The 70237-nt window shown below is 45.5% G+C and overlaps 4 protein-coding genes and 1 pseudogene across 4 annotated transcripts; 2 read left to right on the top strand and 3 right to left on the bottom strand.

Moving 5' to 3' along the window:
• Positions 1-30511: 30511 nt before the first annotated feature.
• On the bottom strand, positions 30512-32604 carry LOC104845428 (interferon lambda-4-like). The gene is made up of 5 exons (XM_010600391.3): positions 31744-32604; positions 31287-31358; positions 30953-31210; positions 30770-30844; positions 30512-30610 (listed from the first exon to the last, which is right to left on the bottom strand). Exons 1-5 carry the CDS (start codon positions 31909-31911, stop codon positions 30512-30514), a joined length of 672 nt encoding a protein of 223 aa, XP_010598693.1. The 5' UTR covers positions 31912-32604.
• A 7151-nt stretch (positions 32605-39755) lies between these two features.
• LOC100660146 (interferon lambda-3-like) lies at positions 39756-41507 on the bottom strand. Its single transcript, XM_064293628.1, has 6 exons — positions 41389-41507; positions 41085-41266; positions 40692-40769; positions 40270-40413; positions 40076-40159; positions 39756-39982 (listed from the first exon to the last, which is right to left on the bottom strand). The coding sequence occupies exons 1-6, from the start codon at positions 41456-41458 to the stop codon at positions 39884-39886; spliced, it is 657 nt and encodes a 218-aa protein (XP_064149698.1). The 5' UTR covers positions 41459-41507; the 3' UTR covers positions 39756-39883.
• Positions 41508-44781: 3274 nt separating this feature from the next.
• LOC104846971 (interferon lambda-4-like) lies at positions 44782-46194 on the bottom strand (annotated as a pseudogene).
• A 6638-nt stretch (positions 46195-52832) lies between these two features.
• LOC104845416 (interferon lambda-4-like) lies at positions 52833-58183 on the top strand. Its single transcript, XM_010600327.3, is given in 5 exon segments — positions 52833-53000; positions 53388-53462; positions 53539-53682; positions 53903-53977; positions 54136-58183. Coding segments are annotated over 5 exon segments (561 nt in total). The 3' UTR covers positions 54235-58183.
• LOC100659865 (interferon lambda-3-like) lies at positions 57844-59374 on the top strand. Its single transcript, XM_003420833.4, has 5 exons — positions 57844-58137; positions 58489-58566; positions 58845-58988; positions 59099-59182; positions 59276-59374. The coding sequence occupies exons 1-5, from the start codon at positions 57844-57846 to the stop codon at positions 59372-59374; spliced, it is 699 nt and encodes a 232-aa protein (XP_003420881.2).
• Positions 59375-70237: the final 10863 nt, after the last annotated feature.

Here is a 70237-nt window from a genome sequence, read left to right as displayed (position 1 = left end):
AACAAGAAAGCAGTGCCAGGAGCAGAGCATGTCCTTTGTACCTGTGGTTCCTGTGCAGAGAAGCTCCTAGTCCAGGGAAATATTGATGAGAAGGACCTTCCTCCAGAGCCAAGAGAGAGAAAAAGCCTTCCCCTGAAGATGATGACCTGAATTTGGACTTCTAGCCTACTAGACTGTGTTGTTGTTAGGAGCCGTCGAGTCGGTTCCGACTCATAGCGACCCTATGCACAACAGAACGAAACACTGCCCAGTCCTGCACCATCCTTACAATCGTTGTTATGCTTCAGCTCATTGTTGCAGCCACTGTGTCAATCCACCTCATTGAGGGTCTTCCTCTTTTCTGCTGACCCTGTACTTCGACAAGCGTGATGTCCTTCTCCAGGGACTGATCCCTCCTGACAACATGTCCAAAATATGTAAGACGCAGTCTCGCCATCCTTGCTTCTAAGGAGCATTCTGGTTGTACTTCTTCTAAGACAGATTTGTTCATTCTTTTGGCAGTCTATGGTATATTCAACATTCTTTGCCAACACCGCAATTCAAAGGCGTCCACTCTTCTTTGGTCTTCCTTATTCATTGTCCAGCTTTCACATGCATATGATGTGATCGAAAATACCATGGCTTGGGTCAGGCGCACCTTAGTCTTCAAGGTGACATCTTTGCTCTTCAACACTTTCAAGAGGTCCTTTGCAGCAGATTTGCCCAATGCAATGCGTTTTTTGATTTCTTGACTGCTGCTTCCATGGCTGTTGGTTGGGGATCCAAGTAAAATGAAATCCTTGACAACTTCAGCCTTTTCTCTATTTATCATGGTGTTGCTCGTTGGTCCAGTTGTGAGGATTTTTTGTTTCCTTTTTTTTTATGTTGAAGTGTAACCCATACTGAAGGCTGTGGTCTTTGATCTTCATCAGTAAGTGCTTCAAGTCCTCCTCACTTTCAGCAAGCAAGATTGTGTCATCTGCATAACGCAGGTTGTTAACGAGTCTTCCTCCAATGCTGATGCCCTGTTCTTCTTCATATAGTCCAGCTTCTCGGATTATTTACTCAGCATACAGGTTGAATAGGTATGGAGAAAGAATACAACCCTGACGCACACCTTTCCTGACTTTAAACCATTCAGTATCCCCTTGTTCTGTCCAAACAACTGCCTCTTGATCTATGTGAAGGTTCCTCATGAGCACAATTAAGTGTTCTGGAATCCCCATTCTTCGCAGTGTTATCCATAGTTTGTTACGATCCACACAGTCAAATGCCTTTGCATAATCAATAAAACACAGGTAAACACCCTTTTGGTATTCTCTGGTTTTAGCCAGGATCCATCTGACATCAGCAATGATCTCCCTGGTTCCATGTCTTCTTCTGAAACCGACCTGAATTTCTGGCAGTTCTCTGTTGATATACTGCTGCAGCCGTTTTTGAATGATCTTCAGCAGAATTTTGCTTGCGTGTGATATTAATGATATTGTTCTATAATTTCCACATTCAGTTGGATCACCTTTCTTGGGAATAGGCATAAATATGGATCTCTTCCAGTCAGTTGGCCAGGAAGCTGTCTTCCATATTTCTTGACATAGATGAGTGAGCAGCTCCAGTGCTGCATCTCTTTGTTGAAACATCTCAATTGATATTCCATCAATTCCTGGAACCTTGTTTTTCACCAATGCCTTCCAGCAGCTTGGACTTCTTCCTTCAGTACCATCGGTTCCTGACCATATGCCACTTCTTGAAATGGTTGAATATTGACTAATTCTTTTTGGTATAATGACTCTGTGTATTCCTTCCATCTTCTTTTGATGCTTTGTGCATCATTTAATATTTTCCCCATAGAATCCTTCACTATTGCAACTCGAGGCTTGAATTTTTTCTTCAGGTCTTTCAGCTTGAGAAACGCCGAGCGTGTTCGTCCCTTTTGGTTTTCCATCTCCAGCTCTTTGCACATGTCATTATAATACTTTATTTTGTCTTCTCGAGAGGCCCTTTGAAATCTTCTGTTCAGTTCTTTTACTTCATCAATTCTTCCTTTTGCTTTAGCTGCTCAATGCTCACGAGCAAGTTTCAGAGTCTCCTCTGACATCCACCTTGGTCTTTTCTTTTTTTCCTGTCTTTTCAGTGACCTCTTGCTTTCTTCATGGATGTTGGCCTTGATGTCATTCCACAACTCGTCTGGTCTTTGGCCACTAGTGTTCGATGCGTCAAATCTATTCTTGAGATGGTCTCTAAATTCAGGTCGGGTATACTCAAGGTCATATTTTGGCTCTCATGGACCTGCTCTGATTTTCTTCAGTTTCAGCTTGAACTTGCATATGAGCAATTGATGGTCTGTTCCACAGTCGGCCCCTGGCCTTGTTCTGACTGATGATATTGAGCTTTTTCATCGTCTCTTTCCACAGATGTAGTCAATTTGATTTCTGTGTGTTCCATCTGGCAAGGTCCATGTGTATCGTCACCGTTTATGTTGGTGAAAGAAGGTATTTCCAATGAAGAAGTCGTTGGTATTGCAAAATTCTATCATTCGATCTCAGGCATTGTTTCTATCACCAAGGCCATAGTTTCCAGCTACTGATCCTTCTTCTTTGTTTCCAACTTTCACATTCCAATCGCCAGTAATTATCAATGCATCTTGATTGCATGTTTGATCAATTTCAGACTACAGCAGCTGATAAAAAATCTTCTATTTCTTCATCTTTGGCCCTAGTGGTTGGTGCGTAAATTTGAATAATAGTCGTATTAACTGGTTTTCCTTGTAGTCGTATGAATATTATCCTATCGCTGACAACGTTGTACTTCAGGATAGATCTTGAAATGTTCTTTTTGACAATGAATGCAACACCATTCCTCTTCAAGTTGTCATTCCCAGCATAGTAGACTATATGGTTGTCTGATTCAAAATGGCCAATATCAGTCCATTTCAGCTCACTAATGCCTAGGATATTGATGTTTATGCATTCCATTTCATCTTTGACAATTTCCAATTTTCCTAGATTCATACTTTGTACATTCCAGGTTCCGATTATTAATGGATGTTTGCAGCTGTTTCTTCTCATTTTTAGTCGTGCCACAACAGCAAATGAAGGTCCCGAAAGCTTTACTCCACTCACGTCATTAAGGTCAACTCTACTTTGAGGAGGCAGCTCTTCCCCAGTCATCTTTTGAGTGCCTTCCAACCTGGGGGGCTCATCTTCCAGCACTATATCAGACAATGTTCTGCTGCTATTCATAAGGTTTTCACTGGCTAATGCTTTTCAGAAGCAGACTGCCGGATTCTTCTTCCTAGTCTGTCTTAGTCTGGAAGCTCAGCTGAAACCTGTCCTCCATGGGTGACCCTGCTGGTATCTGAATACTGGTGGCATAGCTTCCAGCATCACAGCAACACTCAAGCCCCCACAGTACAACAAACTGACAGACACACGGGGGACTAGACTGTGAGAAAATAAATTTCTCATTGTTAAAGTCATCCATTTGTGGTGTTTCTGTTATAGCAGCACTAGATAACTAAGACATGCCCCATTGGTCAAAGCCAGTCACATGGCCAAGCCACAGTCAATGTGGAGGGAATCACACAAGGGCTTGAATTCTGGGAAATGTGGTTTATCAACCCATGTAAGCCCACCTCACTGCCCCAGGACTCTCCCTTGTTTGTGAGGCAGTGTAGTTTAGTGGTTAAGGGAATCGGCTATGGCCATCCAAGTTATAACAATGGGTCTCTATTTACCTGGAGCAGCAGAGGAAGAAAAATACCCAGGAATCGGAGAAGGAACTGGACTGCAGTATCTAGAACAATGCCTAACACACAATAGACACTCAATGAGTGTCTGTTGAATGAAAGTGCCCTTGGTTAACATTCAAAGGAGTAGAAAGAAACTTACAACTGTTTGAAAGGTAGTAGAGATTTAAAAACTACCATGTTGATTTTTCCCCAATTTTTTATTTTGAAAAATTTACCCCTTCAATAAAATTATAACAGTAGTACAGTGAACACCCACATGCCCTTGTCTTACTTACCAAGTGTTGCCACAACAGAAATACCACAAGTGGGTGGCTTTAAAGAAAAACATTTATTTTATCACAGTTCTGAAGACTACAACTCCAAATCAAGGTCTCGACTCTTTCCTTCTATGGGCCTGTCTCCTAGTTTCTCATGACCACTGGCATTCTTTTCCTTGTAGATGATCTTCACATGGTGTCTATCTTCCCCAGGTGTGTGTGTATGTATCTATTCTTCTCTTTCTATAACTCAGAAGTGATTAGGTTTAGGACCCACCCTATACTGTTATAACCTCATTAACATAACAAAAGAAACCCAATTCCGAATAGGGTTATATTTACAGGTACGGAGGTTAGGGTTTCAACACACGTTTTGGGGGGGCACAATTCAATCCATAACAAGCTTTCACCTAGATTCATCAGTGGTTAACATTTTGCCTCTCTTTTTTCTTCTCCTCCACTTGAAAGTAAGTTGCAGACATTATAATATTTCACACCTAAATACTTCACGTTTATCTCCTAAAAACAAAAGGTGTCTCCTACATAAGCCAGAGTACTCCAAAATTTTAACAATTTTATTAGCAGTATTAACAATAAGTTATCTCATATGCACTCCTTATTCAAATTTACCCAGTTGTACCCAAAATAGCTTTGTTCTTTACAGATATGTATATGTGTTCAAATCTAAGCTCTGATCCCATGGAGGGTTATGCATAGTAAATGATGGAGTCATGTCTGTTTACTCCCCTGTGATGTTCCAGACCACTTCTTCCCCTCTCTCTGTCTCATGACATTGACATTTTTGAAGAGTCCAATCTAATTGTTTTGTAGAATATTTCCACTTGGATTTTTCTCATGGTTTTCCCCATCATTTAAAATCAGCTTGAGCATTTTTGACAAGAGTAACTCATAGGTGATATTGTGCCTTTCTCAGTATATCACATCAGAAGGAACACGAGGTCAATTTGTTTCCTCTTTGATGATGTTAAATTTCATTATTGGGTTAAGGGGCATTCTGTCAGATTTCTCTATTGCAAAGGTTTCTTTCTTCCCTTGTAATTAACAAGTCATATGGGGTGATAATTGAGACTGTGTGAACATCCTGTTCCCAACAACTTTGCACCCAAAAGTTTTAACATCCATTGATTATCCTTATACGAATCAATGATTACATTGGTGGCTATAAAATGCCTTATAAATTTTTACATATCAACTGTGGTTCTAGTGTAAAAGCCCAGATTTTCCATCAAGATAGAAAAACATCCAGCACTCTGGTGTTCTTTAATAACAGTGTAGAAATAAGATTCTCTTGTCTTTTTCTTAAAATCCTTTTGTAGCTAGATCTCCCAGGGCCTGTTTGTTTGTCTCTATTCCCTCCCTTCTTCCCATTGCCTCTTCTCTCTTCTGGTTCAGAATTCTTGGGAAAGGCTGATCAGGAGTCCCCAGAATCCTAGTGGAGAAACCATTAACGTCTGATGGGCAATAAAGCTTCAGGACCATGGACAGGTGATGAGCCTGCTAATGGAAATAATCATAGCTAACATTTATTGAGCGTTAGCAATGTGCCAAGAATTGTTCTAAGTGATCTATATGTATTAACTAGTTTTATCCTCTCAATAACCATATGAAAAAAAAAAAAACCACCAGTGCCGTAGAGTCGATAGGTCCTATTTCATTCTTATTTCACGGGAAACTGAGGCACAGATATGTTAGGAGAATTGATCGAGGTCACATATATAGTAAGTGGTAGATCTGGGACCTGAACACAATGGTTTCACCCTAGGTTGTTATCTGTCTGAGTTCCCTCAAATTTAACAAAGAGGCTTTGCAAAGAGAGAGACTTTGAAGCAGCTGATAGGCACCTTTCAAAAAGACTGAGATTTGTATCAGGCAGGGTTCATTTGTAGGAGAAACAAACTAGCTGTGTTAAACAGAAAGGGATTTAATAGAGAGAATCAATCATTTAAAATATCACTGAAAGACTCAGGGGAGAAAGCTCTAGGCTTGGCTTCCATAGGACTCTCGAGACAATGCTAGAGAACTTGCCCACCAGGGGAGCCGCTACATCTGCCACTACCAGGAGGTAGGAATGCAGGGAGCCACTCCGGGACTGTTGAATTTAAGAGCAAACCTCTCAGACACATTATTTACTTACAATCTTCTCCCCAAACCCACCTGTCTATACTCTGCGATTGTGGGGCTGAAAGCCTGCAAACTACATTTCCCCAGGCTCTTTTGCCAGATTTGGATTAAGCTCTGCTAATGACAGAAGGGAACAGGGACCCTCTTTCTGATTCTAACTCAGATTGGCAAAGTTCCAGCAGTAATATGTCCGATGGGGTTCCTGGAAGACAGACTCTGAGATGAAGATTAGCATGTTATACATTTATTAGGAAAGGCTCCTGGGATCAACATTGAGGAAAGGGGCAGAAGGATGCAGGATTGGGCAGAGGGGATGTGGAATGGTGATGTAATCCCAATGAAAGCCTCACCAGACCCTATGGGAGCTCTGGAGCTGGGATGGCCCTTCAGAGTTGTCTTGAGTTTGGGTGAGAGATCTAGGTCTTTATACATTCATGCTTATCAGTTATTGGATTCAGACTGCCCATGGAAAGAGGTGTGAATTTAGGCAAAACAGTTGTCTTTGCTTCAGGCAATCCCCAAAGAGAGCTGACAACTAAAAGACATGTTCCAATGTTATGGATTGAATTGTGTTCCCCAAAATGTGTGTTGTGATGGTTAAGATTGTGTGTCAACTTGGCTGGGCCACGATTCTCAGTGTGTTAGCAGTCATATAATGTGATCATTTCCCTGTTGAGACTTGATATGTGATCACCCCCATGATGGGATCTGCTGTGAGTAGCCAATCAGTTGAAAGGGAGTTTCCTTGGGTGTGAGGCCTGCATTGAATATAAGTGGACATTCTGACAGGGCTTGGGGGCTTTTGCTTGTTCTAGATCCTGCAGCTGGCTCCTGGGATTTGAGCTAGCAATTTACCTGTGGTCTTGTCTGCCAATCTTGGGATTCATTGATCTTTGCAGCCTGTGAGCCAAAGCCCTGCTCTCTGACCTGCCAACCTTGAGTTCTCCAGCCCCTGCAGCTACGTGAATCAGGAGAAGCCTCCAACCTGACCCACAGACTTGGGACGTTCCAGACTCTAAAACTGTGTGAGCTATTTCCTTGATATAAATCTATCTATTAGTTTTTTTTATGTGGGTTTCTTTTACTGGTTTTGCTTCTCTAGAGAACCCAGCCTAAGACAAGCATCAACTTGGCTAGGCCATGATTCCCAGTATTGTGTGATTGTCCACCATTTTGTCATCTGATGTGATTATCCTATGTGTTGTAAATCCTAACCTCTATGATGTTAATGAGGCAGGATTAGTGGCAGTTATGTTAATGAGGAAGATCTCAATCTACAGGATTAGATTTTATCTAAGTCAATCTCTTTCAAGGTGTAAAAGAGAAAATCAAGCAGAGAGGAGAGGGACTTCCTACCACCAAGAAAGCAGAGCTGGGGACAGAGAGTGTGTCCCTTCTACCCGAGGTCCCTGCACTGGGAAACTCCTAGGCCAGGGAAAAATTGATGGCAAGGACCTTCTCCCAAAGCTGACAGAGAACAAGTCTTCCCCTGAATTTGGGTTTCTAGCTTCCTAAACTGTGAGAGAATAAATTTTTTTTGTTAAAGCCATCTACTTGTGGTATTCTGTTATAGTAGCACTATATAACTAAGACATCCAGCAACACTCTCAGCACCTGGATAAGTAAGTTCTTCACTCCTGATGGGTAGCTGGATGACTTAGTACAGTGGGTAGCTCTAGCTCCAGCTTCTTACAGCATTCCCATCACTAGGTGCTCTGTTCCCTCTAAGGTACACCAGCGGCCAGTGTACCATGCACCTTTGGACAAGGAACTAGCTACAGAGAACTGACCTTTTGTGATCAGAGAATCAGCTACGCAGTTCTCCACTCAAGAGCTGGGCATCTGCTCAGAGAACTCCTTCCACAGTTGGCAGCACGGGCTGCTTCAGTGCTTCTACACAGATTCCAGCACCAGGTCCTGTAGGCTGAGAACCCACAAGTTGGGGCCCCTCCTCCAGGATCCTGGGTTCTGGGGACACTACCCCTCTCCTTTTGTTCTTTCATTCCTAAGGATGGTAGCTGATTTATCCCATTATTAATATTTGAGTTACTTTGATGTCTCTTTTTTTCTCATTTATCCTTTCAAACACATGTGTGTTTGGAACTGAGTCTCTGAATTAGACCCCTGCTAGTTGAAATACCAGGAGCCCTGGTGGTGCAGTGGTTAAAATGCTCAGCTGTTAACCAAAAGTTCAATGGTTTGAACCCACCAGCTGCTCTTTGGGAGAAAGATGAGGCAGCCTGCTTCTATAAAGATTTACAGTCTTGGAAACCCTCTAGGGCCATTCTACTCTGTCCTTACAGAGTCACTGTGAGTCACAAGATGGCAATGGGTTCCTTCCTTCCTTCCTTCCTTCCTTCCTTCCTTCCTTCCTTCCTTCCTTCCTTCCTTCCTTCCTTCCTTCCTTCCTTCCTTCCTTCCTTCCTTCCTTCCTTCCTTCCTTCCTTCCTTCCTTCTTTCTTTCTTTCTTTCTGATACTTAGAGTGGACCATGGACTGTCCAAAGAATGAACAAATCTGTCTCGGAAGAAGTACCACCAGAATGCTCCTTAGAAGCAAGGATGGTGAGACTATGTCTTATATACTTTGGACATGTTATCAGGAGGGACCAGTCCCTGGAGAAGGACATCATGTTTGGTAAAGCAGAGGGTCAGTGAAAAGAGGAAGGCGCTCAACGAGATGGATTGACACAGTGGCTGCAACAATGGGCTGAAGCATAACAATGATTGTGAGGATGGTGCAGGACTGGGCAGTGTTTCATTCTATTGTACACAGGGTTGCTGTGAGTTGAAACCAACTCAACAGCACCTAACAACAACAGTTGTTCCATTTTTCTGACTGAACCCTGACTGATACTCTTTTAGCTATCTAGTGCTGCTATAACAGAAATACCACAAGTGGATGGCTTTAACAAACAGAAATTTATTCTCTCACACTTTAGGAGCCTAGAAGTCTGAATTCCGGGAGTGAGCTACAGGGGAAGGCTTTCTCTCTCTGTCAGTTCTGGGGGAATGTCCTTGTCATCAATCTTCTCCTGGTCTAGGAGCTTCTTAGCACAGGGACCCCGGTTCCAAAGAATATGTTCTGCTCCCAGCTCTGCTTTCTTGGTGGTAGGAGGTTCCCCTGTCTGTTTGCTTGCTTCTCTCTTTTATATCTCAAAAGAGATTGACTCAAGACACAACCTAATCATGTAGATTAAGTCCTGCCTCATTAAAATAATCACTTCTAATCTTGCCTCATTAACTTCATAGAGATAGGATTTACAGCACATAGGAAAATCACATCAGATGACAAAATGATGGACAATCACACAATACTGGGAATCATGGCCTAGCCAAAGTTGACATATTTTTTGGGGACACAATTTAATCCATAACAGATACCTATGCCACTACTAGGAAAAAATGGGGAATCAGGTGTTTATCAATGTATCTGCAGCCTTCAAGAACACACCCTATAATTTGGACTCGGTGATTACAAAGTTGTCCCACATCTTCCTCGTACCTGTACATCTCATCATAGGAATTTGCTGGAATGTTGCTGCAGAACAAAACCAAACTAGTGGGAAGATGGTCTACACTTCACTTCTCCCTTCTAAATCTCTACGTTTGACCTAATGTTCATTCATAACCCAGTTGCAAGGTAGTCTGGGAAATGATGTTTTTCCAGTTTCTGCAGTTAAGTAGAAGGAAATTGGAAAAGATGCTACTTCACCAATTATTCCTCCCTACCACTTCAAGCAAAAGCCACCCACAGCTTTACCCTTCTGCAGTCTTAGTGTGCTGGTGGGCTGGGTGCCAGGTTGTAGGACCTGAGCAAAGGATTGGGGTGAGCGTAGGTGACTGAGAGGCTGTGGTAAGTTTAAACAAATGCAGGTTGAGTGGAAGACACAATAGGGCCTGATAAAATTGCTGGATGGATGAGAAGACAAAAGTATGTGATTGTCCTCATAAGGTGCCCTGCCTCCACTGAGACTGGGCAGAGGGGTCAGTTAGCCCTGCAGTTCCCCCAAAGTAAACAATACATGAGTAGCCAGAATATACTGGTTGAAATTTTTATTTTTTAATGTCTTATTAACATTCTATTAATGCTGTCAGAAACACTGTGAATTTTAAAGAGTCACCTGAGGCTGGCCATCTGGTCAGCCTTAAATTATCTGCCTTCTGTATGCCCTCTACCTGTCTTAGGCAATCAATGACTGTCTTAGTTATCTAGACCTTCTATAACAGAAATACCAAGTAGACAGCTTTAACAAAGAAGAATTTATTCTCTCACAGTCTAGGAGGCTGGAAGTCTGAATTCAGAGTGCCAGCTCCAGGGAAAGGCTTTCTCTCTCTGTCAGGTTTGGGGGAAAGTCCTTGTCACCAAACTTCCCCTGGTGTAGGACCTTCTCAGAACAAGGTCCCCGGGTCCAAAGGACGTGCTATACTCCTGGCTCTTGTTTCTTGGTGGTGTGAGGTCCCCATGTCTCTCTGCTTGCTTCTGTCTTTTATATTTTAAAAGAGATCAACACAGCCTAATCTCATAGATTGACTCCTGCTTCATTAACATAAGTGGCACAAATCCCACCTCATTAACATCATAGAGGTAGGATTTACAACACATAGGAAAATCACTTCAGGTGACAAAATGATGGACAATCATACCATGCTGGGAGTCATGGACTAGTTAACACACATATTTTTAGGGGACATAATCTAATCCATAACAATAACTATATCATTTAGAAATTTCTTTGACTGCAGGAAACATGTAATAATGGCATGGGAATGTCTGACCTCCTCTAACTTCAGGAGGGGGAGGAGAGAGAATCACCGTCAGCATCAACAGCCCAAGGCTGATTGCCATGAGATGGATTCAGACACACCTCCACCCTCCAACCTTTTTACCAGCTCTGACACCAGCCGTCCCTCCCTTGGCATTCTCTATTCTCTTCTGGGTTTAATAATTCATTGCAATGACCTCATGGAACTCACAGACTGTGCTCACAGTTATGGGGTTTGCTAGGGGAGTACCTAGTTACAATTCAGGATCAGGAACAACTCAGGATACAGTTCTTCATCAGTCAGGACAGTTTCTCAGCTGTACCCTCATGCAGGCTCCCCTGCCCAGCCTCTGCCCTGCTTGGGCTGGTATTACAAAGCTCTTTAGCTCCATCAGTAAGTGCCTGGGGGCATCCCACTCTGCCAGCAAGTGCCCATAAGTGCTCAGCTCTCTCACTCGGTGAGTTGGCTCACCCAGTGTAGCCACTTTGCTGCTCAGTGGGCCAGGAAACCCACTGTGCCATCTCACATCAGTCTCCTGGTTCTGCTGTTGCTGTTTCTCCACCACTGCTTCTCACTGTCCCTGGTGTTACAGCTCCCTCTCTGTCTCCTGTGTCTAAAAGATTCTCAGGGCAGGGACCCTAGGTCCAATGGGTGTACTCCACTCTCACCTCTTCTTTCTTGGTGGTAGTGAGGTCCCTCCTCTGCTTTGGGATTGCCTGTCTTTTAAGCCTAGCAGGATGGCAAAACTGACCAAACCCTCATTAGGGTTCTATACATCTTTTTTGCATGGTCTCACTCCTGCAAGGATTCCATGCACCTTATTTGCATTATTAGCAGGCTGTCCAATCCCCTAGATGGACCACAAACACCTTATTTGCATAGTCCCACACAATCATTTTGGGAGTTACAAGACCATGCATGGCTCAAAGGGCCATATTAAGTAATTCACTGCACTGCAAATCAGAATATCCCAAAATAGGGATTTTTTTTCTCACATAACAATAAGACTAGAATGTTCATTCTCACCACTCCTATTCAACATTGTACTGAAGGTTCTAGTCAGTGCTATAAGGCAAGAAAAAGAAATAAAAGGAAAGGAAGAAATAAAATTTGTTTTATTCACAGATGACATGATTTCCCCACAGAATCCTTCACTATTGCAACTCGAGGCTTGAATTTTTTCTTCAGTTCTTTCAGCTTGAGAGTGTGTTCTTCCCTTTTGGTTTTCCATCTCCAGCTCTTTGCACACGTCATTATAATACTTTACTTTGTCTTCTTGAGAGGCCCTTTGAAATCTTCTGTTCAATTTACAATAGCATGAAACTGTGAAATGCTTGGTGATAAGTCTAACAAAATATGTGCAAGATTGTTTGCTGAAAATGAAAAAACGTTGGTGAGAGAAATCAAAGAAAACCTAAATAAATGGAGAGATATACCATTTTCATGGATTGGAAGATTCAGTATTGTTCAAGACATCAGTTCTTGCTAAATTAACCTATGGATTCAATGCAACCCCAATCAAAATCAAAGAAAGAGTTAAAAAAAAATGGCAAGCAAATACCTAAGTCCATATGGATAAGCAAAATAAGTAAATAAATAAAGTTGGGGGAACCACACTAATTTCTAGACTTACTATAATGTTAGAGAAATTAGGACAGTGGTGTAGTATTGCTGAAAGACAAACATATATAGATCATTGGAACAAGAATCAAGTCTAGAAATAGATCCACACATATATGATCAATTGCTTTTGCAAAATGTGCCAGAGTAATTTAATAGAAAACTAAAGGTGCTGAAGTAATTGGACACCCATATGCAAACAGCAAAAAGAAAACTTCATACCTACCTCACACTATATATAACAACTCGAAACGAATCATAGACTAAATATAAAATCTAACGCTATGAAACTTCTAGGAAAAAATACAGAAGAAAGTCTTGTGACATTGGGTTAGGCAGACGTTTCTTCTATAGGGCACAACAAGCACAAACCGCAAAAGAAAATCTTGATGGACTGGACTTCATCAGAATTAAAAACTTCTCTTTGAAAGACACTGTTAAGAAAATGGCTGGAGTTCAAAAGACGTGATGAAGGAGAAGTCAGAGAGATCAAAGCATGAGAGGAAATTGACTTGTCATTCCTGGAAGAAGGCAGATGAAAAGCAGACAGGGAATGTGGACAGCCTCTGGGAGTGAAGACCCAGCCCCAGCTGACAGCCAGCACGGAAACCGAGACCTCCGTCTGAGGAACTGAATTCCGCCAACAGCCTGAACGAGCTTGTAGTTGATTTTGTTTTGTTGTTGGTTCGTGACTTTGGAGGTCCATGAGTTACAGAGTAGAACCGCTCCATAGGATTTTCTTGGCTGTAATCTTTACCGAAGCAGATCACCAGGCCTGTTTCTTCTGCTGTGCCATTGGGTGGATATGAACAGCCAACCTTTTGGTTCCCCGCAGAGTGCAAATAGTTTGCATCAACCAGGAATTTTGGATAAGCTTGGAAGTGGGTTCTTCCCCAAAGCCTCTGATAAGCCAACACCTTAATTTTGGCTTTGAGGCCCTGAACAGAGAACCCAGCTGAGCCTGCTAGGGTTCTGATCTACAGAAACTGTGAGGTAATAAATTTGTGCTGTTTTAAGCTGCTAGATTTACGGTAATTTCTTAAGGTGACAATAGAATAAGAAGGAAAAAAAACACCTGATTTTAAAATGGACATGTGCCCCGCCTGTACACCCCCTGGAATTCTGATCAGATCCTTGTCCCTGTAGTTCTACCTTTTCTAGAAGGCATGTAAACGGAAGCATAGAATATGTGAGTTTTTTTTCCTGGCTTGTGTGAGATGTTGGTGAATCAGGAAGGGGCAGGAGGGAGGATTACAAAGGGGCATGAGCAAACTTTAGGGGCCGAAGAATATGTTTATTATCTTGATTATGGTGATGGTTTCACAGGTGGATTCATATGTCAAAATTTATGAGAATGTATTTTATCACAGTTAAATCAGTCCCATTGCAGTTGAGTCCACTCTGACTCATGGTATCCCCTTACGTGCCGCAGTAGAACTGTGTTCTATAGGGTTTTCTTTTGTCTCCTTTTTTTTTTTTTACTGTTGTTTTTATTTATTTTATTGTTGTTGAGAATATACACAGCAAAACATACACCAATCCAACAATTTCTGTGTGTACCATTTATTGACACTGATTACATTCTTGGAGTTGTGTAACCATTCTCATCGTCTTTTTCTGAGTTTTTCCTCTCCATTAACAAAAATTCACTGCTCCCTAAGGTTCCTATCTAATCTTTCAAGTTACTGTTGTCAGTTTGATCCCATGTAGATAGTTCTTAAAAGACCTTAAATGTTCAAGGGAGACATTTCTTACTAGCTAAGCTAAACTGTTGTTTAGTTTTAAGGTAACTTCAGGGGATATTTTTGGTTTAATACTCAGGGGTTCAGCCTTTTTTGTTCTCTTCTCCTTCCATTTGTGTGTTTTTAATATATTTTCTTAGTGGTTACCACTAATATTAGATCTAAGAGCTTGCGTTTATAACACTGTAGGGTCAGTTGGTACCAACTTAAGTTCAGTAACATACAGAAAATTCTATATCTCTACCACTCCTCTCCCTCCCTTTCGTTGTTACCACTAGTTACATTTTTATATTTTATGTACCCTCTAATATAATTTTATCCTTGTATTTTTATATATATTTGTTATTAAAAAACATGAAGGCCAAAACATTTAGAATTATTGAGCATGAATACCTTATTAGTAGCCCTTATACTTGCCCATGCATTTCCTTTTATTAGGGATCATTTTTTTTTTTTCTTATGTATAGCTTTGAATTACTTTCTAGTACTTATGTCCTGTCCATCTACAGAACTCTCGTTAGTATTTTTTATAGGGTCAATTTGGCGGATATAAACGATCCCAGCTTCTGTTTGTCTGGGAATGTTGAATTTTGCCCTCATTCTTGAAAGATGTTTGGCTGGGTATAGTATTCTTGGTTGATAGTTTTTTACTTTCAGCACTTTAAATATATTATTCCATTGCCTTCTGGCCTGCAATGTTTCTGAGGAGAAATCCACGCTTAATCTTATGGGGGATCCATTGTATGTGACTGTTTGCTTCCCTCTCACTGCTTTCAGGATTCTCTCTTTATCTTTGCTTTTTGAGAGCCCAACTATGATGTGGAAACCCTGGTGGCGTAGTGGTTAAGTGCTATGGCTGCTAACTGAAAGGTCAGCAGTTCAAATCCACCAGCCGCTCCTTGGAAACTCTAGGGGCAGTTCTACTCTGTCCTGTAGGGTCACTATGAGTCAGAACTGACTTGATAGCAACAGGTTAACTATGATGTGTTTTGGTGTAGATGTCTTTGGGTTTATCCTGCTTGGGGTTCTTTGAGATTCTTGGGTTTATAGATTCATGTCCTTCATTAGAGTGGGGAAATTTTCTGTCATTATTTCTTCAAAAATTCTTTCTGTCCATTTCATGCTCTCATCTCCTTCTGGAATTCCCATGACACATATATGAGATCTCTTTTTTGTTGTCCTGTGAGTCGGAATCGACTCGACAGCAGTGTTTTTTTTTTGGTTGTTGTCCTATAATTCCATTAAACTGTGCTCAGTCTTCTTGAGCCTCTGCTCTTGTTGCTCTTCAATGTCTGTAATTTTAACTGTCTTATCCTCTAATTTGCTGATTGTTTCTTCTGCCCGACTAAATCTGTTGGTAAGTCCTTCTACTGTGTTTCTCATTTCAGTTATTGTCCCTTTCAGTTGCATTATCTCCTTTTTTAGATCTTCATTTTGTTTGTGCATTGTTTTTCTTATTTCTTTTAGCTCTTTGTCTATGTTTTCCCTTAGTTCTTTAATTACATTTAATGTTTTTGTATTATAGACTTCCATTTGGTGATTATTATTATTTAGTCATTCTGCCCTGGTGGCAGTTTGAATGCACCAGCCACTCCTTGAAAACACCATGGGGCAGTTCTACTGTGTCCTATAGGGTTGCTATGAGTCGGATTCGACTCAGTGGCAAGGGGTTTGGTCTTATTCTTTTTTTGTTGTTTTTTTTAGATACACTTTCACTCCCTTTGTCATATTCATTTGAATGGGCTGTTATTTCTTCTGCCTGATTAAATCTGTTGTTAAATCTTTACATTGTGTTTCTCATTCTGGTTATTGTCCCTTCAGTTGCAATGTTTCTGTTTGGTTACTTTTTATCTCATTTTTTATACCCTCATTTTGTTCTTACATTATTTCCCTTATTTGTTCCAGATCTTTGTCTATTTTCCCTCAACCCTTTAATTATGTTTAATATTTTTGTGTTATAACCTTCCATTCTTTTCATTACTCAGTCTTCCATAGATGTGCTTTTGGTCCCTTCATCATTTCATTTGAATGGACCACCGTTTCTCTTTTCTTTGTGTGTCTTGTGATTTTTTGTTGGAGCATTGGAGTTTTCACGGATGTTCATTTTCTCAGTTCTCCCCAGTATTTGTTGTTTTCTGTGCACACTATTTTCTGCAAGAAACTCTTAGGTAGGCTGAGCCTTCAGCTTTTGCTTAATATTTCCTCTCCCTCTCTGTGATAGCTCCTCCCTCCCTGGTTTAATTAGGATTTGAAAGTTCCAGATCTCATTTTCAACTTTCAGTCTCTCCCAGACACACCAGAGAACACACTGTGGTCAGTCTGTCCATCTTTGGGCACTGCCACTCAAGCCAGATGTCATGTAGTAATCAATCTGGGTGCCAAGGGGCACGGTCCTCTCTCTCTGGTTATTACTGCCTTCCTTCCTCTGTTTCTGAAACCACATTTTTAAATGGAAAGCCCACACACAGTGAGCCCCCTTCAGGACTGGGCGTTACCCTCCAGTTTTGCCCAAGGCTTCCATCCCTGCTTTGTGAGGGCTGCTTATATCTGAGCTGGTATTCAGGGGGAAACACAGGCAGACATTCCTCCATTTCAAGAGGAAGACAGGCTGGCACTCCCCAGAAAGAGAAATCTGTGTTGTTGATTTCTGGCCCTGTGGTTGTTGGGGGAAAAGTCTCCACTTAGGTGACTCACCTGCTGAATCCACTGTACGGAATTTTCTGTAGGAGTTTGTATCAGTCCAGCAGCTGACAGTTACCAATTGAGGAAGGGCTTGCTACATTCTGAACAGACCCTAGAAGGTCTGCTTTGTTGCTCTCAGAGCCCCAAACCCATAGTATGTTGGCTGTGGATGTAGCCTCCACTAAAGATGGCTGTTTCCTAGCACACAACAGCCTTAGTGCTGACTGAAAGGGGGAGTGGTCAGACCCAAGGAGGTCTGTTCTGTTGGTTTCAGAGACCTGAGCTATGGGGTACACAGGGAGGCAGGTAGAGTGCTGACTATGGGAGCAGTCTTCCCTTTGGGGGCCTTCTGCAGCAGTTTGCAACACCCTGACAACCAGCCATCACCAGGTGGGGGCAGGGGTGTCATGCTCTGGTCCGATCCCTGTGGAGGTCTGCCTTGTTGCTTTCAGAGTCCCCCCAGTAGGATGTTAGCTGTGAATGCTGCCCCTACTCAAGAGTCTTGCTTTCTAGCACACAGCGGTCTCAGTCAACAGTCCTCAGAACCACCAGAAGTGGGGGCAGACTAAACCTGATTGACCCCTGGGAAGGTTTGTCCTTTTTATTTCAGAGGTTAAAGCTACGGGGTATGCACGGAGGCAGGTAGAGTACTGACTACGGGAGCAGACTCACTGCAGAAGTCTTCTGTAGAAATTCGCAGCCAGCTTGCAGGTAACAGTGTCTGGGTGGGGGAGAGGTTGTCATGGGCCCCAGGGAGGTCTGCCTTGTTACTACCAGAGCCCCCCTGTAGTATGTTGGCTGTGGGTGTAGCCTCCACTAAAGGTGCCTGATTCCTAGCACACAGCAGACCCAGTCAGCAGTCCTCATCACCAACTGAAAGGGGGAGCAGACTTGCTGTGACTCCCTGGGAGGTCTATCCTGTTGGTTTCAAAGACCTGAGCTATGAAGTGAGCAGGAAGGCAGGTAGAGTGTCGACTATGAGAGCAGACTCCACTGCACGGGCCTTCTCTATCAATTCGCAGTGTCTGGGTGGGGGAAGTATTGGCACACTCCAAACAGACCCCCAGGGAGGTATGCCCCGTTGATTTTAGAGCAGAAGCTTGGGGTCCTATCTTTTTGTACAGGCAGGGGCTGTGGTGGTTGAGGAGCAGCCTCCTTTTCTGGGGCCTCTTCCCCAGTTCATAACAGCCAGGGGCCTGCATGTTTGGATGGGAGGGGCAGGGACGGTGCAAGGAATGATTTTCCTACTGTATGCAACTTGTTGATTTCTTGGTTCTTGCCTGTTTGCAGTTCTCCACTGCTTCCATCTGCTCCCCGATTTCAGAGTCTTCCAAACCCAAGCACCATTTCTTTGTTGTATTTCTGGGGGAGGCTCGAAACAATGGTCTGTTTATGTTGCCATCTTCCCAGAATCCCTCTTTCCATAGAGTTTTTAAAATGGCTGATTTTTCAGAACTAGATCACCAGGCCTTTCTTCCAAGGCACCTTTGGACTCAAACCTCCAACCTTTTGAACCACTCAGAGACTTTGTCACAATCAAGGAGTCTAAATATTGGTGGCTCCAGAGAGTGGATAGGACATTTTAGAAGATCAAGGATGTGCTGAGGGATCAGATTTCTTCCATCTCTCTGCTCTGCTATCCTTAGAAGATTGGCTTGTTCTTAGACCCTCACATGATCCAAGATGACTGCTGAAGTTTCAGAGGTTAAATGAAGATACAACAACAGCCAGGGTAAGAAAGGGATAAAAGGATCTCCTTTCATCTCCTATTAACAAACAGGAAACCTGTCAGAAAAACGGTGGGTTGGTGCTCAGCATCCAGTTCAACTTCCCTGTTATATGCCTTCCTCTTGCACGGCCTGGAAAGCTAAAAATGACATTTCTTAGGCTCCTGTGCAGCTATGGTTCATCTTAAGTGTGGATTCTTCCAATCAGATGCACTCACACAAGATTTGAATGGTGGACATAGGGTGAAGGCCATGCTTCTGCTGACTCCATCATCATGGAAGAGTCTGCTTTTCTGTGGTTGTCCTTCTGATCATAGCAGTTTCCTGATAGTAGTTGTTCATAGGGTCGCTATGAGTTGGAACTGACTCGATGGCACCTAACAACAGTTCTTCCATAATTGTGATGATTTTTTGATGTGCTGCTGTCCTGATCATGGCAGTGGAAGCTGATTTCCAATTAAGCAGTCAGCATCCTGATCTCAGAAAGGAAGTGGTCCCTTTAGAGGGCAAGTACTATGGTTTGGCTCTTGATGTTATACCTGATGGTCAACACAGAATCTATTTCTTCACCTTCCTGACCATTTGGTAAGTCATTTGACACCCTGTATTTTAGGCTGGTTTCTCTAGAGAAGCAAAACCAGTAAAGTGTATAACTATATATATAGAGAGATTTATATCAAGAAAATGGCTCACACAGTTGTAGAGACTGGAACATCCCAAGTCTGTGGGTCAGGCTGGAGGTGTCTCCTGATTCATGTAGCTTCAGGGGCTGGCGAACCCAAGATTGGCAGGTCAGAGAGAAGGGCAGTTGCTCATAGGCTGCAAAGATGGACGAATTGCAAGATTGGCAGGCAAGCTACTAGCTTAAGTTCCAAGAACCAGAGGTCAGACAAACAGGAGCCAGCTGCAGGATCCAGAGCAAATAAAATCCTGCAAGCCTTGCTAGAGTCCACTGATACTGGATGCAGGCCACACCCCCAAGGAAGCCCCCTTTCAACTGATTTGGCCTCTCACAGCAGATCCCATCATGGGAGTGACCACATTATATCAGCTCTCAACGTGAAAGTGATCACAATATCATATGACTGCCAAACCACTTAGAATCATGGCCCAGCCAAGCTGACACACAATCTTAACCATCGCAACCTGTAATAAATACCTTTCTGCAGAAATTTCGTCCTGGTCTCTGTAATGAACTGTATTCATTTCCTATATTTGCTGTAACAAATTACCACAAACTTGGTGACTGAAAACATCAGAAATTGATTCTCTTACAGTTCTGGAGGTCAGCAGTCTGAAATCAATATCACTAGGCCAAAATCAAGCCTCCAGGGGCTCTAAGGGAGAATATGTTCCTTGCCTTTTCTAGCCTCTGGCAGCTGTCAGCATTCCTTGATTTGTGGCTGCGTCTCTCTAAATCTCTGCTTCTGTGGTCACATTGCATCCCCCTCTTTTCTGTCTTTCTCCTTATAAGGACACAGTGATGGCATTTAGGACCCACCAGATAATGTAGGATAATCCCCTGTCTTAGTCATCTGGTGCTGCTGTAACAGGAATACCACAAGTGGATGGCTTTAACAGGAGAAATTTATTCACTCACAGTCTAGAAGATTACAAGTCCAAATTCAGGGTATCAGCTCCAGGGGAAGGCTTTCTCTCTCTGTCGGCTCTGGAGGAAGATTCCTTGCCATCAATCTTCCCACGGTCGAGGAGCTTCTCAGGTGCAGGGACCCCATGTCCAAAGGATGCACTCTGCTCCTGGTGTTGCTTTATTGGTGGTATGAGGTCCCCAACTCTCTGCTTGCTTCCCTTTCCTTTTATCTCTTGTAAGATAAAAGGCGGTGCAGGTCACACCCTAGGGAAAATCCCTTTACATGGGATGAGGGCAGTGACCTTAGTGAGGGTGTTACAATCCTACCCAAATCCTTTTTAACCACAGGCAGAGACTATGATTTATAACACGTAGGAAAATCACAAAATGGAGGACACCCGCTCATGGCCTAGCCAAGGTGACACATATTTTGGGGGACACAATTCAACCCATTACATCTCCCATCTCAGGATCTGAAACTTAATCACACCTGCAAAGAATACTAAATTAGGTAACATTTACAGGGTATCTATGACATGGATATCTTTTGAGGGGCCATTTTTTCAGCCTACCACATGTACCAACATAAAACATTTCCTGGAGGGCTTTCTTCTCTCTTCCTCCTCCACCCCCCAGGGGAATTTCCCTCCTCATTGGCCAGACTTGGGCCCCCATGAAGCATTTTCTCTCTTTTCCTCTCTGGCTTCACTCTCGATTCTGCTCCAGGCCCGGGAACCTGTACTGCATCAACCGGGACTCTCTCCCCTCCTGCCTTCCTAGTGGGTTCAGCCAATGGGAGACGTTAGAAGAAGCTTGGAAGGAGGGAGAAGAGGGCCCTTGGGGAATTAACTCTCCTTCCTACTTCCCTGTGGAGCCTTGGTGGCATAGTGCTCAAGAGCTCAGCTGCTAACCAAAAGGTCAGCAGTTCAAATCCACCAGCCTCTCCTTGGAAACCCTACCGGGCAGTTCTACTTTGTATAGGTTCGCTATGACTCAGAACTGACTTGAAGGTGCCTAACAGCAACAACTACTACTTCTCTGCTGGGTGTTGGGTTGGCAGTAGCTGTGCTTCAGGGTTCTGATATATATAACTACTCCTTCTCATGCCCCCTCAGGCTTATTGTCGTTAGGTGCCTTCGAACCGGTTCCGACTCATAGTGACCCTATGTACAAAAAGATGAAACATTGCCGGGTCCTGCTCCATGCCCACAATTGTTGTTATACTTGAGCCCATTGTTGCAGACACCGTGTCAATCCATCTCATTGAGTGTCTCCCTCTTTTTGGCTGACCCTCTACTCTACCAAGCATGAAGTCATTCTCCAGGGACTGGTCGCTCCTGATAACATGTCCAAGGTAAGTGAGATGAAGTCTTGCCATCCTTGCTTCTAAGGAACATTCTGGCTGTACTTCTTCTCTTCAGGCTTTGGAATGGTAATAGTTTCTGGCGGGAGCTAGGACGCTTCCTCTTGTTGGTGTCCCTTAACCATGCTCTGCATCTGTATATTGTTGCTGTAATAAGTTCCTCACCCAACTTTGGCAATGGATATTGGTGATGGTTGCACAGTATGATTGATGTAATATGGTGTCGCTGAATTGTACATGTGAAAAATGTCAAATTGGCAAATGTTGTGTTATATATATTTTTACAACAATAAAAAAATTCCTCACTCCATTTGATGGTGACATCAGTCTTCTGCAGGGATTCTGGCTAATACAGACACATATTTACGCCCAAACCTATCTCATGGGAATCCTATGATGGGTTTAGGTCAATCAGAGTTCACCCAGGAGTAACGTGGGGGAGAGGCTTTGCCCAAAAGAAAGTTGGGAGAATTTTTTGTTGTGTTGGTAACAACTGTGTCTCCTTTGTTCACTTTAGAGGCAGGACCCTTGGGTAAAGCATCCTCTCTTATTCGACAATTGGCAAGTTAGAAAAAAAAAAATTTCTTAATGTTGGTAAATTGATTTAATGTTAATTGAGTTCTTAATTTATGCCTTAGCGTTTGACATGATTTAACACAGTTAATTCTCATTATATCCTTAACAGGAAGGATACAGGCGGGGGGGCAGGGTGTGGAAACCAGGCCTGTTGCCGTCAAGTTGATTCTGACTCATAGCGACCCTCTACGGTTTCCAAGGCTGTAAATCTTTATGGAGGCAGACTGCCACATCTTTCTCCCGAAGAGCAGTGACCTTTTGATTAGCAGCTGCGTGCCTTAACCACTGTGCCACCAGGGCTCCTCTGAGGAAGGTTATTACTACTATTTTACTGACTAGAAACTAAAAGTTTAAGTGGCTTGTCTAAGGTCACATAATTAACTAAGTAAGCAGAAGCTGACTTCAGAGCTCTCATTTTTAACCACTAAACTATATTGTAGCCTTTATAGTACCCAGGAGCCCTGGTGGCACAGTGGTTAAGAGCTCGGCTGCTAGCCCAAAGATTGGCAGTTTGAATCCACCAGCTGCTCCTTGGAAATCCTATGGGGCAGTTCTGCTCTGTCCTATAGGTTTGCTGTGAGTCAGAATCAACTCAATGGCTACGGGTTCGGTTTTTTGGTTATAGTACTTGAGATGCTTCTGCCTATCGGGTCAGATCTGTACTGTTTTTTTTGTTTTCACTAGAGTAAGCCCTTTATTTCTGTGCTCTCTGTGACATTCGCCATACAGAGATCCCAATCTCCTGGGGTTGTACAGCCCACACTCAGGGTGTCCCCTGTGTGTGGGAGACGTAGGGGGTGCACACCCAAACCCAGGGGGTCCTCAGGGCCAACACTCATCCATGTCACCTGCCAACTGAGCATACTTCCTGGAAGTGATGGGTGGCCCCGCCAGGAGAAAGGACACCCACAGGACTCGAGGACCGACACAGCAGCTGTTTGTTCAGACAATGCCATAGAAGTTAGTTCTAAGGCCAGAAGCCCAGGAGAAGCAGCCAGGTTAGCTTGAGCAGTGGGCAGCCAGGACTGTCTCTCCCTCCGCACCCCCTACGAGCTTCACCAGGTTCTCAGGGTCCAGTGGTGACTGTCCTACAAAAAGCAAAGCAGGTGTCACAGAGGCCCAGGATTATGGTAGAGACAGAAAATCCTAAAAGTCATAGCTAATTATTGATAACCACTAGGCATTGATAATTACTGGCAATTAGAATGTGAAAGTTGGAAACACAGAAGGATTGGTAGTTGGAAAAAATGGCCATGGTGATAGAAACGATGCTGAAGATTGCATGATAGAATTTTGCAAGATCAATGGCTTCTTCATTGGAAATACTTTTTTCAACAACATAAACAGTGACCATACATGTGGACCTCACTACATGGAATACACAGGAATCAAATTGACTATATCTGTGGAAAGAGACAATGGAGAAGCTCAATATCATCAGTCAGAACAAGGCTAGGGGCCGACTGCTGAACCCTCAATCACTCATATGCAAGTTCAGGTTGATAGTGAAGAAAACTAGAACAAGTCCACGAGAGCCAAAGTATGACCTTGGGTACACATCATCTGAATTTAGCAACCATCTCAAGAAGAGATTTGATGCTTTGACACTAACGACTGAAAACCAGACAAGTTGTGGAATGACATCAAGGACATCATACCTGAAGATAGCAAGAGGTCATTTAAAAAACAGGAAAAAAAGAAAAGAACAAAATGGAAGCAGAAGAGGCTCTGAAACTTGCTTGTGAACATTGAGTAGCTAAAGCTAAAAGAAGAAATGATGAAGTAAAAGAGATGAACAGAAGATTTCAAAAGGCAGCTCAAGAAGACAAAGTATTATAATGATATGTGCCAAGACCTGGAGATAGGAAACCAAACGGGAAGAACACGTTCAGCATTTCTCAAGCTGAAAGAACTGAAAAAAAAAAAAAAAATTCAAGCCTTGAGTTGCAATATGGAAAGATTCCACAGGGAAAATATTAAGTGATGCAGGAAGCATCAAAAGTAGATGGAAGGAATATACAGAGTCACCATATCAAAAAGAATTGGTCGACGTTCAACCATTTCAGGAAGTAGCAAATGATCAAGAACCAATGGTACTGAAGGAAAAGGTCCAAGATTCCCTAAAGGCATTAGCAAAAAACAAAGATTCAGGAATTGATGGAATACCAATTGAGATGTTTCAACAAACTGATACAGCACTGGAAGCGCTCACTTGTTTATGCCAGGAAATTTGGAAGACAGCTACCTGGCTAACCGACTGGAAGAGATCCATATTTGTGCCCATTCCAAAGAAAGGAGATCCAACAGAATTTGGAAATTATCAAACAATATCATTAATGTAACACACAAGTAAAATTTTGCTGAAGATCATTCAAAAGTCATTCCAGCACACATTGGCAGGGAACTGCCGGAAATTCAAGCCAGATTCAGAAGATGACATGGAATGAGATTACTGATGTCAGATGCATCCTGGTTGAAAGCAAAGAATACTGGAAAGATGTTTACCTGTGTTTTACTGACTATGCAAAGACTGTGTGGATCATAACAAATTTATGAATAACATTGCAAAGAATGAGAATTCCAAAACACTTAATTGTGCTCATGAGGAAATTGTACTCAGACCAAGAGGTAGTCATTTGAACAGAACAAGGGGATACTGCATGGTTTAAAGTCAGGAAGGGTGTGTGTCAGGGCTGTGTCCTTTCACCATAATTATTCAATCTGTATGCTGACCAAATAATCTGAAATGCTGGACTATGTGAAAAAGAACTAAGCATCAGGATCGGAGGAAGACTCATTAACAACCTGTGATATGTAGATGACACAACTTTGCCTGCTGAAAGTGAAGAGGACTTGAAGCACTTATTGATGAAGATCAAAGACCACAGCCTTTAGTATGGATTACACCTGAACATAAAACAAAAATCCTCACAACTGGACTAATAAGCAACATCATGATAAACTGAGAAAAGATTGACATCAAGGATTTCATTTTACTTGGATCCATAATCAACACCCGTGGAAGCAGAAGTCAGGAAATCAAATGACGTTTTGCATTGGGCAAATCTGCTGCAAAATATCTCTTTAAAGTATTAAAAACCAAAGATGTCACTTTAAGGACTAAGACGCATGTGACCCAAGCCACGGTATTTTCAATCGCCTCGTGTGCATGTGAAAACTGAATGATGTATAAGGAAGACTGCAGAAGAATAGATGCCTTTGAATTATGGTGTTAGTGAAGAAAACTGAATATACCATGGACTGCCAGAAGAATGAACCAATCTGTCTTGGAAGAAGTACAGCTACAATGCTCCTTAGAAGCCAGGATGGCAAGACTTTACCTCATATACTTTGGACATGTTTTCAGGAGGGACCAGTACCTGGAGAAGGACATCATGATTGGTAAAGTAGCTAATCAGTGAAAAAGAGGAAGACCCTCAAGGAGGTGGATTGATACAGTGGCTGCAACAATGAGCTCAAACATAGCAAAGATTGTGAGGATGGCTCAGGACTGGGCAGCGTTTCATTTGGTTGTACATAGGATCGCTATGAGTTGGAATTGACTCAAGGGCACCTGACAACAACACCAGGTTAGATGCTAATTACTTTGTGTATCTTGTTTCTAATCTCAAAAGAAGGTCTTGATATGACCACATCTTGTCATCTTCTCTGCCCCGTTGAAATCTATTTTACCATCACTTCACACCTTGATTACCCCGCCCGCTCCAGTCTACTTTCCTTTTAGAAGTTGGAACTTTTATAATGATCAATTGGAGCAGCTCCCTCCTGGCTTAAAACCCTGCAATGACTCCCTCTGAATCCTCGAGGAAAATCCAAGCTCTTTAAAGATCTCACAGGCACCGAAGCACCTGGTCTATCTGTCTAACCCAGCCATCCCGCCCTGGAGCTCTAGACTCCAGCACACTGGCCGCCTTTCTTTCCCTCAAATCTTAATGATTGGCTCCCTCCCTCATCTGTAAGGAGCCTTGATGGTGCAGTGGTTAAGAGCTCAGCTGCTAACCAAAAGGGTCAGCAGTTCAAATCCACCAGGCACTCCTTGGAAACCCTACGAGGCAGTTCTGCTCTGACCTATAGGGTCACTATGAGTTGGAATCTACTTGAGAGCAGAGGGTTTTCTAGTCTGTAAGCAATATGAGGACAAGGGCCTGCGACTCTGTATTCCCAGTACTTGGCAAGTAACAGGCACTCAGGAAATACTGCATGGGTGGATAAATGAATGAATGGGTGAATAAATGAACCAATCAAAATGAGTATCTCTAAGTTTTTTTTTCATTTTGTGTTTTAACAAAACATACTCCATCTCAGCAATTTCTACATGCACAAATCAGTGACACCGAATATATTCTTCAAGTCGTGCAACCATTCTCACCATCCTTTTCCAAATCATTCTACCACCATTAACATAGGCTCAATGCCTCCTAAGCAAAAATTCTCCCTTTCTCCCTCCTTCTGCCCTTGGGAATAATAAATTTTGGTTTCTATGTATTTGCTTATTTCATATGAGTGAAATCATACAATATTTGTCCTTTTGTGACTGACATATTTCAGCCAGCGTGATGTTTTTAAGGTTCACCCATGTTGTGTCATGTGTCAGAACTCCATCTCTTTATGTTGTTAGGTAAGTTCGAGTCAGTTCTAACTTGTAATGACCCTATGTACAACAGAATGAGATACTGCCCAGTCCTGCACCATCCTCACAATCATTGTTATGCTTGAGCGCATTGTTGCAGCCACTGTGTTATTCCATCTCCTTGAGGGTCTTCCTCCTTTTCGCCAACCCTCTACTTTACCAAGCATGATGTCCTTGTCCAGGGACTGGTCCTTGCTAATAACATGTCTAAAATATATGAGACAAATTCTTGCCGTCCCTGCTTCTAAGGAGCATTCTCGTTGTGCTTCTTCTAAGACAGATTTTTTGTTTTTCTGCCAGTCCATGGTATATTCAATATTCTTCAGTCTTCCTTATTCATTGTCCAGCTTTTGTGTGCATACGAGGCAATTGAAAACACCATGGCTTGGGTTAGGTGCCTCTTAGCCCTTAAAGTGACACTTTGCTTTTTAACACTTTAAAGAGGTCTTTTCTAACAGATTTGCTCAGTGCAGTGCATCATTTGATTTCTTGACCGCTGCTTCCATGGGCGTTGATTGTAGATCCGAGTAAAATGAGATCCTTGACAACTTCAATCTTCTCTCTGTTTATCATGATGTTGCTTATTGGTCCAGTTGTGAGGATTTTTGTTTTCTTTATGTTGAGGTGCAATCCATACTGAAGGCTGTGATCCTTGATCTTCATCAGTAAGTGCTTCAAGTCCTCTTCACTTTCAGCAAGCAAGGTCATGTCATGTGCATATCACAGGTTGTTAATGAGTCTTCCTCCAATCCTGATGTTTAGTACTTTTTCTATAGTCCAGCTTCTCAGATTATTTTCTCAGCATACAGAGTGAATAAGTATGGTGAAAGGATACAACCCTGACGCACACTTTTCCTGACTTTAAACCACATAGTATCTGCTTGTTCTGTTCCAATGACTGCATCTTGGTCTAAGGTACAGGTTCCTCATGAGCACGATTGGGTGTTTTGAAATTCCCATTTTTCCTAATGTTATCCATAATTTGTTATGGTCCACACAGTCGAATGCCTTTGCACAGTCAGTATAACACAGGCAAACTCTTTCTAGTATTCTCTGCTTTCAGCCAAGATCTGTCTGACATAAGCAATGATGTCCCTTGTTCAATGTCCTCTTCTAAATCTGGCTTGAATTTCTGGCATTTCCCTGTGGGTGTACTGCTGCAACCCCTTTTGAATGATTTTCACCAAATTTTGCTTGTGTGTGATATTAATGATATTGTTCAGTAATTTCTGCTTTCGGTTGTATCACCTTTGATTGGAATGGGCACAAATATCGGTCTCTTCCAGTCAGTTGGCCAGGTAGCTGTCTTCCAAATTTCTTGGCATAGATGAGTGAGCACTTCAGTGATGTTACCATTTGTTGAAATATCTCAATTGGTATTCCGTCAATTCTTGGATCCTTTAAACCACATAGTATCCGCTTGTTCTGTTCCAATGACTGCCTCTTAGTCTAAGGTACAGGTTCCTCATGAGCACAATGGAGTGTTCTGAAATTCCCATTTTTCATTTTCTGTCCATAATTTGTTATGATCCACACAGTCGAATGCCTTTGCCGAGTCAATATAACACAAGCAAACTCTTTCTGGTATTCTCTGCTTTTCCCAATGCCTTCAGTGTAGCTTGGACATCTTCCTTCAGTACCATGGGTTCTGGATCGTATGTTGCCTCCTGAAATGGTTGAACATTGACAGTTCTTTTCTCTTTATGGCTGAGTAACATTCCATTGTGTGTCTATACCATATTTTGTTTATCCATTCATCTGTTGATGGACCTTTTGTTTGTTTCCACCTTTCGGCTATTGTGAATAGTGCTGTAATGAACATTGGTGTACAGGTTTTGTTTGTGTTCTTGCTTTCACTTCACCTGGGTATATACCTAGGGTTGGGATTGCTGGGTCATATGGTAGTTCTATGTTCAACTTTTGAGGAACCACCAGACTGCTTTCCACAGTGGTTGTACCATTTTACATTCCTATCAGCAATGGATGAGAGTTCCAGTTTCTCCAACAACCTTGCTAACACCTATGGTTTTCCTTTTTTAAAATCTTTTTTATCATTGCCATTCTAATAGTGGTGAAGTGGTATTTCATTGCAGTTCTGATTTGCATCTCCCCAGTGGCCCATGACCTTGAACATCTTTTCATGTGGTTGTTGGCCATTCGAATGTCTTCCTTGGTGAACTGTCTGTTCAAGTCCTTTGCCCATTTTTTGATTTAGTTGTATGTCTTTTGTTAAGTTGTAGAATTTTTATATATTTTTTGGATATTAGATCCTTACTGGGTATACAAGGAGCCCTGGTATATGGTTTCTGAAAAATTTCTCCCAATCTATAGGTTTTTTTTTTTTTTCACTTTTAGGATAAAGTACTTTGATGAAGAAAACTGTTTAATTTTTTATGAGGTTCCACCTATTTTCTCTTTTTCTGCTTGTCCTTCTGTTGTCATATCTGATAATGCATCGTTAAAACCCGGATTCCACAGCCTCACCCCTAAACTTTTTTAAAAAAAAGAATTTTATGGTTTTAGTTTTCACATTTAGGTCCTTGATTCATTTTAAGTTGGTGGAAATCCAATTTTTCCAGAACCATTTGGTGAAGAGACTCTTCCTTCCCCACTGAATGCACTTAGCACCCTTTTTGAAAATCAGTGACCATAGCTGCATGAATTTATTTCTGGACTCTCAAGTCTATTCAACTGATCTACATGTCTGTTATTGTACTAGGCTGTTTTAATTACTGTGGCTTTATAGTATGTTTTGACATCAGGAAATATGAGCACTAGGTCATTTTTATCTGAAGAAAACTAAAGGCCGGAACAGGCAAGTACAATCCCAAAGGTCAATTGGCAAATAAGTGCCCCATCTTGGTACCAGATTCAGGTCTGGGTCCAAAGACAAGCTTCGGCCAGGTCACACTACTACAAAATGGTCACATAGGAAGCTCCCACCAGTAAGTGTAACACCATTTAATAACTGAAAATAAATTAACACCAAGGAGAAACACAATAACACCACAGGTACGCAAGCTTACAAATATCAGGACAAGCAAGTAACGGAATACAAAATATTACAGTTGCCTGAAACTTTGGCACTTAAAACTTCCAAATTGTTGAGAGAATGAGCCCTCCTAAGGTGGAGGAATCCAAGAGCCACAGATTCGTAGAATCTCAGACTGGGGTGACCCAACCCAAACCCAGTGCCGTCGAGTCGATTCCGACTCATAGCGACCCTATAGGACAGAGTAGACTGGGGCGACAGAGTAGACTGGGGTGAGGAGGGGTGAAATCCAGGGTAGGGATCTCGTCATCATCTGGGGATCCGGTAACCTCAGAAACAGAGACTAGTCCTTACGTGGAGGGTCAGCAGCCAGGGTGGGTCCAGAGCTCAGGATATGTGAGTCAACTGTCCCCAGCTAGGCCCTGGCCCCCGGGAAAGTCAGGCAGTGCATCCTTGGAAATATCGCTGCTTCCAGGGACAGCATTCTCCTGCTCAGAGAAATCACACGCCTCTCTGAGGCGCCTGTTGCACCCAACACAAGTGACCCAAGACCGACCAATGGTGGCTGACAGTTTCTTGAGCCTTGATCACCGACTGGTTGACAGTGTGCCCAGGCCGAGCAAAGCAGCCAATGGCGAAGAGAGTTTTGCATCCCAGACAGAGCTGAGGCGGCAGGTCAGACGCAAGGCCCTGAAAGTGCCACCAGCCTGAGGTCCCACGTGAGCAGGCGCAGGAGATTGAAGATGACCCTGGCTTCGTGGCATTGAGGCGATTCCTGGAACCCGGGAAGGAGGCGGAGTGGGGCTGAGTCTGGGTTTTCCTTCGTGAGAACCTCCCCACCAGATGCTCAGCTTCTCCAGCCTCAGCTCCCAGCCGGTTCTACCCAGCACGCTCCTCCCTGTAGTCTACCCACTCCACCTCCGGCCCCACTCACAGCTCTCCGTGCTTTGTGGCGCCTCCTTGGTGGTCGGAGGGACTTCCTGGACCAGCCCGGCCGAACCGGCTCCAGCTGCAGGTCGGAAAGGTGCTCAAATGAAGAACCCGAGGGACCGAGCTTTGCCTCCTAATCCGCCCAAGACCCTCCCTGCCGCTGCCCAATTCCGGATTGAGCGGACACTGAGACGGCGTGAATCCGGCTTGCACCTGGATTTCCGTTAAGCGGGACGGATGCGCAAATCGGGTGGCTTTCGCCGGGAGGGGAGAGGGGGCAAGGGGCGCAGGCGGCACTCACACAGGCCCCCACGTCGCGCCCTGCGGCCGCCAGCAGCTCCAGGGCCGGGCTGGTCCCGGGGAGCAGCTCCAGGCTGCGCAGGCTGCTCAGCACTGCCTGGGCGTCCGCGAGGCCGCGCGCCACCACACGGAGCCGCGCACAGGACTGCGGAGACAGGGCTGCGATTAGAGAGGAAACTGTAGACGAGGCCGCGCCTCCCACCCAGGAACCAGGGCCTCACCGCGGGCTTGGGAGGCACCCGCCGCAGGCGAAAGGAGCAGGTGCGCGGCCTCCAGGTCAGCGTCTCTTCCTCCTGCGGGACAAGGGCTGGGTGAGGGTGCGCCTCTGCACCGCTGAGGCGTCTGGCATTCCTGGACTGGCTATGGGACGGTGGCGGACAGCTGTGCTTACTGCGCTCGGACCCGGGAGCCCTTCGCCGGCGGGAATCGGGCGGAGCCGCACCCCGCGCTCCCTTTGCCTGTCCTTGCTTCCCGGTGCCTGGGCGAGTCCTTCCAGGGGATCCTTTTGGGCTTGGGGCAAAGGCTGGTGTGTGCTGACAGCGAGGGCGGCGGGAAGCTCTCCTGGTGGTAATTCCGGACCTGGAGATGCGAGATGCGCCTGCTGGAAGCTAGGACGCCAGGTTCCCCCGGGACAGGGACCAATGCCTGAAACCATGGGCGTTCAGGGTCCTCACTCACGTAGCGGTCCCTCAGACCCTTGACCGCCGCCAGAACCTTGAGGTCCAGCGAGCGATAGTGTGACAGGAGGCAGGGTCGGGGCACCTGCACAACCGGGTCTGCTGCCACACCCACGGTCACCAAGACCCACAGCCCCACGGCCACCGCGGCTCCGACGTTCAAGCCCATCTCTGCTCCTGCAGGAGAAGGGACATCAGGGAGGCCAAGGAGAAGGCCCGCGAGTCCAGCCTGCCCCCCCTGGTTAGACTCCCAGTGGGACAAACAGGTGACTGGGACCCCTCCTACCCTGAGCGACTCTCCCCACGATCTTCACCTGCAGGACACCCTCGTTGCCTCGGGCTGCAGCAGGGCCTGCCCTCTGCTGCCCACTTGGTGATCTCCGGAGCGGTGTCCACCTTTGGCAGCAGTGCCTGGACCCTCCATGATGGCTTTTATGTGCCTGGGGGAGGAGGGCCCAGGCTTTCCTGTCCCGGGCCAACTCTCCCAACGTCAGCGCTGGCCAGCGGCCCCGTGGGATCCATACTTGGCGAAAGGACTTCACCTGCCTCTGGGCCTGTGCCAGGGATGTCTTTGCCCCAGGCCTCTCCCTTAGTCAAATGCCCGTTTCTCTCTTGGACATCTGTTTGTCTTTCCATGTCTGTCTCCCTCCTGCTCTATAGGAATGGACTTTTCAGCTCACTTTTCAGACATGTGTTTTTCTTCTGGAGGCTACAGGCTGGCAGTGGTACCCACATAAGTTCCTGCCCTTGCGGAGTTCACCTGCGTTTCTCCTGCTCTTGCCTCCCATAGCTCTGTCTTGTCATTCCATCACTGTCTGTCTATTTATGTCCCTGTGTCATTCTTTCTTTGTCCTGGATGAACTCCTTTCCCTTCTCTCCACTTGGGTCTCTGAAGCCACTTCTCTGAGGAACTGTCTGGCTGCCATATTTTAACCACTACATTTATTACATTTATTCCTTTGCTAATTACAAAACATTGTTAGTTTTCTGTTGGGAATTGAAAGTACAGACATGTTTTTCTCAGCCACTGATAATAATCACAGCTAGTGCCTAGTGAGCAGTGCCCGTGGGCCAGGGCCCATTCTGAGCTCTTTGGTATATTTCCTGCTTTATTTTCCTCAGCAACACTGTGAGATAGGTCCTGCTACTGGCTGAGGTTTTATAGATGAGGAAACTGAGGCACAGGGAGATTATGAGTCCTATTGAGGCTCACACAGATTGCAGCGGTGCAGTTGGGGTTGGATGCCAGCCTCTCGGGACTATTTTTAGTGATGCTCCGCTCTCATCTACATTGATGTAAAGGGTTAACAAGTTCTGCTGTTAACTGAAAGGTTGGAGGTTGGAGTCCTCCCCGAGGCACCTCACGAGAAACTTCTGGTGATCTGTTTCGGAAAGATGAGCTATTGAAAACCCTGTGGAGCACAGTTCTACTCTGAAACATGAGGGGTCACTATGAGTTGGAGCTGACTCCATGGCGGCTGACTTTACCCCTATGCAGAATAGCTCAGGTACGTTTTGAGCAACATGGACTAAGCTTCCTACATGTGATCACTTCTAATAAGTGTAATTAAGTTCATTCATAAATATTCATAATTACAGGTAAGTACAGGTAGCAGAGACCTGGTGGCACATTGGTTAAGTGTTCCACTGCCATACAAAAGATGGATGGTTCAAACCCACCCCACAGCTCTGAAGGAGAAAGACTTGGTGATCTCCTTCAGTAAGTACTACAGCCAGGAAAACCCTGTGGGTAAGTCTACTCCGTCACGTGGGGTCACTAAGAGCCTGAATCCTCTTTGATGAAATGTTTTTTCTTGTTCTTTGTATATTTCCTACATGGATTGTTTGACTGTTTTCCTGTTTAGTTTTGAGAGTTCTTTATATAATCTAGATACTAGTCCTTTGTCAAACATGTGATTTGCAAATATTTTCTTCCAATTGTAGCTCATGTTTCCATCCTAATAATTAGCTAAAGCAAAAGTTGTTGATCAAGTCCAATTTATCAATTTTTACTTTTTGGATCATGTTTTTGGTGTTTGTCAAGTAAACAAACTTTTTGCCTAGATTTGGATCATGAAGATTTTCTCATGAACTTTTTAGAATTTTTATAGTTTTATGTTTTACATTTAAGTTGAGATCCATTTTGTGATAATTTTGCATGAGGCATGAGGTTTAGAACTTATTTATTTATTTAGCTTATGGCTGTTCAATTGCTCCAGCACCATTGGTTGAAAAGAGTCTATTTCTCCAGGGAACTGCTTTGCATGTGTGAATATTTTCAACATAAATAGTGTTACACCACCTGGATTGTTCAAGAATTTACTTTTTTTCACCCTATTATATGTCTTGAAGATTTTTCCATGTTAACACATATAAACCCATTGCCATCGAGTCAATTCCGACTAATAGCAGCCCTATAGGACAGAGTAGAACTGCCCCACAGGGTTTTAAAGGAGTGCCTGGTAGATTCAAACTGCCGATCTTTTGGTCAAGCAGCCATAGATCTTAACCACTGCCCCACCAGGGTTTCCTTCAACACATTTAGATCTCCCTCATTCTATTTAACTGCTGCAGGTCTAGTTTAACGTGGAGTTTGTGGTCCCCCACCCCCAGTAGAATTCAGGGATTCCTGAACTTGCACAGGGAAAAAAATGCATCTTCACCTTGACTAATCTCTAACTGGAAACACTGTTAGTGCAGTGGTTAAAAGCTACGGCTGCTAACCAAAAGTTTGGCAGTTTGAAACACTATGGGGCAATTCTACTCCATCCAGTAGAATCATTATAAGTTGAAATCGACTGGAGAGCAGCGGGTTTGGGTTTTGGTTTTAAGCTCTAACTGAAATTTAGCATTTCTTTCCATTATGATTGTAGGCAACAAACTCCGGTAGCATTAGCAGAACCTGTGACTTTGCCACAAAAAGCACATTACAGCCGCATATCTTTTTTTTCTCTTCCTTTTTTAATTGTGCTTTAGGTGAAAGTTTGCAGAACAAATTAGTTTCTCATTAAACCATTAATGCACAAATCATTTTGTGACATTGGTTGCCAACCCTGCGATGTATCAACACTCTCCTCTTCCCCACCTTGGGATCCCTGTTTCCATTTGCTCAGTTTTCCTGTCCCTTCGTGCCTTCTCGTCTCTGCTTTTAGGCTGGTGTGTCCATTAGTCTCAAACACGTGACTGAGCTGTAAAGTATGCTCCTCATGTGTGTTATTGTTGGCTCTATAAACTTGAGGCTGAAGGGTGAACCACAGGAGTGACTTCAGTACTGAGTTAAAAGGCTGCTCAGGGACCATACTCTCAGGGTTTCTCTGGTCTCTGTCAGACTAGCAAGCCTGGTCTTTTTTCTTTTGTTAATTTGAATTTTTTCCCACATTTTTCTCCCACTTTGTCCGAGACTGTCTGTTGTGATCCCTGCCAGAGGAGTCGGTGGTGGTAACCAGGCAGCACCTACTTGTTCTGGGTTCAGTCTAGTGGAGGTTATGGTAGTTGTGGTCCATTAGTTCTTTGGACTTATCTTTCCCTTGTGTCTTTGGTTTTCTTCATTCTCCTTTGCTCCAGCCAGGATGGGACCAGTAGATATATCTTAGATGGCTGCTCGTAAGCTTTTAAAACCCAGATGCTACTCACCACAGTTGGATGTAGAACATTTCCTTTATATACTATGTTATGCTAATTGAGCTGTCCCCAAGACCTTGGTCCCCAGCTCTCAGCCCAGTAACTTGGTCCCTCAGGGATTTTGGATGTGTCTGTGAAGTTTTCACAGGTGTATATATCTCGAAAAATGATTTATGCTCCATACTGCCTCAAAATTATAGCAGTTATTCGATGGGTTGCTATATCTTTTTATTTAATGCATTCATAAAGAAGCACATACATTACTGTATCACAAAGAATACTACAGACCCATACTCAATATTGTAAGTCCTAGCCAGAGCAGTAAAACAAAACAAAAAACAAATAAAAAGTTATCCAGATTGGAAAAGAAGAAGTAAAATTATCTCTATTCATGGATGATATGATCCTATAATAGGAAATTCCATGCAGTCCACAAAAAGCTTCTGGAGTTAATAGAGAAATTTGGCAAAGTTTCAAGGTACAAGGTCAATGAACAAAAATCAGAGGGATTTCTATACACTAGCAATGAGAAATTTGAAAGGAAAATTAGGGAAACTATTTTACTGGCAATATCATTTAAGAGAATGAAATATGTAGAAATAAATTTAACCATGGCTTTCCTTTCATCTCGGGAAACATTTTTGACTATTTAAAATATCACCCAATTTTCAAAATAGTATATTAAATAATCTTCAATCAATTTCTAAAAAAAAAAAATTAACCAGAAATGTGGAAGACTTATACAGTGAAAATTATAAAACACGGCTGAGAGAGATTAAAGAAAACTTTGATAACTAGAAAGATGTTCTGTGTTCATGGATTGTCTTAATATTGTTAAATGTCAATACTGCCCAAGCAATCTGTAGATTCAACACAATCCTAGTCAAAAATTCCAATAGCCTTCTTTACAGAAATGGAAAAAAACATTCCTTAACTCTTTATGGAATGAGAAGAGGCCCTGAATAGCAAAAGAAATATTGAAAGAGAAAACAAAGTAAGAGGACTCATCCTTCATGATTTTAAAACGTGTTATACAGCTTCAGGAATCAAAACAGCCTGATATTGGTATAACAATAGACTCATACAACAATGGAATAGAACTGAGAGTACAAAAATCAACACACACATCTACGGTCAACTGATTCTTGACAAGGGCACTAAGTTCATTTTACGGGGGAATAAAGAGTCTCCTCATTAAGTGATGCTGGGAAAATTGGATTTCCACATGCAGAAAAATGAAACAGAATCCATGCCTCACACCATACACAAAAACAAATTCAAAATGGCTTAAAGACCTAAATGTGGAAACTGTTGTTGTTTTAGGTGGCGTCAAGTCAGTTCTGGCTCAGTTCGACCCTATGTATAACAGATCCAAACACTGCCCCCCCCGCACCATCCTCACAATCGTTGTTATCCTTGAGCCCGTTGTTGCAACTGCTGTGTCAGTCCATCCTGTTGAGGGCTGTCCTCTTTTTCAATGGCCTTCTGATTTACCAAGCATGATGCCCTTCTCCAGGGGTTGATCCCTCCTGATGACATGTTTAAAGTATGTGAAACGAAGTCTCATCATCCTTGCTTCTAAGGAGCATTCTGATTTTTCTTCCAAGACAGATTTGTTCATTCTTCTGACAGTCCATGGTATCGTCAATATTCTTCGCCAACACCACAATTCAAACGCATCAATTCTTCTTCAGTCTTCCTTATTCATTGTCCAGCTTTCACGTGCATAGGAGGCGATTGAGAGCACCATGGTTTGGGTCAGGTGCACCTTAGTCTTCAAGGTGGCATCTTTGCTTTTCAACACTTTAAAGAGGCCTTTTGCAGCAGATTTGTACAATGCAAGTTATCTTTTGATTTCTTGACTGCTGCTTCCATGGGTATTAGTTGTGGATCCAAGTAAAATGAAATCCTTGACAACTTCAGTCTTCTCTCTGTTTATCATGATGCTGCTTATTGGTCCAGTTGTGAGGATTTTTGTTTTCTTTATGTTGAGGTGCAATCCATACTGAAGGCTGTGGTCTTTGATCTTCATTAATAAGTGCTTCAAGTCCTCTTCACTTTCAGCAAGCAAGGTTGTGTCACCTGCATAACGCAGGTTGTTAATGAGTCTTCCTCCAATCCTGACGCCCCATAAAAGTCTAAGGAAAAATAGCAGGGGCAACCGTGTCAGGCCTAGATTTTAACAATGGATTACCTAATATAATAACAAAAGCACAAACAGCAAAGTACAAAATAAATAAACGTTCATCAAAAGACTTGCTAAAAATGTGAAAAGAGCTACCGACTCAGAGAGTATCTTTGGAAACCATATATGCGACAAGACCGTAATAACCAAAACATATATAAAACTTTGACAACTTAACAAGAATAAGACAAATTACCCAATCATAAAATGGGCAATGGACTTGAATAGATATTTCACTAAAGAAGACATTCACATAGCCACCAAACACATGAAAAGATGCTCAGCATTTTTAGCCATCAGAGAGATGCAAATCAAAGCCTCAATGAGATACCAATTCACTTCCACAAGGAAGGCTAAGATTAAAAAATAATAATAATAACAGGAAATAAATGTTGGAGAGGAACTGCAGAAATTGGAATCCTCATGCATTCCTGGTGGGAATGCAAAATGATATAACCACTTTGGAGTACAGTGTGCCGGTTCCCAAAAAAACTAAAAATAGAATTCCACAAGGCCCAGCAATGCCATTCCTAGGTATATACCCAAAAGACTTGAAAGCAGAGGCTCAAAGAGATACTTGTACACCAATGTTCATTGCATTACTATTCACAATAACCAAAAGGTGGGACCAACCTAAATGCCCACCACTGGATAAATGGATAAACAAAATGTGATATATGCATAGAATGGAATGCTACTTAGCCAGTACGAGAAATGAAGTCTTGATATATGCAACAGTAGAGATGGAGCTTGAAGACATTATGCTAAGTGAAATAAGTCAATCACAAAAGAACAAATATTATATGACCTCACTTATATGAAAAGACAAGAACAGGCAAATGTATAGAGACCATCTCGTTGAGGGTCTTCCTGTTTTTTCACAGATCCTGTAGTTTACCAAGCATGATGTCTTTCTCCAGGGATTGGTCTTTTCTGATAATATGTCCAAAGTATGTGAGGCAAAGCTCGCCACCTTTGATTCTAAGGAGCATGCTAGCTATACTTCTTCCAAGATAGATTTGTTCATTCTTCTGGCAATCCATGGTATATTTAATATTCTTCCCCAATGCCATAATTCAAAGGCATCCACTCTTCTCTGGTCTTCTTTATTTATTGTCCAGCTTCCTCATGCATGTGAGGGGATTGAAAACACCAAAGCTTGGGTCAGGCTGCCTTAGTCCTCATAGTGACAGCTTTGCTTTTTAACACTTTGGTGGTCTTTTGCAGCAGATATGCCCAATGCAATATGTCATTTGATTTTCTTGAAAGCTGCTTCGGAGGGTGTTGATTGTGGATCCAAGTAAAGTGAAAATCTTGACAGCTTCAGTGTGTAGAATTGAACACCTTATGGAATTTGATTCCTTGGCTTGGAGGTTTAGGGTCATGGTTTCATGGGACATCCCAGCTAATTGGCCTAATAACATGTTTAGTGCTCCTCTTTTATCTCCTAGTTCATTGTATAGTGCCTGGGGTCTTAAAAGCTTGCAAGCGATCATCCAAGGTACAGCAATAGTTCTCTGTTTGCCTGGAGCCTTAGAGGAAGATGGAGAATCAAGAGTAAGAGAAGGAAATATTCTGGAAGGTGTGGCTAATTGCCTTCATGAACAACTGCCTCTTTTGCCATGAGAACTGGATGGTGCCTGGGTAGTAGTACTAAACATTTTGATCATTCTCTCAATTCTGATCAAAAGGGGGAAAATGCTGAAGAGAATATGGAATCCTCATGGAGTCCAGATTTTTCTGGAGCCATGAAACCTGGATGAACCCCTAAAAGTCTTGCCCAGAGATAGTATTTAAACTGTAAACCAAAAATGCCTCCTGGAGTCTTTTTAAAACCAAACAGTAGCTTAGCTGAACTAGTAAAGAATGTTTGCCTTGACCATTGGGCTCTTTTAAGAACTATCTATATGAGATCAAACTGACAAAAGCAACTGGAAAGATTAGATAGAAAACTTTGGGGGCAGTGAGTTTATGTTAATGGGGGAGGAACAACGCAGAAAAGGAGGTGAGAATGCTTGAACAACTCGAAGGATGTAATCGATGTCACTGAATTGTACACGTGGGAATTGTGGAACAACTACGAAAATAAAATAAATTATTCCAAAACAAAAAACTAATGCATACAAGCACATACACAGTCCCACATCACAAACAGCTTATTTTCTCAGTGTTTATTTTAATAAAAAGTAGAAAAATAAACATCTTGTGTGGTCAGAGTTTGGGTCTCTGCACACATACATAAATAGCGATCTGGTGGCAATAATTTAAGAACACTGGTCAGTGCATATATACAATGTCTGGGGTGCTGGGAGAGGGTGGATGATGGGTCCAGTTCTCAGGCACACTGGTCCCCACTGGCAACACATTTCAGGTCCCGTGTGAGGAGGCGGAAGAGGTTGGACATGACAGAGGCCTCGAGGCAGCTTTGGGACTCCTGTGGGAGAGACGAGTCAGTGGTCTCTCACTGCCCGGCATCAGCCTCCTCCCTTATGCAAGACCCTGGCATCCACCCTTTCCTGTCACTTACCTTCTTCGTGGCCTCCTGGAGCCTGTGCAGCCAGCGGTGGAGGTGGCCCTGTGGTCTGGGACCTGATGTGGGCTGAGCGGAGACCTGTGAGCAGAGGGCAGGGATGTGTGAGACAGGGCCTGGGCAGAGAGGTGGGGTCTCACAGGGCCAGAGCCCACAGAAGGGTCTCGGGTGCCCCCCCCCCGAGGACTCACACAGGCCCGGAGCTTGGAGTGGATGTGGTGCAGCGTGTGAAGGGGCTGGTCCAGGACGGCTCCCAGAGCTGAGTCAGACATGGTCCTCAGGACCTTCACTGTCAGGGCCAGCTCAGCCTCCAAGGCCATAGGGCGCTCCCACACCTGAGGAGAGGAGATAGAAGACAGGTGAGCATTGCACCTTAGAGAGAACAGGTGAGGTGTGGAGATGAGTGGGGATCAAGAAACGAACAGGTGAAGGTGACAGGTGAGGGACACAGGTGAGGGCACAGCTAGTGCGCTCAGGTGAAGAGAACAGGGAAGAGAGGACTAGGATGGGAGAAGAAGAGAGGGACAAGTGAGGAGAGGTGAAGAGGCCACATAAGGTACAGGATGAGCAGGACCAGGTGAGGGCAGGGGTGGCCCTGACTCTCCCAGCTCACCTGCAGCTGCTTCAGGTCCCAGGTCCTGGGGAAGAGACGAGAGCTGCAGCTCCGGTCCTTCAGCAAGAGCGACTCTTCCTAGAGAGCAAAGGTAAAGTTTAGCCCACAGGAGAAGGGATGAAGGTTAGACGAGTGCAGGACTGGAGGATGGTTAACAACAGGAGGAAGGGAGCTTAACCCACCAACAGATGGTAGAGAGACCTTTAGTGTGGAGGGCACATGTTAGCCCACAGCAGTAAAAGCAGATCACCCAGTGAAGAAAGAGTAAAGATTAGCCCAGGGAAGGAAAGCTGGAGGTTAGCCCAGTGAAGAGAAGGTGGAGGTTAGCTGAATGAAGGAGGTAGCAAGGTGCAGCAGGGTTAGCCCACAGCAAAAGGGACAGGGGAGACTTACAAAAGTGTCTTTAGCCCTCTTGAAGGCCTGCAGCTCCCGTGGGGACAGAGACTGGAACCGGGCCATGTGGCAGCCCCGTGTATCCAGGAGGGCCCCGCTAGGTGTGGGGGTGGGAACTGCTCCTGTCATGGTCAGCATGGTGGCCACCATCATCAGCGCCATCAGGCAGCTCAAGGCCTTGTCTGTGTAAAGGAGGGGATGAAGAGATGAGGGGATGGGGAAGTGAGGGGATGGGGAGACCAGGTGCTGAGCATGGGGACTGGGGGAGCTGAGGATCATGGGCAATGACAGAGGGGTGCCTCACCCAGCTTCATTCCTGGCCTCCTTTCTGTCAGCAGGATGGTGATCCAAGTTCTGCTCTGCAGCTCAGTCATCTGGAGTCTCTCACTCGATTTTCTTCAAGGTCTCTGATCTCAGTCTGCTCCTCCGGGTAATATCCCACTTCTCTGTTACGCGTTCTGAGTCTGAATTTCCATCTCTGTCTGGGATACAAATGCTGCCAGAGCCCCATGGTGCGGCTTTTAGCCTGAACAGACTGGCAATCCCAGCTGATGTAGGAAAAGTGAAAAGAGACTCAGGATGACACCTGCCACCAGGGGAAGCCCCAGGCTGGAGACTTCCAGAGCAGGGCGGGCCCGGGTGACGTAGGTAAGTAGGAGTGAAAGAGAAACTGACACTGACTCCCAGGATTCCGTGTTCGCCCCCAGGAAGGGGAGATCCTAAGGAAGATAACTCGAAGGGCTGGGGAGAATTCAGCTTGGCCAGGAGCATCCTGATGTGGCCAGATCCCGGACTGGGTAGGGGAGGGATTTGTCTTTCTGCAAACCACTCCAAAACAGAGAGGGTGGGAAAGGGCACATCTAGGAGGCTTGCGGGAGCTTCTGGGAGGAGGGCTGTTTAGGCGCAAGGGAAAAACGCAGGGAGAGTGTTGCTGAGGGTGGGCAGAGAGAATCAGGAAAGCAAGACGCCAAGCATTAAGAGAGATCAGCTGTCCCTCACCTTTCTACACCTGGTTGCGGGGGGGGGGAGCATGTCTTAAAACCTTCTTTTACTGTCCCAGCATAGAGGGACCCAGGAACACGAGGCTTTGTTAAGGAATTGGGTCATGGCCAACTACTTCAAGGGAACCAAGTCGGTTTGTGACAAAAGCTTTCATTCATTCATTCAACAAGTGTTTTTCCAGCGCCTATGTTGTATCAGGCAGTGTTCAAAATGCCAGGATACAGCTGTGAAAAATAAAATAGGACAGACAGGATCCCTCATGGAGCTTATTTACTAGGGAGGAGGAACAGACAGTACCCTGGAAAGTTAAGCAGGGCTTATACATTCATAATGTCAGGGAGCAAAGATAAAGCAGGAAGGAGCTTTCAGGAAGGAGTGTGCCTTAAATGGACTGGCCTCAGAAAATGGCATTTGAGGAAAGACCTGAAGGAGAGAGGGAGGGAGCCATGCCAGGATGAGAGGGAAGAACTTTCTAGGCAAAGGGAAGGGCCAGTGCCAAATGGAACCAGAGACACCCTCCCTTGATGGAGGGAACCCTTCTGCCCCTGCCCCGGTCAGGGAGCTTTGGCCACAATGTGTTGCCGAACATCCACAGTCACACCACGGCTCTACTGTGGTTTGCCTACATTTGAAGGAAGTACAAAACTGGAGGAGCTCAGAGAGGTTAAGAGAGCTGCCTAAGGCCACACAGCAGATTAGTGGTAAGGATTTTCCCGCGTTTGTCTGACACTCAGACAGTAACCACTGCCTCTCTAGCCTCCCGCGCAGTGCAGCTAGATCTGGATCCAGAGACGATGAATTTCTTGGAGACAAGCATTTGCTGAGAGCTTTTTGACTCGAGTCCTACCCCAACCCTGTCTTTTCCTCACTCATGAAACCAGGGAGAGGCTGGACAGGAGCTCTGATAGTGCCTCAGTTATCTAGCGCTGCTATACCAGAAACACCACAAGTGGGCGGCTTTAACAAACAGAAATGTATTTTTTCACAGTTTAGGGAGCTGGAGGTCGGAATTCAGGGCGCCGGATCTAGGGGTAGCTTTCTCTCTCTCTGTGTTGGTTCCGGAGGAAGGTCCCCGTCGCTCAGCTTCTGCTGCTGGGTGATCTTCACCTGGCTTGGCTTCTCTCTTCCCCCATCTCTGCTTCTTGTTTAATCTCCTTTATATCTGAAAAGAGATTGACTCAAGGCACAGCCTACACTAATCCTGCCTTGTTAACATAATAAAGACAACCCTTTCCCAAAAGGGCTTATAACCACAGGCAGTGGGGTGAGCATTTACAGGGCATATTTCTGGGGCACACAATTCAGTCCACAACAGATACATGGTAATGTTTCATAACCAAGAGCAGGGATGTGCCCACAACACCTACCGGTATCTTCATCAGTGTCTGCCACTTGCAGAGGGGCCCTTAATTCAGGGGGGTGGGAGACTTTGCAAACCAAAACCAAACCCCTTGTCCATCCGGTGGATTCCGTGGAGTCCAACTCATAGCAACCCTATAGCACGGAGTAGAACTGCCCCATAGGGTTTCCAAGGCTGTATATGTCTATGGAAGCACACTGTCACTTCTTTCTCCCCCAGGGTGGCTGGTGAGTTTAAACCACCAGCCCCTCCCTTAGCAGCCCAGCTTCCCCACGGTGCCTCTATAGGGCTCCTGCAAGGAGACGTTGCACCAACTGTGAGTTCTGAATATCCTGACCAACCTTCCATGACAGGACACACTTCGCTATTTTCTTAGGAAAGAAGGTGGGCCAGTGGTTGAAAGCACTAGAATCAAAGGGTCTGGATTCTCAGGAGCTGGGTGACCTTGAGAAAGAGGCATGCAGTCATCAAAACAACTGTGCCCGCTTGCTAGCCCACGGATTTGGACAAGAAAAAGTAATACAAGTGCTTGCGTGTTTAAGTGTGTGTGATTATCTAATGGAGACCATTTATTAAGCCCCTACTATGCCCTGAGCTGACACCTTTAGACACAGGGCTTCCATGACATTACTCATTTACAGGGGAAGGAGAACAATGCCATTGTCTCGCTAAGGAAACTGAGGCCCAGAGAGAAGTAATTTACGGTTACTCTACGACTGAGTGGCGGGGTCTGAATTGAAATTCAGGTCAACTGAGTCCCTCGGTCCGCGTTTTTTGCTGAACAGTGTGCTTTAAAATGATCCCATGGCAAAAAATCAAGGCAAGAAATAACACCTGAAGGCATGATAGCACCGAGGCAAAAGACATTTAGAAATACAAACAACACATCAGTAACGGAATCCAAAACATAACTTGAGAACTTTTGGCCATTTAACTCCCAAATCTCCCAGGGAGTGCGGTCTCCCCAGGCGGAGGAATCCAGGAGTCACAGATTCACAGACTCTCAGGCTGCTCCTTGCTCACGTGGACGGTCAGCAGCCGGGGGGGCGCAGGACTGAAGACACGCGAGTCAAATGTCCTGGTCCCGGGGACAGTGGGGCGAAGCATCCACGGAAATGTCGCCGCTTCAGGGCACAGCATTCTCCTGCTCAGGGAAACACACGCCCCTCTCTGGGGCTCTCATTGTACCCAACGCCAGCGATCCAAGACTGACCAATGGTGACCGAGAGTGTCTTGCGCTTCCATCGCCCATTGGCCGACAAGGGGAGATCCAGGCCGCCCTCGCAGCCAGTGGCTTAGAAAGTTAGGCATCCCAGTCCAACCTGAGGCCGCAGGTCAGACGCAAGGCCCCGAAAGTGCCACCAGCCTGAGGTCCCACGTGAGCAGGCGCAGGAGATTGAAGATGACCGTGGGTTCGCGGCACTGAGGCGATTCCTGGAACCCGGGAAGGAGGCGGAGCGGGGCTGAGCCTGGGTCTTTCTTCCTGAGGGCCTCCCACCAGTTGCTCAGCTTCTCCAACCTCGGCTCCCAGCCGGTTCTACCCAGCACGCTCCTCCCTGTAGTCTACCCACTCCACCTCCGGCCCCACTCACAGCTCTCCGTGCTTTGTGGCGCCTCCTTGGTGGTCGGAGGGACTTCCTGGACTAGCCCGGCCGAACCAGCTCCAGCTGCAGGTCGGACAGGGGCTCGAATGAAGAACCCGAAGGACCGAGCCTTCCCTCCTAATCCGCCCACGACACTCCCTGCCGCTGCCCAGTTCTGGATTGAGTGGACACTGAGACGGCGTGAATCCGGCTTGCCGGGATTTCCGTTAAGCGGGACGGATGCGCAAATCGGGTGGCTTTCGCCGGGAGGGGAGAGGGGGCAAGGGGCGCAGGCGGCACTCACGCAGGCCCCCACGTCGCGCCCTGCGGCCGCCAGCAGCTCCAGGGTCCGGCGGGTCCCGGGGAGCAGCTCCAGGCTGCGCAGGCTGCTCAGCACTGCCTGGGCGTCCGCGAGGCCGCGCGCCACCACACGGAGCCGCGCACAGGACTGCGGGGACAGGGCTGCTGTTAGAGAGGAAACTGTAGACGGGGCCTCGCCTCCCACCCAGGGACCGGGGCCTCACCGCGGGCCTGGGCGGCTCCCTTCTTCGGAGGCGGAAGGAGCAGTTGCGCGGCCCCCACCTCAGCGCCTCTTCCTCCTGCGGGACAAGGGCCAGGTGAGGCTGCGCCTCTGCAGCGCTGCCGAGTCTGGTCTTTTAGCACCCGCTACGGGTCTTTATGGGTCGGGTGGCGGACCGCTGTGCTTACTGTGCGCGGCCCCTGGAGCCCTCCGCGGGCAGGAATGGGGCTGAGGTGCACCGTCCGCTCCACTTTCGGGTCCCTGCGCCCCGCCCCGCTGTCCGAGTCCTTCCAGGGGATCCTTTTGGGGCTTGGGGCAAAGGCTGGTGTGTGCTAACGGCGAGGGCGGCGGGAAGCTCTCCTGGTCAGAATTCCGGTCCCTGAAAGGAGAGATGCGCCTGCTGGAAGCTAGGACGCCAGGTTCCCCCGGGACAGGGAAGGATGCCTGAAACCCCGGGCGTCCAGGGTCCTCACTCACGTAGCGATCCCTCAGCGCCTTGACCGCCGCCAGCGCCCCGGGGTCCAGCGAGCGATAGTGTGACAGGAGGCAGGGTCGGGGCTCCTGCACGACTGGCTCCGCTGCCACGCCCACGGTCACCAAGACCCACAGCCCCACGGCCACCGCGGCACCGACGTTCGAGCCCATCTCTGCTACTGCAGGAGAATGGGCGACAGGGAGGCCAAGGATAAGGCGGGGAAGTCCAACCCGCTCCCCCTGGTTAGACTCCCAGCCGGACAAAGGGATGACTGGGACCCCTCCTACCCTTAGCGATTCTCCCCTGCTCCTTCCATGCAGGGCACCCCCGCTGCCTCCTTCTGCAGCCGGGCCTGCCCTCCACTGTCCACTTGGTGGTCTCCAGGGTGGTGACCACCTTCGGCAGCGGTGCCCAGACCCTCCATGGCAGCTTTTATGTGTCTGTCGGTGAGCGGCCAAGCTTTCGGGTCCCAGGTCACGGAATGTCAGTTCTGGCCAGTGGCCACGTGGAATCCCTGCGAGGAGAAAGGACTTTACCTGCCTCTCTGAGACGCGTGCCAGGAATGACTGTGCCCCAGGCCTCTGCCACCAGATCTGATGCCTGTCCCTATCTCTCTTTCTGTCCCTTAAATATCTGATTCAGTTCCTCCCTCCCTGTAGCTCTGTCTTCCTTCCTGTTCTTCCCTTCTTCATGTGCCTCTCTTTTTGTCTTTTCCCCTCTGTTCCTGTCTGCGTCTTTTCCTCTGTCTGACTCACTCTGTCTCTCCTCCCTTCTTTTCCAGCAAATATCAGGCCAGGAGCTCTCTCTCTCCGTCTTTCTCTAACTCTGTTCCTCTCTGTGTGTCTTTATCTCTTTTTGTTTAGAGATAAAATCTACTACTTCTTTTTCTGATAATATAAGCAATGAAAGTCCATTGGAGAAAGCTTAAGAAATACAGAAAAGCATAAAGAAGAGAAGAAAAACCCCTATACCTTTACCCCTAAATTCTCATCCCTCACCCCACCCCTGGAACCAGTTTTCCAATATGTAAAAACTATAAATATACTAATCTGTGTGAGGAGCCCTGGTAGTGCAGTGGTTAAGAGCTTAGGTGCTAACCAAAAGGCTGGCAGTTCAAATCCACCAGCTGCTCCTTGGAAACCTTATGAGCGAGTTCTACTCTGTCCTAGTGGGTCACTATGAGTCGGAATCCACTGAAAAGCAATGGGTGATAGTTAATTATATAATCTGTGTGTATGTTTTCTGATTATCAAAGAAACATTCTGTGTAAAGATTCAGTCAATACAAAGACAGACAACTTAAGAGTTGAAGTAAGTCTTGCATTCCACACCCTGAAGTAACCTTTTTACTGGTTAGTAGCGATCTTGTCTTTGTTTTTTTTCTTTTCTCTGAACAATTTCACCCCAACTGGAAGCACACTGTATACAGTTTGGCACCCTGCACTTTATGTTTTATCATTATCTCTCATTTGCATCTCTCTACATCTTTCACTGTGCAGTATAGTTAGGGCCCCAACAGGAAACAGATGGCCCAATCAATTTAGGATAATTTGAGGTGGGTTTGATGCCAGGAGTATTTACAAAGAGATTGGAGAATAAAGGGTAATGACAAGGGCTAGTGCAGGGCCCAGGGGCCAGCAGCAGGGGGTCAGGGTTGGAGTGGTTACTGGACCTGGGACTGAGAGTCAAGTATATAGGTCTGGGAATCAGATCAGATGTAGGGACCCCACAAGAAGGACAAGTTGCCCTTGACTCAACCCTGATTCATGGTGACCCCATGTGTGTCAGAGCAGGACTGTCCTCCGCAGAGTTTTCAGTGGCTGAGTTTTCCGAAGTACATCGTTAGGCCTTTTATGTGAGGTGCCTCTGAGTGGTCTCAAATCTCCAACCACCCAGGGACCCCTGCAGGGAGGAAGCCTGAGAATAAATATCCTGGTCTCACACTCCCTCTCCCCTGACACTACCACTGGCCTTCCCCTTGGCTGCACCAAACCAGGGGCCCAAAGCTAGCTCCCCACAAGGGACCAGAGCAGGGCAGAGAAGCCAGGAGAGTGGATCCAGAGGGGGAACTAGAAGACATGCCCCCACGCCACTGTGAAGACTCGCATGCATTCTAACAGGCTCGTTTAATAACCAACACCCTATTGATGAGCATCGATGTTATTTCCAGTATTCTGTCAAACCAATAATTCTCAGCGGAGGTGGGGGAGCAATTCTGGCTCCCAGAGAATGTTGACAATGTTGGGACATTTTAGATTGTGACACCTAGGAGGGGGAGAGAGCTACTGGCATCTAGTGAATACAAGCCAAGGGTGCTATTAACATCCTAGAATGCACAGGACCGTGGCCCATAACAAAGATTATCCAGCCCAAAATGCCAATCGTACTGTGGTTGAGAAATCTTGGTTAAAGTAGCTCAGCCATGGATAACCTTGTGCACATTTGTCTATCTGCATTGCTGATGGTTTTCCTAAGATTCCAAGAAATGGAATTGCCAGTGAAAGAAGAGGATTCTTTTATCATTTTATTTTACGTGAACAATTAATTTTACTAGTTTTTTTTCTTCAAAATGATTTCATTTTCAAAATGAATGAAGTCTTTAGCTAAGGTCCAGGCTTTTATTTTTATGTACGACTACTTTTATGCATTGCATTGGGCAAATCTGCTGCAAAGGACCTCTTTAAAGTGTTGAAGAGCAAAGATGTCACCTTGAAGATTAAGCTGTGCCTGACCCAAGCCGTGGTATTTTCAATCACATCATATGTGTGTGAAAGTTGGACAATGAATAAGGAAGACCGAAGAAGAATTGACGCTTTTGAATTGTGGTGTTGGCAAAGAATACTGAATATGCCATGGACTGCCAAAGAATGAATAAATGTCTTGGAAGGAGTACAGCCAAAATGCTCCTTAGAAGCAAAGATGGCGAGACTATATCTTACCTACTTTGGACATGTTGTCAGGAGGGACCAATCTCTGGAGAGAGACATCATGCTTGGTAAAGTATATGGTCAACAAAAAACAGGAAGACCCTCAAAGTGATGGACTGACACAGTGGTTGCAACAATGGGCTCAAGCATCATAACGATTGTGGGCATGGCGCAGGGCTGGGCAGTTTTTCATTCTGTTGTACATGGGGTGGCTAGGAGTCGGAACAGACTCAAGGGCACCTAACAACAACGACTTTCCTTAAATTCCAAGGAAGATGAAGGCTAAGTGGCCCTTAGAAGCAGCTGAGGTTTCACGTGAAAATACACCATATTTAGCCTGAGAGCAGGGAAGTGGTGAGGTTCTTACTGGTTGTGAGTTTGGACCAGTTTTCTTTCACCGGGGCAAAACCACTTGGGCATGTTCTGATACACATCACCCCCTGCCTCCCAAATAGCTATACCAATCCCCTTTCCACTCACCTCCCCCCCACAAAAAACATGAAACCCATTGCCATTGAGTGGATTCCGACTCATAGCGACCCTACAGGACAGAGTAGAACTGCCCCGTAGAATTTCCAGGGAGCACCTGGTGGATTTCAACTGCCGACCTTTTGGTTAGCAGCCATAGCACTTAACCACTACGCCACCAGGGTTTCCTTCCCACTCTTACCTACCCACAAAAGAGTGCCAATCTTTCTTACTAACACCTGGCATTGCTACTTTAGACATCTTTTTAATTTTTTTAATGCAAAAAGTACAAACGACCTAAAGTCCCTTGACAGAGGAATGGTTAAACAAAGATCATTACATTTGCACCAAAACAAACAAACAAACATACAAAAAACACCCCCAAAGCCAAACCAGTTGCCATTGAGTCAATTCCTATTCATGGTGAACCCGTGTGTTTCAGAGTAGAACCGTGCTCCGTAGGATTTTCAAAGGCTGTGAACTTCATCAGGCCCTTCCTTTGAGACAACTCTGGGTGGACTTGAACCATCAACGTTTTGGTTAGTATTTCAGCACTTACCATTTGTACCACTGGAGAGACTCCAAAACAGTTGCTATTGAGTCAGTTCCAACTCATGTTGTTGTTGTTGTTGTTAGGTGCCCTCAAGTCAGTTCTCACTCATAGCAACCCTACGTACAAACGAAACGCAGCCTGATCCTGTGCTATCCTCATGACATTTGCCGTGTTTGAACGCATTTTTGCAGCCACTGTGTCAATCCATCTTGTTGAGCGTCTTCCTCTTTTTCAGTGACACTCTACTTTACCAAGCATTATGTCCTTCTCTAGGGACTGGTCCCTCCTGATAACATGTCCAAAGTATGTGAGAGTCTTGCCATCCTTTAAGGAGAATTCTGGTTTTACTTCTTTCAAGACAGACCTGTTCATTCTTTGTAATTCCAAGGGTATACTCAATATTCTATGCCTTCACCATAATTCAAAGGCATCAATTCTTCTTGGGTCTTCTTTACTCATTTTCCAACTTTCACACGCATAGGAGGTGATGGAAAATACCACGGCTTGGGTCAGTTGCCCTTTAGTCCTTAAAGAGATGTTTTTACTTTTTAACACTTTAAAAAGGTCTTTTGCAGCAGATTTGCCCAGTGCAATGTGTTGTTTGATCTCTTATCTGCTGCTTCCATGGGTATTGATCGTGGATCCAACTAAAATGAAATCCTTTACAAATTCGATCTTTTCTCCGTTTCTCATGGTGTTGCTTATTGATCCAGTTGTGAGGATTTTTGTTTTATGTTAAGATTTAATCCGTACTGAAGGCTGTAGTCTTTGATCTTCATCAGTAAGTGCTTCAAGTCCTCTTCACTTTTAGCAAGGAAGGTTGTGTCATCTGCATACTGAAGGCTGCTAATGAGTCTTCCTCCAATCCTGAAGCCTCATTCTTCTCCTTATAGTCCAGTTTCTCTGATTATTTGCTCAGCATACAGATTAAATAAGTATGGTGAAAGGGTAGAAACTTGACCCACATCTTTCCTAGTTTTAAACCATGCAGTATCCCCTTGTTCTGTTCGAATGACTGCCTCTTGGCACATGAGTACAATTAACTGTTCTGGAATTCCCATTTTCATAATGGTATCCGTAATTTGTTATGATCCACACAGTCCAATGCCTTTGCGTAGTGAATAATACACAGGTAAACATCTTTCCGATATTCTCTCGTTCAGTCATGATCCATCTGACGTCAGCAATGGTATCCCTCATCCGATGTCCTCTTCCGAATCCACCATGAATTTCCGGCAGTTCCCTGTAGATGTACCGCTGCAGCTGCTTTTGAATGATCTTCAGTAAAATTTTACTTGTGTGTGATAAGGACATTGTTCAATAATTTCCACATTCTGTTGGATCACTTTTCTTTGAAATGGGCACAAATACAGATTTCTTCTACTTGGTTGGCCAGGTAGCTGTCTTCCAAGTTTCTTGGCATAGACGAGTGAGCAATTTCAGCTCTACCTAAAATTATAAATATTGATTAATGAACTTAAGTACATTTATTAAAAGTGATCACATGTAGGAAGCTTGGTCCATCTTGCCCAAAACACACCTGAGCTATTTTGCACATGGGTAAAACCAGTTGCCATGGAGTCAACTCCAGCTGATTTTCCGGAAGAAGACTGCCAAGAATTTCTCTTGAGGTGCCTTGGGGTGGACTGGAACCTCCAACCTTCCTGTTAGTACCAGAAATTGTTAACCATTTGCATCACCCAGATCAGTCAATGTAGATGAGAGCAGAGCATCACTAAAAATAGTCCCGAGAGCCTGGGATCCAACCTCAACTGCACCACTGCATCTGTGTGAGCCTCAGTAGGACTCATAATCTCTCTGTGCCTCAGTTTCCTCATCTATAAAACCTCAGCCAATAGCAGGACCTACCTCACAGTGTTGCTGGGGAAAATAAAGCAGGAAATATACCAAAGAGCTTAGATGGGCCCTGGCCCACGGGCAGTGCTCACTAGGCATTAAATTAGCTGAGATTATTATCAGTGGCTGAGAAAAACATGTCTGTACTTCCAATTCCCAACAGAAAACTAACAATGCTTTGTAATTAGCAAAGGAATAAATATAATAAATATAGCGGTTAAAACATGGCAGCCAGACAGTTCCTCAGAAAAGTGACTTCAGAGACCCAAGTGGAGAGGAGGGAAAGGAGTCCATCTAGGACAAAGAAAGAATGACACAGGGACATAAATAGACAGACAGTGATGGAATGACAAGACAGAGCTATGGGAGGCAAGAGCAGGAGAAACTCAGGTGAACTCCCCAAGAGAGGGCACTTGGGTGGGTACCACCGCCAGCCCTTAGGGTTCAGAAGAAAAACACACGTCTGAAAAGTGAGCTGAAAAGTCTATTCCTAGAGAACAGGAGGGAGACAGACATGGAAAGACAAACAGAAGTCCAAGAGAGACGCAAGCATTTGGCTGAGAGAGAGGCCTGGGACAGAGCCATCCCTGGCACAGGCCCAGATGCAGGTGAAGCCCTTTAGCCAGGCAGGGATCCCACAGGGCTGTTGGCCAGCGCTGACGTTGGGCAACTTGACCCAGGACAGGAAAGCCCCGCCGTTCCTCCCCCAAACACATAAAAGAGGCCATGGAGGGTCCAGGCACCGCTGCGGAACGCGGACACCACTCTGGAGACCACCAAGCCTGCAGTGAATGGGCAGGCCCGGCTGCAGTCCGAGGCAACGAGGGTGCCCTGCAGGTAAGGAACAGGGGAGAGTCGCTCAAGGTGGAAGTTTGTCCCCTGTGTGCGCTCCTCTCCTGCACTCCAAGCAGCAGTCCCGCTGTGAGTCTAACCACGGGGAGAGGGTTGGATTCGTCCGCCTTCTCCTTGGCCTCCCTGACATCCCTCCTCCTGTAGGGGCAAAGATGGGCTCGAACGTCGGTGCCGCGGTGGCCGTGGGGCTGTGGGTCTTGGTGACCGTGGGCGTGGCAGCGGAGCCAGTCGTGCAGGAGCCCCGACCCTGCCTCCTGTCACACTATCGCTCGCTGGACCCCGGGGCGCTGGCGGCGGTCAAGGCGCTGAGGGACCGCTACGTGAGTGACGACCCTGGACGCCCGGGGTTTCAGGCATCCTTCCCTGTCCCGGGGGAACCTGGCGTCCTAGCTTCCAGCAGGTGCATCTCGCATCTCAGCGTCTGGAATTCTGACTAGGAGAGCTTCCCGCCGCCCTCGCCGTTAGCACACACCAGCCTTTGCCCCAAGCCCCAAAAGAATCCACTGGAAGGACTCGGACAGCGGCGTGGGGCGCAGGGACAGGGCAGTGGAGAGCGCGGTGCGGCTCCTCCTGAATCCCGCCGGCGGAGGGCCCCGGGTCCGCGCGCAGTAAGCACAGCGGTCCGCCACCCGTCCCGTAGCCGGTCCAGGAACACCAGACTCGGCAGCGCTGCAGAGGCGCAGCCTCACCTGGCCCTTGTCCCGCAGGAGGAAGAGGCGCTGAGGTGGGGGCCGCGCAACTGCTCCTTCCGCCTCCGAAGAAGGGAGCCGCCCAGGCCCGCGGTGAGGCCCCGGTCCCTGGGTGGGAGGCGCGGCCCCGTCTACAGTTTCCTCTCTAATCGCAGCCCTGTCCCCGCAGTCCTGTGCGCGGCTCCGTGTGGTGGCGCGCGGCCTCGCGGACGCCCAGGCAGTGCTGAGCAGCCTGCGCAGCCTGGAGCTGCTCCCCGGGACCCGCCGGACCCTGGAGCTGCTGGCGGCCGCAGGGCGCGACGTGGGGGCCTGCGTGAGTGCCGCCTGCGCCCCTTGCCCCCTCTCCCCTCCCGGCGAAAGCCACCCGATTTGCGCATCCGTCCCGCTTAACGGAAATCCCGGCAAGCCGGATTCACGCCGTCTCAGTGTCCACTCAATCCAGAACTGGGCAGCGGCAGGGAGTGTCGTGGGCGGATTAGGAGGGAAGGCTCGGTCCTTCGGGTTCTTCATTCGAGCCCCTGTCCGACCTGCAGCTGGAGCTGGTTCGGCCGGGCTAGTCCAGGAAGTCCCTCCGACCACCAAGGAGGCGCCACAAAGCACGGAGAGCTGTGAGTGGGGCCGGAGGTGGAGTGGGTAGACTACAGGGAGGAGCGTGCTGGGTAGAACCGGCTGGGAGCCGAGGTTGGAGAAGCTGAGCAACTGGTGGGAGGCCCTCAGGAAGAAAGACCCAGGCTCAGCCCCGCTCCGCCTCCTTCCCGGGTTCCAGGAATCGCCTCAGTGCCGCGAACCCACGGTCATCTTCAATCTCCTGCGCCTGCTCACGTGGGACCTCAGGCTGGTGGCACTTTCAGGGCCTTGCGTCTGACCTGCGGCCTCAGGTTGGACTGGGATGCCTAACTTTCTCAGCCACTGGCTGCGAGGGCGGCCTGGATCTCCCCCTGTCGGCCAATGGGCGATGGAAGCGCAAGACACTCTCGGTCACCATTGGTCAGTCTTGGATCGCTGGCGTTGGGTACGACGAGAGCCTCAGAGAGGGGCGTGTGTTTCCCTGAGCAGGAGAATGCTGTGCCCTGAAGCGGCGACATTTCCGTGGATGCTTCGCCCCACTGTCCCCGGGACCAGGACATTTGACTCGCGTGTCTTCAGTCCTGCGCCCCCCCGGCTGCTGACCGTCCACGTGAGCAAGGAGCAGCCTGAGAGTCTGTGAATCTGTGACTCCTGGATTCCTCCGCCTGGGGAGACCGCACTCCCTGGGAGATTTGGGAGTTAAATGGCCAAAAGTTCTCAAGTTATGTTTTGGATTCCGTTACTGATGTGTTGTTTGTATTTCTAAATGTCTTTTGCCTCGGTGCTATCATGCCTTCAGGTGTTATTTCTTGCCTTGATTTTTTGCCATGGGATCATTTTAAAGCACACTGTTCAGCAAAAAACGCGGACCGAGGGACTCAGTTGACCTGAATTTCAATTCAGACCCCGCCACTCAGTCGTAGAGTAACCGTAAATTACTTCTCTCTGGGCCTCAGTTTCCTTAGCGAGACAATGGCATTGTTCTCCTTCCCCTGTAAATGAGTAATGTCATGGAAGCCCTGTGTCTAAAGGTGTCAGCTCAGGGCATAGTAGGGGCTTAATAAATGGTCTCCATTAGATAATCACACACACTTAAACACGCAAGCACTTGTATTACTTTTTCTTGTCCAAATCCGTGGGCTAGCAAGCGGGCACAGTTGTTTTGATGACTGCATGCCTCTTTCTCAAGGTCACCCAGCTCCTGAGAATCCAGACCCTTTGATTCTAGTGCTTTCAACCACTGGCCCACCTTCTTTCCTAAGAAAATAGCGAAGTGTGTCCTGTCATGGAAGGTTGGTCAGGATATTCAGAACTCACAGTTGGTGCAACGTCTCCTTGCAGGAGCCCTATAGAGGCACCGTGGGGAAGCTGGGCTGCTAAGGGAGGGGCTGGTGGTTTAAACTCACCAGCCACCCTGGGGGAGAAAGAAGTGACAGTGTGCTTCCATAGACATATACAGCCTTGGAAACCCTATGGGGCAGTTCTACTCCGTGCTATAGGGTTGCTATGAGTTGGACTCCACGGAATCCACCGGATGGACAAGGGGTTTGGTTTTGGTTTGCAAAGTCTCCCACCCCCCTGAATTAAGGGCCCCTCTGCAAGTGGCAGACACTGATGAAGATACCGGTAGGTGTTGTGGGCACATCCCTGCTCTTGGTTATGAAACATTACCATGTATCTGTTGTGGACTGAATTGTGTGCCCCAGAAATATGCCCTGTAAATGCTCACCCCACTGCCTGTGGTTATAAGCCCTTTTGGGAAAGGGTTGTCTTTATTATGTTAACAAGGCAGGATTAGTGTAGGCTGTGCCTTGAGTCAATCTCTTTTCAGATATAAAGGAGATTAAACAAGAAGCAGAGATGGGGGAAGAGAGAAGCCAAGCCAGGTGAAGATCACCCAGCAGCAGAAGCTGAGCGACGGGGACCTTCCTCCGGAACCAACACAGAGAGAGAGAAAGCTACCCCTAGATCCGGCGCCCTGAATTCCGACCTCCAGCTCCCTAAACTGTGAAAAAATACATTTCTGTTTGTTAAAGCCGCCCACTTGTGGTGTTTCTGGTATAGCAGCGCTAGATAACTGAGGCACTATCAGAGCTCCTGTCCAGCCTCTCCCTGGTTTCATGAGTGAGGAAAAGACAGGGTTGGGGTAGGACTCGAGTCAAAAAGCTCTCAGCAAATGCTTGTCTCCAAGAAATTCATCGTCTCTGGATCCAGATCTAGCTGCACTGCGCGGGAGGCTAGAGAGGCAGTGGTTACTGTCTGAGTGTCAGACAAACGCGGGAAAATCCTTACCACTAATCTGCTGTGTGGCCTTAGGCAGCTCTCTTAACCTCTCTGAGCTCCTCCAGTTTTGTACTTCCTTCAAATGTAGGCAAACCACAGTAGAGCCGTGGTGTGACTGTGGATGTTCGGCAACACATTGTGGCCAAAGCTCCCTGACCGGGGCAGGGGCAGAAGGGTTCCCTCCATCAAGGGAGGGTGTCTCTGGTTCCATTTGGCACTGGCCCTTCCCTTTGCCTAGAAAGTTCTTCCCTCTCATCCTGGCATGGCTCCCTCCCTCTCTCCTTCAGGTCTTTCCTCAAATGCCATTTTCTGAGGCCAGTCCATTTAAGGCACACTCCTTCCTGAAAGCTCCTTCCTGCTTTATCTTTGCTCCCTGACATTATGAATGTATAAGCCCTGCTTAACTTTCCCCGTGCGCTGTCTGTTCCTCCTCCCTAGTAAATAAGCCCCTTGAGGGATCCTGTCTGTTGTGTTTTGTTTTTCATAGCAGGTGCATTGGTTAAGAGCTCAGGCTGCTAACCATGAATGTTGGCAGTTGGAATCCACCAGCCCCTCTTTGGAAATCCTATGGAGGCAGTTCTACTCTGTCGAATAGGGTCGCTATGACTGGAGGGCAATGGGGTATACCTGACACTTTCAACAGTACGGGGCACAAGGCAGGGACTGAAAAAACACGTGTTGAATGAGCATATGAATGAAACCATTTGTCAAAAAACACGTGTTGAATGAGCACATGAATGAAACCGTTTGTTCAAACTGATTGGTTTCCCTTGAACTAGTTGGCCATGAGCCAATTCTTTAGCAGAGCCTCGGGTTCCTGGGTCCCTCTATGCTGGGACAATTCAGGAATATTTTAAGGCATGCTTCTCTCTCAGCACCAGGTGTAGAAAGGTAGGGCACAGCTGGTCTCCCCTCTTAATCCTTGGGTGTCCTGCCTTTCTGACTCTCTTTCCCCACCCCCAGCAACCCTCTCCCTGCATCTTCCCTTCTCTCAAAGAGCCCTCCTCTCAGAAGCTCCAGCAACACCTCCTAGATGTGCTGTTGTGCTCCCTCCCCTTTTTGGAGAAAAAAAAAATGGAGTAGTTTGCGGAAAGACAAATCCCTCCCCCATCCAGTCCAAATTCCAGCAACGTCAGGACCCTTGTGATGGGGCTGAGCTGCCCAGCCCTGTGGGTTGCCTTGCTTAGGACTTCGCCTTCCTGGGGGTGAACAGGGAATCCTCAGAGTCCACGTCAGTTTCTCTTTCACTCCAGAGTCACTTACCTCATTTGGCTCTGCCCTGCTCTGGGCGTCCCCAGCCTGGGGCTTCCCCTGGTGGCAGATGTCACCCTAAGGCTGTTTTCACTTTTCCTACATCAGCCTGGTTTGTCCGTTCAGGCTAAAAGCTGCACCATGGGGCTCCGGCAGCAGTTGTATCCCAGCCAGAGCTGGAAATTCAGATACAGAGCCGGTGGCAAAGAAGAAGGCTAAGACCTAGAGAATCAGACTGAAGTCGGAGACCTTGAACAAAACCGAGTGAGAGACCCCAGATGACAGAGTTGCAGAGTAGCGCTTGGATTGTCCTCCTACTGACAGTGAGGAGAGCAGGATTGAAGCTGGGTGAGCCTCGCCTCTGTCATAGCCCATGACCCTCAGCTCCCCCAGCCCCCATGCTCAGCAACAGGTCTCCCCAGCCCTTCAACTCCGCATCCCCTCATCTTCCTATCCCCTCATCTCTCCATCCCTCCATTACACAGACAAAGTTGTGTGCTGCCTGCTGGCACTGATGTTGATGTCTACAATGCTGACCACGACAGGAGCAGTTCCCATCTGTATACCCAGTGGGACCCCTCTGAATGCAAGGGGGTGCCGCATCGACCAGTTCAAGTCCCTGTCCCCACGGGAGCTGCAGGCCTTCCAGAGGGCCAAAGACGCCTTTGTGAGTCTCCTTCTGCCCTTTTGCTCCAACCTTTCCTCTTGGGCTAAACTTGCTGCACCCTGCTACCTCCTTCACTGAGCTTACCTCCACCACCCACTTCACTGGGCTGCCTCCAACCTACTTCACTGGGCTAACTTGCACCCTCCCTTCACTGGGCTAACCTCCACCCTGCTTCATGGGTGATCTGCTTTTAATGCAGTGGGCTAACCTGTGTCCTCCACAATGGAGGCCTCTCTACCATCTGTTGGTGGGTTAACCTCCCTTCCTCCTGTTGTTAACCATCCTCCAGTCCTGCACTCGTCTAACCTTCATCCCTTCTCCTGTGGGCTAAACTTTACCTTTGCTCTCTAGGAAGAGTCACTCTTGCTGAAGGATGGGAGCTGCAGCTCCCTTCTCTTCCCCAGGACCTGGGACCTGAGGCAGCTGCAGGTGAGCTGGGAGAGTCAGGGCCACCCCTGCCCTCACCTGGTCCTGCTCATCCTGTACCTTATGTGGCCTCTTCACCTCTCCTCACTTGTCCCTCTCTTCTTCTCCCATCCTAGTCCTCTCTTCCCTGTTCTCTTCACCTGAGCGCACTAGCTGTGCCCTCACCTGTGTCCCTCACCTGTCACCTTCACCTGTTCGTTTCTTGATCCCCACTCATCTCCACACCTCACCTGTTCTCTCTAAGGTGCAATGCTCACCTGTCTTCTATCTCCTCTCCTCAGGTGTGGGAGCGCCCTATGGCCTTGGAGGCTGAGCTGGCCCTGACAGTGAAGGTCCTGAGGACCATGTCTGACTCAGCTCTGGGAGCCGTCCTGGACCAGCCCCTTCACACGCTGCACCACATCCACTCCAAGCTCCGGGCCTGTGTGAGTCCTCGGGGGGGGGGCACCCGAGACCCTTCTGTGGGCTCTGGCCCTGTGAGACCCCACCTCTCTGCCCAGGCCCTGTCTCACACATCCCTGCCCTCTGCTCACAGGTCTCCGCTCAGCCCACATCAGGTCCCAGACCCCAGAGCCGCCTCCACCGCTGGCTGCACAGGCTCCAGAAGGCCACGAAGAAGGTAAGTGACAGGAAGGGGTGGATGCCAGGGTCTTGCATAAGGGAGGAGGCTGATGCCGGGCAGTGAGAGACCACTGACTCGTCTCTCCCACAGGAGTCCCAAAGCTGCCTCGAGGCCTCTGTCATGTTCAACCTCTTCCGCCTTCTCACACGGGACCTGAAATGTGTTGCCAGTGGGGACCAGTGTGCCTGAGAACTGGACCCACCATCCACCCTCTCCCAGCACCCCAGACATTGTATATATGCACTGACCAGTGTTCTTAAATTATTGCCACCAGATCACTATTTATGTATGTGTGCAGAGACCCAAACTCTGAGCACACAAGATGTTTATTTTTCTACTTTTTTTTTAAAATTGTGTAAATAGACACTGAGAAAAGTGATGTGGGACTCTGTGTGCATTAATTTTTTTTAATAATTTATTTTTGTGGTTGTTGCTGAGAACATACACAGCAGAACATACACTAATTCAACAGTTTCTACATGTACAATTCAGTGACATTGATGACATTCCTTGAGTTGTGTAACATTCTCACCCTCCTTTTCTGAGTTGTTCCCCCACCATTAACATAAAATCACTGCCCCCTAGGTTTCCTGTCTAATCTTTGGAGCTGCTGTTGTCAATTTGATCCCATGTAGATAGTTCTTAAGTGCTCAAGGCGGATATTCTCTACTAGTTAAGCTAAACTATTGTTTGGTTTGGATACTTTTGGTTTAAGGTTTAAAATTATCTCAGGGCAATAGTTCTAGGGGTTCATCCAGCCTTCATGGATCCATGAAATATGAATTCCGTGATAATTTGAAATTCTGTTCCACATTTCCCCCATTTGATCAGGTTTCTTCTATAGAATCTTTGATCAAAATGTTTAATGGTATCTGAACATCACCCAGTTCTTCTGGTTTCATGGCCAAGGAGGCAGCTGTTGATGAAGGCATTTAACCACGCATCCCATTTCCTTCCCTGATTCCTGACTCTCCTTCTTCCTCTATTGCTTTAGGTGAATAGAGGCCAATTGTAACTTGGATGGCCACTTGCAAGCTTTTAAGACCCAAGGCACTATGCAATGAACTAGGAGGTAGAACAGAAGCACTAAACATGTTATTAGGCCAGTTAACTGGGATGTCCCATGAAACCATAACCCTGAAACTCCAAACTAAGAGACCAAATCCCATGAGATGTTGGGTTGTACATAAGCAGTCTTTGAGGACTAGGGTGGGCCTAACTCAAGCCACGGTGTTTTCAGTCTCCTCATATGCATGCTTAGCAATGAATAAAGAAGACTGAAGAAGAACTCATGCATTTGAATAATGGCGTTGGGGAAGAATATTGAATACGCTGTGGACTGCCAGAAGAACGAACAAATCTGTAGTGGAAGAAGTACAGCCAGAGTGCTCCTTAGAAGCTGGGACAGCGAGACTTCATCTTACATACTTTGGACGTACTATGAGGAGAGACCAGTGCTTGGAGAAGGATATCATGCTTGCTAAAGTAGAGGGTCAGAGAAAAAGAGGAAACCCTCGGTGAGACGGATTGACACAGTAGCTGCAACAATGGGCTCAAAACGGCAAGAATTGTGAGAATGGTGCAGGACCAGGCAGTGTTTTTTCTTTTGTTAAAGGTCTGAGTCAACTAGAAGACACCTAACAGCAACAACAAACAGCCTTACCAGCCCCCCTTTTTGTTGTTGTTGTTGTAACCATACCTATCACACTTTTGCCAATTCAACTTTTTATAGCAACTGCGTTAATCTTCCCTACTCTTAATGTGATTTTGCCATTGTCATAAATGGAAACTCAGTACTCCATAAGCAATAACCCCTCTTCCCCCTTCCCCCCAGGCCTGGTAACCACTAAGAAGAAACTTTGGTCTCTATACATTTGCCTGTTCTCATCTTTTTATATAAGCGAGGTCACAGAGTATTTGTTCTTTGTGATTGACTTATTTCACTTAACATAAGGTCTTCAAGCTCCATTCACACGGAAGCATGTATCAACACTTCGTTTCTCATACTGGTTGAGTAGTACCCCGTTGTATGTACATAGCATACTTTGTCTATCTATTCATCTATTAATGGGCCTTTAGATTGTTTCCACTTTTTGACTACTGTAAATAGTGCTGCAGTGAACACTGCTGTACAAGTGCCTGAATCTCGGCTTTCAAGTCTTCGGGGTATATACCTAGGAACGGCATTGCCGGGTCCTATGGTGGTCCTAGTGTTGGTTTTTGGAGGAACTGCCACACTGTTTTCCGCAGTGGCTGTACCATTTTGCATTCCCACCAGCAATGGATGAGGGTTCGAATTTCTGCACATCCTTGCCAGTATTTATTTTCTTTCTTTCTTTTTTTTAAATCTTAGCCATCCTAGTGGAAGTGAAATGGTGTCTCATTGTGGTTTTGATTTGCATCTCTCTGATGGCTAACGACGCTGAGCATCTTTTCATTCATTCGGCGGCCATTTGAACGTTCTCTTTGGTGAAATATCTATTCAAGTCCTTTGTCCATTTTATAATTTGGTTATTTGTCTTTTTGTTGTTGAGTTGTCAACTTTTTACATATATTTTGGTTATTAGGTCTTGTCAGATATATCATTTCCAAAGATATTCTCCCAGTGGGTAGCTTGTCTTTCCATAATTTTTGTAGTCTTTTGATGAAAAAAAGGTTTTAATATTTATGAGGTTCCATTTATTTTTTTCTTTTGCTGTTTGTGCTTTTGTTGGTATATTAGATAATTCATTGTTGAAAGCTAGGCCTGACGGCATTGCTCCTGCATTTTCTTCTAAGGATTTTACAGTTTTAGTTTTCGCATTTAGGTCTTTAATCCATTTTGAATTTGTTCTTGTGTATGATGTGAGGCATGGATCCTGTTTCATTTTTCCACATGTGGACATCCAATTTTCCCAGGACCGTTTATTGAAAAGACTCAATTTTCCCCTATCAAATGGACTTAGCAGCCTTGTCAAAAATAAGTTGACCGTAGATGTGTGGGTTTATTTTTGGACTTTCAATTCCATTCCGTTGGTGTATAAGCCTAATGTTATACCAGTACCAGGTTGTTTTGATTACTGTAGCTGTATAGTATGCTTTAAAATCAGTAAATGTGAGTCCTCCTACTGTGTTCTTTTTCAAATTTCATTAGCTATTCAGGGCCTCTTGCCATTCCACAAAAAGTTGAGGAATGGTTTTTCCATTTCTGTAAAGAAGGCTGTTGGAATTTTGATTGGAATTGCATTGCATCTATAAATTGTTTTGGGTAGTATTGACATCTTAGTAATATTAAGTCTTCCAATCCATGAACATGGAACATCTTTCCACTTATTGAAAATCTTCTTTAATCTCTCTCAGCAGTGTTTTATAATTTTCATTGTATAAGTCTTTCACATCCATGGCTAATTTTTTTTTTAATTTTTTGAAGTTTATTTAATATATAATTTTGCAAGTTGGGGTAAATTTCAACTAGATAGTCAAAAAAGTTTCCCAAGATGAAAGCCCTGATTAAATTTATTCCTATGCATTTTATTCTCTTGGATGCTATTGTAGATAAAAGAGTTTCTCTAATTTCCCTTACAGATTTCTCAATCCAAGTGTATAGAAACCCAACTGAGTTTTATTTATTCATCTTCTACCCTGCAACTTTACTTAATTTCTCTATTAACTTAGAAGGTTTCTTACGGACTCTTTGGAATTTTCTATATATAGGGTCATGTCATCTGTGTAGTCCAGTTCCTTCTCTGATTCTTGTGTTTCCTTCTTTCTGTTTTCTTCCAGACAAATAAAGACAAATAGTGGTATCTTAGATGGTTTATCCTTATTTTCTGAGAGCCCGACTGTGATGTGCCTCAGTGCAGATCTCTTTGAGTTTATCCTGACTGGGGTTCTACGAACTTCTAGAATTTGTAGCTTCATGTCTTTCATCAGATTGGGGAAATTTTCTGCCATTATTTTTTCAAATATTCTTTCTGTCCCTTTCTCTCGCTCACCTTCTGGAATTCCCACGATGCACATATTAGGTGTCTTGATGCTGTCCCGTAATTCCATTAAACCATACTCGGCCTTATTGAGCCTCTGTTTTTGTTGCTCTTCAGCCTCTGTAAGTTCAACTATTTTATCCTCTAACCTGCTGATTCTTTCTTCTGCCTGATTAAATCTGTTGTTAAATCCTTCCATTGTTTTTCTCATTCTGGTTATTGTCCCATCCAGTTGCAATCTTTCCATCTGGTTTCTTTTTATCTCATTTTTTAAAAAAGATGTTCAATTTGTTCTTGCGTGGTTTCCCTTATTTCTTTTAGATCTTTGTCTATGTTTTCTCTCAACTCTTTAATTATGTTTAACGTTTTTGTAGTATATTCTTCCATTCTTAATTATTCGGTCTTCCATAGGTGTGCTTTTGGCCCCTCCATCATGTTCATTTGAATGGACCACTTTTTCTCTTTTCTTTGTCTGTTTTGTGATTTTTTGTTGGGGTGCTGGAATTTTTGAAGATATTAGCCTTCTCAGTTCCCCTCCAGTATTTGGTGTTTTTGCCCACACTACTTCCTGCGAAAATCCCTTAGGTGGGCTGAGCCTTCAGCTTTTGCTTACCATTTCTTCTCCCTCTCTGTGATAGCTCCTTCTCCCTCCCTAGTTTAATGAGGATTGAAAAGTTCCAGATGTCAGTTTTCAACTTTCTATATCTCCCAAGCACACCAAAGAACACACTGTAGTCAGCCCACACACCAGCAGGCACTGCCACTCAGATGAGATACTGCAAACTAATCTATCTGTCCGCCAGGAGGTGCAGACCTCTCTCTGTTTATTATTCCCTTCTCTTCTCTGTTTCGGCAAACACATTTTCAGTCAGAAATTTCATACCCGGTGAACCCCTTTTGGAGCTGGGTGTTGCCCTCCAGTCCTGCCAGTAGCTTCCTTTCCTGCTCTGTGGGGATTGCTTATATCTAAGCTGGCATTCAGGGGAAGCACAGGCAGACTTTCCTCCATTTCATGAGGAGGAGGGGCTAGCATTTCCCAGAAGGACCTCCAAGAGATCTGTCTTGTTGGTTTCAGAGCCCCAGTGGTCCCGTGTCCTGTGGTGGTTGGAGGAGCAGTCTCCACTTAGGTGACCTGGCTCCCCTGTAGGGAACCTTCTGTAGGAGTCTGTATCAGTCCAGCAGCTGACAGTTACCTGGTGGGAGAGGGGCTGTCACTCTCCAGACAGAACCTCAAGTAGGTCTGCCTTGATGCTATCGGAACCCCCTCCCCGCCCCCCACCAGTAGAATGCTTGTTTTGGTTGTAGCTTCCACTCAAGATGTCTGTTTCCTAGCACACAGCAATCTCAGTCAGCAGTCCTTAGCACCAGCAGGAAGGGGAGCAGACAGACCTGAAATAATCTCCAGGGAGGTATGCCCTGTTGGTATCCGATGCCTGAGCCATGGGATGCTCAGGGAGACAGAGTGCTGACCATGAAAGCAGACTTCACTAAGGGTACCTTCTGCAGCAATTCACAGCAGCCTGGCAGATGCCAGGGACTGGGTGGGGAATGGCTGTCTGATTGGACCCCTAGGGAGGTCTACCTTGTAGCTATCAGAGTTCCCCAGTAGAATGTTGGCTATTAGGGCAGCCTCCACTCAAGACGCCTGTTTCCTAGCACCCAGCAGCCTCAGTCAGTATCGTATTTTTACGCTAATAACACTCTCCTCCTACATTTGCTTGGTCACTGAGCCCTCCCCGCCACAAGGTATTTTCATCAGTGCACTTCACTAATTTTTTATAGCAACGTGTAAAAAAAAAAAAAAACTGGCGTAGTGGTGCTTATGAGAATACATCACAGGTATTGGCAAACAAAAGTAGAAATTGTGCATTACTGTGTAAAAATACAGTAGCCCTCAGCACTGACTGAAAGTGGGGGCAGACTGACCCAAACTGACCCCCAGAGAGGTCTGTCCTGTTAGTTTCAGAGGCCTGAACTATGGAGTGTGCAAGGAGGCTGGTAGCATGCAGACTATGGGAGCAGCCGTCCACTGCAGGGGCTTCTGTAGCAATTTTCAGAAGCTTTGCAGCCAAATGTAACGGGGAGAAGATGGGGCTGTCATGTTCCTAACGACCCCCAAGAAGCTCTGCCTGCTCCTATCAGAACCTCCCCCCCCATAGTATGGCTGTAGGTATAGCCCCCACCCTGTGCATTACTTTTATTGCTGCCATAACAAATTACTACAAAGTTAGAAGTTTAAAACAACACAGATTTTTTTATCTCAGAGTTCCATAGTTCAGAAGTTTGGGGTAGCTTGGCTGGTTTCACTGTCTAGGTTTCACAAGGTCAAAATAAGGTGTTGGCTGCCTGGGCTCTTATTGGTAAGTTCTGGAAAGAATCGCTTCCAAGCTCATTCAGATTGTTGGCAGAATTCTGTTCCTTGCAGTTGTAGGGCTGAAGTCCCATTTTCTGGCTGGCTGTCAGCAGGGGGCTGTCCTTAGCTGCTGGAGGCCTCTCTCTGGACCTTGCACTTGGGTCCCCGCATCTCAGAGCCAGCAACGACACATCAAATCCTTCTCACCCTTGGAATCTCTCTGACTTCTCCTGCCACATTTTCCTTTTCCCTCCAGATGAAGAAAACTCTCTGGTTTTAAGGGCTTCTAGCCCCCTAAACTGTGAGAGCATGAACTTCTGTTTGATAAAGCCATACACTTGAGGTATTTCTATTACAGCAACACTAGCTTACTAAGACAACGTACAGTTTAGCGACATTGACTACATTCTTTGAGTTGTACAACCATCCTCACCCTTCTTTTCTGAGTTGTTCCTCCCTCTTAAGTAGAAGTTTTACTGTGAGGACTCTTAGGAGATAGACCTGTAAGAGAATGTGCAAGGCAGGATTGTGTAGAGGGAAAGCCCTATCTCCTCCCGATGACCTTGGTCAATTACCTCTGCCAGTTACCTCTTATCTCCTCTCCTTATGTGTTGGTCTCTTGGCAGAAGTACACAAAGTGACTTGGTGGCAGTCACTTGGTAGTCTTGGTGTGACCACAAGGGAAAAAATCCCACTCTGGGGCCCAGAAACTCTAGGATTGCCTAGACTTTTGGGAACAGGAAGCACCAATTGCTAAGTTGTATCAGTGGGAAAGATAGTAAGGAATGCTGTTTTGGATTTCACTCCTTGACTCCCAGGCTCTTTTTTCTACCTATTGGTACTCTAGCACCATATAGTGAAGGTTGATTTAAGGTGTAAAATGTGTACTGGGTAACACTGTATCCTCTCAGAATTTTAATTCCAAGATGTGGCCTTAGCTGCATATTTAAGAGGCATTTCATTGCTCTGTGAGACCAGAAGTTTCTGGTGGCGGGGTTTGTAATACGAACAGTAGACCCCAGGTTCATATGCCCATGGCTGCACTTCCTTTGCTGTAAAAGGTGTCCCTTGGTTCGGAGTGATGTTGTGCAGGCTCCTCTGTGGGTGGATCAAAGTTCTGTCATTCCTCAGATAGTGGGTCTGGCCAAAGCCCTGAAGTCAGGAAAACCAAACCCATGGCTGGAATACTCCAGTCAAGATGAATCACTTCCCCTTCGGGGGTGGAAGTGGTCCAATGTTGTCAACCTGCTACCAAGTGGACAGCTGGTCTTCTCAGGGGTTGGTGCCTGTAGCTGGAAGGTTTAACACTCAGCAGGGGTAATAGCTAGGTCATCTCTGAAGAGTGGGAGCTCAAGCTATGGGTCTCATGCCTGCTCTTCATCTGCCACCATGGCTACTTCACCATTATACCCATTGTGCTAGGACATGGCTGGTGGATGTCATCTGACCAAGTCATTATTTTGACTTGGTTGATTAGTGTCACTTCTGTGGCAGATACTCTCTGGTGGCCATTAATATGCCAAAAAAAAAAAAAGGATTTTCATTCATTGTGTATGTCCACCCTCTTATGTCCATCATATGCCTCTATTCAAAATATCCTTATATATGATCAGTTAATCTTTCACATCTCAGGCTGCTGGCCAAGCATCAGGGCTGTTTACCATTGTTCATGAGTTCATCTATTGTCTTACTTAGGACTACTTACCACACACATATGGATGATCAGCTTTACCAGTTGGGATCTACCCACTGGGAAGATTTTCCCTCCACACTGTCTTTCTGAGTGACCCCTGAATTGTAATGTGGTGAAACAAATGTCCATTTTCTTCTTACACCCACATACTGAGCTAGGCCATCCATGAACCAAGCTTAGCCTCTATTATGGGTTAAATTGTGTCCCCAAAAAAGATATGTTGAAGCCTACCCTTGTTACCTGTGAATGTGACCTTATTTGGAAATAGAGTCTTTTCAGATGTAATTAGTTAAGTCAACATGAGGTCATACTGGAGTAGGGTTAGCCTTAATGGAGTGTGACTGATGTCCTCATAAGAAGAGAAGAGACTTAGAGGGAAATGGCCATGTGAAGACAAGGGTAGACTTCTGGTCAACACAGTGCCATAGACAGAAGAGCCATGCCATCCCTCCACAGCAAAGACCAGAAAATCTAAGTAAAACGGAGACAAACATTCTTGGAACCCAAAATATAAAATAAAGAGATAAAGAACTCAGCCAAACACTGAATAGAATAAGAAGCTGAGAGAGAACAGAGAGCAAGGAGAGATAGGTGCAGAGGTTCCCTATCAGCTAATGCAGTACAAAATTGCCATTTTGGACTCCAGTCAGAGATTGGCAGACAGGGAGCATTGGAAAGCAACTTCATGGAGATCCCAGCAGAAGACAGAGCAACGAGTAACCAGTGATACACGTTTTCCCACCCCCCATTCTCTCCCCACTAATCTACGTCTGTGCTCCCTGGCTGGCAGCAGTGGCTTGGTCGGCCGGGAAGTGCAGCGCCTGTGCTGCTTGGATTCACCCTACCCACATCAGAGATCGGTGGACAGGGAGTATGGGAAAGCAGCCTCACAAAGTTCCTAGCAGGAGACAGAGCACCTGGTAACCAGCAATATATGCTTTCCTAACCCCCGCTCTTCTTCCTCCTCCCTTGGGCCCACTCTACTTCCTGCTAGTCACAGTCGCTTGGCTGGGAGGCAACTGTTATGGCCCCAGGCTGCTTGGATTCACCCAGCCCACGCTGGCCAGATCCCTGAGTGCTATTTGTCTGTTGCTGATGTTGCTACTTTCTATTTCTTTTGGTTCCTTCCATGCCTCCCACCACCCCCCCTTCTCTCAAATACCTGGCTATGTGTGCCATCTTTGCTTCTTCTTGAAAGGCTGTGAAGTGCCTTCAACTGGGAAACCACTCCACCAGCCCGCAACACCATGTTGGTGGGATCCCTAGGGTTTTTTTTTTTTTTTTTGCTTTATTCTGTTTTGTTTTGTTTGTTTTCCAGTAGAAGAAAAGGCACTAGAACTACCTGACAGGGAATTCAAATCTCTAGCATTCAGAGCTATCCAAGAATTGAAACAAAAAGCAGACAAAAGTGAGGGGAAAAAATTGACAAATTTATAGAAAAGGCAGGCAAATTAATCGAAAATACAGACCAAAAAATGGAAGAACTCAGGAAAACAATACAGGAACAGAAAGCCAAAATAAATTAATAACTAGAAATCATACACAAAAAAAAAAAAAATTTAGAAATCCAAAAGATAAACAACAAGATTTCAGAAATGGACAGTGTCATGGAAGGGCTGAGGAGCAGGTTTGAAACAATGGAAGACAGGATCAGCAAAATCGAAGACAAATATGTGGATACAATTCTGTTCGAGGAAAAATCAGAAAAGAAAACAAAGAAAAATGAAGAAACCCTGAGAACTATGTGGGATACAATCAAAAGCAAAATTCTGTGAGTGATCGGAGTTTCAGAACAGGGGGAGAAAACAGAAAACACAGAGAGGATCATTGAAGAATTGCTGACAGAAAACTTCCCTAATATCATGAAAGATGAAAAGTTGACCATCCAAGAAACTCAACAAACTCCATATAAGATAGACCCCAAAAGGAAATCACCATGGCATATCATAATCACACTTGCTAAAACCAAAGACATTATTAGGTAGAAACCATGGAGGCAAGAAGGCAATGGAATGACATATATAAAACTCCGAAAGGAAAAAATTGCCAACTGAGAATAATATATCCCGTAAAACTCCTTTTCAAATATGATGGTGAAATTAAGACTTTTTCAGATAAACAGAAATTAAGCGAATATGTAAAAACCAAACCATATTTACAAAAATTATTAAAGGGAGTCCTTCAGTCTGAGAACAAACAACATCAGACCACAGCCTGAATCTAGGATGAGAGATTATACCAGCCAGATACCAACCTAGGAAATGAACTCTCAAGGACTGTCCAAAGCCAAAATAATTGCAACAGGAAACCAGAGAGGTTAATCTGTAAATGACATCAACATCAGAACAATGAAAGAGGGAACAAAGGGTGGAGGTATAGAACTTTCTAGCAGAGGAGAAGGTAAAGCAATACCAAGTAATAATAGACTGGTTCAAACCTAGGAAAATAAGGATAAATTTCAAGGTAACCACAAAGAAAGTTAACAAACCTTCTCATCAAAATAAAGAAGAAAAACATAAAGTCTCAGTAAAAAACAAAATCTACAAAAACAAAAGAAGAAAAAAAAGATACTCAGCACAGGAGAGTAAGAGGAACAAAGAAAATGTCAGAACCACACACAAAAAAAAAAGCACTACAAAATGACAGCAATAAACTCACACCTATCAATAATTATGCTGAATGTAAATGGCTTAAATGCACCCATAAAGAGACAGAGAGTGAAAGAATGAATAAAAAAAAAAAAACAGGATCCATCAATATGCTGTCTATAAGAGACACATCTTAGAAACAAAGACATTAATTTATTAAAAATCAATGTATGGAAAAAGTATATCAAGCAAATAACTACCAAAAAAGAGCAGGAATGGCAATACTAATCTCAGATAAAATAGACTTAAAATCCACCACAAGAGACAAAGAAGGGCACTATATAATGATTAAGGGATGATCCATCATGAAACCTTAACCATAATAAACATCTACGCACCCAATGACAGAGCTAAAAAATAAGTAAAACAATCTCTAACGGCACTGAAAACAGAAAC

The sequence above is a fragment of the Loxodonta africana genome, chromosome 11 (assembly GCF_030014295.1).
Source record: "Loxodonta africana isolate mLoxAfr1 chromosome 11, mLoxAfr1.hap2, whole genome shotgun sequence".
In the NCBI taxonomy this organism is placed as follows: Eukaryota; Metazoa; Chordata; class Mammalia; order Proboscidea; family Elephantidae; genus Loxodonta; species Loxodonta africana.
The sequence above is the reverse complement of the archived record's forward strand: the minus strand, read 5'-3'. Positions and strand labels throughout refer to the sequence as shown.

Bases quoted from the DNA above. Each gene is read 5' to 3' on its own strand.
- LOC104845428 (XM_010600391.3), bottom strand. From the start codon at position 31,911: ATGGGCTTGAACGTCGGAGCCGCGGTGGCCGTGGGGCTGTGGGTCTTG. The intron at 31,359-31,743 runs GTGAGTGAGGAC...CTTGTCCCGCAG, and splicing joins AGGGTCTGAGGGACCGCTAC to GAGGAAGAGACGCTGACCTG. The intron at 31,211-31,286 runs GTGAGGCCCTGG...CTGTCTCCGCAG, and splicing joins GGGTGCCTCCCAAGCCCGCG to TCCTGTGCGCGGCTCCGTGT.
- LOC100660146 (XM_064293628.1), bottom strand. From the start codon at position 41,458: ATGACTGAGCTGCAGAGCAGAACTTGGATCACCATCCTGCTGACAGAA. The intron at 40,414-40,691 runs GTGAGCTGGGAG...TCCTCTCCTCAG, and splicing joins GGGACCTGAAGCAGCTGCAG to GTGTGGGAGCGCCCTATGGC. The intron at 40,160-40,269 runs GTGAGTCCTCGG...CTCTGCTCACAG, and splicing joins ACTCCAAGCTCCGGGCCTGT to GTCTCCGCTCAGCCCACATC.
- LOC100659865 (XM_003420833.4), top strand. From the start codon at position 57,844: ATGACCCTCAGCTCCCCCAGCCCCCATGCTCAGCAACAGGTCTCCCCA. The intron at 58,138-58,488 runs GTGAGTCTCCTT...TTTGCTCTCTAG, and splicing joins AGAGGGCCAAAGACGCCTTT to GAAGAGTCACTCTTGCTGAA. The intron at 58,567-58,844 runs GTGAGCTGGGAG...TCCTCTCCTCAG, and splicing joins GGGACCTGAGGCAGCTGCAG to GTGTGGGAGCGCCCTATGGC.